Consider the following 67,500-nt stretch of genomic DNA (forward strand, 5'->3'; position numbering starts at 1 on the left):
ATTCAGACCTGTATTCCCACAGTAAAGCATATCGCCCAAGTAGAGAACAGTTCCATTCTCTCTCTCCCTCTCCCTCTCTCTCTCTCTCTCTCTCTCACACATATAGAGATATTTAGACTTAGAGTTGAGAGATTTGGATCATCACACAGTCCTTCCAGGTGAAGTGCTTTTAACATATAGACTGTCCGAGTGGATGCTCTGTCACGTTACCTCTCTCTGCGGCCTGAGCGTGTGTTGTCCCGAGTGAGGGTGTGAGTGTGCAGGGTTTAAATTAGACCTGCTATCTGAATGAGGTCTCCTGCGGCCTTATCAGCACACACTCTGATGGGCCTTAAGCTCCAGCCCCAGGCTGCTGGGCTCGGAATTAACGACTGGAGTTAATGAATGAGCTGAAACCAGCCGCGGTCAGCTGCACAGGGCCGCGGGGAAACCGCCTTCTACAGACGGCAGACGGCAGACGGAATCTGCTCCGAGACATTCCTCTCCACCACGCCCTGCTATTTAGGAAAAAATAATTATTATAACGCGACGACAGATAATTATTAGCATCCAAATTTGGGGCGTATGACATCAGCATGTGTGTACTGCAAGGCAGTAATTAGCTTTTTTTTTTTTACACACCACAGAGTGTGTGAATGATAGAGCTGCCTGGGTGAGATGTTTTTTTTTGCGGAGTTAACAGATATCAAATGCTTGGACTCCCCAGGGTCATTCAAACAAGTGTCCTCGTTTTTCAATAGGTCAAATCATCTTCAGTCTAATACAGTGTATCTGAAGGTCAGATGTAACATCTGTGCTAATTATGAGGGCCTTGACCCAGGCATGTTATAGCAGTACTGGAGTAAAGATGTGTTGTTTGGGTCAGAGAATACTTTTTTTGTGTGTGTGTGTGTGTGTAAAACTGACTTTTCATTCTCATCTCAAAACTGCAAGTTACCGCCCTGTTAAATCAGACAGTACCTGGCAAACACAGTTATGAAGTCTGTTATATAGTAATTCAGTGTGAGTTTGTTCTTCTTGTAGTGTCAGACAGAGCAGGATGTGCTGTTGGACCCAGTGTCTGTGTGGAGTAAGCTGGGTTTAGCTGGTTAAAGACTTAGAGGAAGTGGTTGAGTATTAGAGGGCGGAGCCCTGCATTCTGCGGTAGGCTGAGCTCACTGACTCAGGGGCACATCAGCGGGAGGGAGACCCACTCTTCTCTTTCAACTCAGGGATGCATTATCCCCACTCAAACAACACACACACGGAAACACACACATGCACACACACACACACACACATCCTGCCCCTCAGCCACTCACGCACTCACAGCACTCCAGGAGAGGGGGACAAGTTATCTCCTTGTTCTTCCTCATTGGTGGTTCTGACTGAGGCTATGGCATGTGTGAGCTGTGAGAGCTGTCTGTGCATGTTTGCGTCTGGTTTGAAGAGGCAGCGTTCCGCTGGGAGATCCCTGGCCGGGGCTGAGCTGGAGCCTGGCGCTGTAACCGGAGCAGGGAATTGCAGTGCGTGTGGAGCGCAGGCGAGTGTGGTGTTTGTTTGCTCAGCGGAATCGGAGTCCTGCAGCTCCGAGGTTTTGCCTGGGTCAAACGCTGCTGGCACTGAGACCGTGCTGTGGTTAAGGAGAGGAAAGGAGACCTGTCTGTGGAGCTCGGGCCAATGCCACACGACCTGCGGTCATAGCAACCCGTCTGACCCTGATTGCGTCTCCGGTGTGAGTGGTGAAAGAAGCTGCTCTGAGCGCTGTGAGGTATTCTGATTGGCCTGCCAGCCGGCTGCTGCTTCTTGTTTGTTAGATGAAGGAGTTTTTGTGTGTGTGTGTGTGTGTGTGGGGGGGGGGGGGGGGGGGGGGCAAACTGGGAGAAGGGGAGCGCCTGGAGTTAGGGAGTGTGAGAAAAGCAGAGAGGAGGAATGTTTGTGAGGAGCTGAGGGCACAGGGACAGGAAGGAGCAACTCCTAAAAATGCAGGCAGACAGGGGTCAAAGCCATTTCCTGTCTGACCATGTGATGTTTTACACCCAGCCCCCCACCCCCCCTTTGATCCAGCCCACCCCTGTTTGGTCCTCATACCCTCTTATGGTTTTACTATGGAGCGTTTTTCTGAAGCTATTTATCTGTTCATTCTAAAGTGTAATTCACAAACGCCACGGTGTCATCAGTAACTTCACTCATTCAGTTGTCTCAACTCTCTCCCAGCAGAGGTATCGGCGGAGAGCCAGTTGCCATGGACCCCAGCATGGTTCCTGGGACTGGGAGCCGCTGCCACACTGTCCGGAACGGGAGCTGTAAAGCTGAGCGTTGGCAGATGGAGGGAGTGGTTCCTCTGAGGAAGGTAGGCCTGACGTCTGCAGGGTGGAGCTGCGGTCATGTGGTGCAGATCCTCAGTCCTCAGGCCCAAGGTGCAGTGCTGCATCTCTGGTCAATTGGGAGTCTGAGATGAAGCACTGTAGCTCGGGAAGGAGGGCACTCTCTCCACACAGACGGAACAGCTCCAGTTAGTCCGAATGACAGACAGCACTCTCTCCACACAGACGGGACAGCTCCAGTTAGTCCGAATGACAGACAGCACTCTCTCCACACAGACGGAACAGCTCCAGTTAGTCCGAATGACAGACAGCACTCTCTCCACACAGACGGAACAGCTCCAGTTAGTCCGAATGACAGACAGCTCTCTCTTTACACAGAAAAGACAACTCCAGAGTTACTCCAAATGACAGACAGAAAAGAGGCTGGCCTTTCTTTTTCAAATCTTTTCCACCCTGTTTTTCATGCTTACCTCGTCTGCAAGCTATTAGATGTTTAGCACGTGTCTGTGTGTGTGTGTGTGTGTTTGTGTGTGTGTGTGTGTGTACACTTGTGTCTCTTTTTTTCTCATCTAATAATTCTCTTCCTTCTGTACACATTAAGTCATTTCCTTGTCCCCGGGGTCCAGTTTTCCCAGGAATCCCTTGGCCAATCACAAAGGGGGATTCCTGGAAATACTGTTCTTGGGGGTGGGGCTGGACAACAAAAAAGGATAAAATAACAGATAATATAATCATTTCCGTATAATGTAATTATTCAAAGATATTGTTAACTATATTGTAAATAATCTTATCTAGTTATTAAATGATCATATTTTACGCATTTCAAGTGCAAACTCAGGTGAACCTCTGACAAAAAGCATTACATATTAACGAGCCCTTGTGATTAAAAAGACATTTCTCAGAGTGATTAGTTTTGGTTTGATATGTCCTCCTATGGCGTTAAAGTTCATATTTATGTTTCAGGAACCATCATCCTCTTCAATAAACAAATCTAAAACCCTTCATGCGTCCAATTAATGTGTCACTGAAGAATGTCTGCTCTCTTAAAATGAAAAAAAAAACAAACAAAACTGAGCCATACTCCCAGGAAGTCGATCAAAATTCCTTTTCTTTTTGATGGAATCCTGCAGAGGACCTGAAGGAATGGCGCCACCTTTCTGTGAGAGTGAAAACTTTAAATTATAAAAAAAAAAAAAAAGAGAGAGAGCATTTTAGCCACTAGGGGGTGTCGGTAAGCTGCGACTGCAGCGGCAGATCAGGAAGTAGAGCGCGTCCTTCTCATAATACTGGCTCAGCTGACTGGGATTCCTAACCAGAACAACTGGAAGTCTCCACATATTTCCTCCTCAAATATGGTCATCATATCAACACATTCATTCAGGGGGCCATGTATGTGTTAACGTCAGTGTGAATATGAGACCTCATACCCTCATTAAACCCACAGGAGTCTAAACCAAGCTTTTGTCAACACTGCAAACCACACACACCAGGGCCTCGCGACAGCCTCAGCGTCTAAACTGCACGTTGATCACTCTAAATTCACTCTCATATTACGAGTCAAAGGTGCATAATGATCCCAGGCTTCCAAAACCTTGTTTATTTTCCACTCTGTGAAACAGGACATTTTTGAAACGGTCTGCTTGCAGAACGCTAAGAAAGGCACATGCAGCGTGAATCATAAAGCAGTGGGTGGGTTGGCATACACTGGCATTCATGCGAGCTTTCCAAACGCTGCACAGAGGAATGAGTAAATCCATTGAGTGTAGTGGAGTTGTGTGGGTTGGAAAGATCCATGTAACAGTAAGAGCTTATCTCATAACAGTGGAGGGATATTGTGAGTATCCCTTGCTGAACATAATAGTAACCTAAGCTTCGGCAAAACCCTGAGCGGGAGTGCAGACGAGTTGTCCTTCGCCAACGCGCCTCAAGGTCGTTTGTAGGCTCCTGAGGGGCACTGACTGACTAATGTGGAAACCCCTTCCTCAAGGGGGTTGGGGGGTGTGGGGGCTGGTTTAGGGTGGGGGGAGGGGTGCATCACAGGGTTCCAGACTGACTCTCTCGTTTTCTCTCTCTCTCTCTCTCTCTCTCTCTCTCTCTGTCGTGTTTAGCTCAACAACAGTATGTGGGATTCCAGCACTGTTGGCTTCTAACCTTTGAATCCCCACTGGCTGTAGCAGAGACACAATGGAGGCTGTGTGAACACTGAGAAAAAAGACTACAGTTAATGAATAACAATAACTTGGCAGATTCTGAACTGAACTAAGCTCTCCTTTTATTCCAATACATGTTTGCGGGTACGTGTTTATGAGTGGCTACAGTCTACATGGAAATTTGTTTTTCCATTCAGTCTCTCTGTGTAAGAGGAAAAACTTCAGGTTGGCGTGAATCATCAAGCTACTTGTGATCTGAAATCGTCAGGTAGACTTAACAAAATATTAAGCCTGAGTCATTTTTTCCAGTCACTGCTTGTAAAACCAGTAGAGGTTGAGAACGTTAAGGACTTCAGCTACAGGACCTACAAACGAACTGAGTGCATTTTAAACAGTATGTTTGGTTGCATTTAGCTGTGTTCAGTCCGTAGATACCATCTCAGCTGAACACATGTGGAAGACCTGAGGATGGCCAGCAGTGACTTTGGTGAAGAAACACAATTTAAAATGAAAAGAGTGAAATTCTTAAAGACCTAAACGTCACCTAAAACACGGTTTTAATTTTGGTGAAACTGTGTATGCTGAAGCAGCCACTATCTCTCACTGTTCATTGAGCTTAGACACGTTTTTACTGAACCTCATTTGAACAATTTATACAATTACTACAAACAGGAAAATACACCAGTCTGGTGAACTTTTATCAAAGTAAACAATCAGGTTTTCACAAAATTATTGCTAAGTCTGAAAAAAGCCGTTTTAATGAGGGCGTGTATAGGTTTTTCTCAGACTAAATATCACATTAGTGATTCTGGATTAGCATGGGCACCAACATGCTGTCTGTGGCTGGGATTCGGCCAAGATCTCCTGAGACACACAGCAATGACGCAAAGGGAAGGGACGGGCCAGGCCACGTGACAGGAAATTCTCCTGGGAGCTAAGACACACACACACACACACACACACACAGCCCTTCCTTACCTGCTGATTAAGCCGATTGAGACACACCTAGAGCAAGGTGTGTCTCTGTTCTCTTTCTCAAACGCATTCACAGTGTGGGTTTGAATGATCACAGGGCCAGATCCAGCATGTTTGCCCGTTCAGGCCAAGTTTCTGCTGAGTCTCCACAGAGAGAGCAGCAAGCCCTTGGCCTGTCCAGCCTGCTGAATGTGTGTGTGTGTGTGTGTGTGTATAGGATCGGTATTGGATGTTACTGGTGTGTATCAGGTAGCCAGTTGTGACATAATGGGGGTGAAGGTTAAGTTGCCGATCACACGATGACCAGAGAGCAATATGAACATGCAGAATTGTAGACGAGGAATTACTCGTTCAAAGTCACCCGACCCCACACTGGTTTTATGGCTTATGTAACAAACCCCCCACCCCGCCCCACATGGGCCACACATCAGTCACAAAACTCAAACCAAGACTCAAACTCGCTTTATGACAATACACACTTACAGCTTCAAGAGTTCACGCTTTGTCAAGAAGAATTTGTTACTCATCACCATGTAGGTGGAACAAGAATTCCTCTGACAGATAGTAGACATCATCTCTGAGTGAATGAACCTTTAAGCTCTGGTGTCTTATTTTACACACATGTCCCAATGTGGCTCTGTGTGTCTCCACATACCTGCTGAAACAATGACAAAGTCGAAACTGCATCATATGGAAATCTCTCTGAACACATCATTAATTGGTATCAATCACAGTTTTACAAAACTGTAAACTCGGCAGATTAAACAGACCTAACACTAAACATGTCATTTCCTCACGAAGTCCGCATGAGTATCAAAACTTTTAACGCTAAATATTCGCGTAAAATCTCATGTCATTGTCTAACCGGGCCGACAGAGCGTGCCTCAGGCGGAAGGCATACCGAAAACCGAGACAATCAGTGTTTCTGAGGTGAACACGCTGTGCACAGAGGCCAAACTGATCTTTCCAGTTTGATTAGGGTGTGTCAAAACACGAAGGAAACCAAATGGAATAACACACAGGAGATATTTCGTCAGAGTTGCTGGTAAGAAGTGGCAGCGTCAGAGTTTACCAAGGTGTCTCGTGTTTATTTTGCATGGAATTTTCAAGTAAATCTTATTTATTCGCAAACATGCAGAGGACACCAGACGTAGTTACAAGTCCACTGCCTGTTGCCAGGGTGATATACTCCAGTGACGTAGAGCGGCCGTCCCTGTGGAGAACCTAAATATTCTCACATCGGCGTCATTTCGACACAGTTGCTTGTATTCCTCTTGCCCATGATTTCGGGAGATGAGGAAGAGAACGGAATGGGGTCATGATTCCCAAAAGATGACGAACAAATATCACTTTGTCTTAATATCGCTAGCACTAAAATCCGCAGACAAAAAGGACGTATATAACAGGCCCTGGGAACAACGGACCTTCTGCAAGCCACTTCCAAAACAAACAAACAAACAAACAAACGAAACATTTTAACACCGAGTTAAACTTAACCCTTACAGACTCGGAAAAGCGATTAGATTCAGTTTAATTACATTCAGATGTTGTACACGGGATTAAGATTTTACTCTGAATTGAAACTGTCTTTGTGTTAGTCTCGCTTGCGAAGACAAGACTGACTAACACAGTCAGATAACAGTTGCGGACAACGGCAAAAATCAACTGATTCTAGCGAGGAGTGCAAATGCCGTACACCGATTAAGAGTACGATAACTTCTGTAGCGATAAACTGTTCACAAATCATGGGTAAATTCGCTACTTAACGTACTCTTCGGGAAAAGAGCTGGGGCGTAAACCTAGGCCTAACCAACCCTGTGGAAATCTACACCCTCAGCTGGCCTCTAGTTCTTTCTGTGTGTTAATTGATTATCTCGCCTGTATTTATCCTTCATACTCAGCATCTAATTTTACAGCCGTGAATACTGCATTGAGGGCAGTCTACCAGCTGACGGAGAAGCAACAGAGCGTAATCTGATATTTGTGCCCGATTCAGCGAATGCGTCTCAATAGCTCAGGCCGTTCCGGTGTAGTTGCACAGTACAGCCACGCCGGGGCGCGGTTACTTTGAAACGACAGCCTTAGACAGTGGTCAGGCACAAAAGAAAAATATGATCCTAGGAAAATGTCCAGTCTTTTTGTTTCAGCTAAGATTCTTTGTTGCCAGTTGTGCTGCAGTTGTACTGCGCTGGAAGAAAACGAGGAACTGATGTGCTGATTCACTATATTTTGACACGGTTTAATCCTATTACCACTGGTATCGAATTTTGGCCTATAGGCCTCCGACAAGCCTGCTCTTAACGATGAACGTTCCTGCTACAAGTACACTTGCATACCTGTCTTTTAGGTGACATTTTGCAGTCAGACATGATTCCACCCTACATCCTGTCTAGACTAGCTCTTGTTGCAGATTCCGTCTCCAAACCGTGCAGGCGAAACAGTTAATGTACCGTCACCGTAACTAGGTCGCTCCGATCAATTTGTTCAAATTAATTCCACAGATTACTCTTTATTACTAATAAAATGCTAGTGGAAAGAACTCTTTGTTCCCAGCTGTCTGTCTTTGCGAACGGAACATGACAGTGTGTAATGTAACACAATGTAACTGTGGTTGAAATGGAAGCCTGGCGACTGATTGAAACCTTTGTTTACAACGTCTGGCGGATATGATGCGTTTCATATGCTTCCAAATGACAGTTTAAATCAGCCTCCATATTATAAAAAATTTACATTCACAGCAAATGCTGATTAATACATTTCCAATACTATTTTGCTATAACTGGTTGGCCTTCAAAGTGGCTCACGTTTACATCCCGAGAGAGGCATTACTTATGAGCCAACCCCCTTCAAAACAGTAGTGCGGTAACTTTATGACTGCCGCTTGATAATTCCATCTTTTCTGCACTGCCATTACAGACTAGTTGTAACATGGGCCCGCGCACTGTTCTGAGGTGAGCACAGATGAAGGCACTTCGCAGTTTTCCACCGTCTCACTGGTTGGTCTTCATCAACAACCCGCATTAACAGAACATTAGACATCGCAGGAATTTCTCTCTCCTCTTGAGTTTACCCCAGATCGCGCTCAGTTACGCCATATACAAAGGGGTACAGGGTTTGCTCAGTTACCCTATATACAGAGGGGTACAGCGTTTGCTCAGTTAAAAAATTAATTTCCAGTGATTGCACACACACACTGTACGCCATATACAGAGGGGTGCAGCGTTTGCTCAGTTACCCTATATACAGAGTGGTACAGCGTTTGCTAAAGTGCAGCACTGGGGTAGGGAATCGAGGGAGGCTCTGAAACGGGGATAAACATGGCACGAGGATTACATTACAGAGTGGGGAGGGGGGAAACAAGCCCTGCACGTGACGTTTCACTACAGCTCAGCACTGGAGTTAGGGCTTGACTGGACACCACAGCCTTGACAAGGGACTGACTTGACAACGCATCCGTGTCCATCAGTCGTGGATGTTTCATTGACCTTTTCTCACAGGTTAAACCACATAGCACATACAGGTGTGTGAGATATGTTAGCATGATGTAATAATTATCTCCAAGCAAAGTCAGGGATTTCTTGTACGATATTTAAATATCGTCCTGTCTTACATGGACAGGCCAGTGCGTCGCCTGTCTCGTCCATTTGCCGGATTGTCTGGGGCCCCTCTCTCTCTCTCTCTCTCTCCTTCTGCCAGCAGCTGCTTTCCGCACGTGTTGACCTCACAGCAGATGGACTTCCCCAACTCTTTCACTCCACGCCCCTTACTGTTCTCCAGTCCAGTGTAGCAACAACCCCCTCCCCCGTCTCTAATCCCACCCCCACCCCCCACGCACGCACTCAGCATTTCCCTTAACCCTGGATCATAGCAGCTCCACTAACAGAGTCCTGTCCATATAGGGCCTACAATTTGACACTCGGCACAGCCAATTGCAGAAGATCCTTCAATCTGCCACACTCAAAAGCAGATTTAGAACATTTTTTAAAACTGTTGTATAAACAATAAAGTCTAAATTAAGCAAGGAGACTGAATTACTCTTCTGGTGCCCGAGTTAATGAAGTACTTCCTCAAAGAAGAAAAAAAAGGCGCCACTTCCCGTTGGCCTGCCTCTTTCCTGACGGGCACGGGCGTTGAAGAGGCGGGGCTTAAAACGCGTAATGTGAATCTGTGTGACCACGGTGAGGTGTACTGCAGACCTGAGGTTTCAACAATCCACCCACCTTCTCCATACTTGAGGTCATTCCAGCCCTCAAACAGAGACATGTTTTACTTTTTTTTTTTTTAAATACACATGGCTTTTCTCCATCCCACAATCTGTGTCCATTTAGAACTGAGAACAAATTTTCAACAGAACCCCATGGGAACAGAAAGGCACCCAGTCTTGGTGGAAATGTTTCAGACACAGGACTTCACAGACACCCCCCCCCCCCCCCCCCCCTTCACATGTCAGTGTTCATGTGCGGTTTATAAACCATTTTCCACAACAGCCATTTGAAGCCATTTTAATATTTACAGATATAAATCCTGTAAGTTTAAAACACCACAAGCAGCTAAGACTACCCATCACCCCCACAACACCAGTGTACAGTAACTGCATTGTTTAAATTACAGTACAACCTTAAGACCATTTCCACAAATCTTCCTCTCTTCAGTCTCCATCAAAACACTTAGACAAGTCGAGTTTTTTTGTCTTTTTTTTTTTCTGTCTCCTCTTGCAGATCCAAGCACTTTTTCTTCCTCAAGTCTTTTTTTTTGTTGGCTTTTTCATAGTAACTGAAAGACACTTTTGATGCTTAGGTTGTGTGTTATTTCACAGGTGTGTGTGTGTGTGTGTGTGGTTTAGAACAAATGGAAAAGACAAAGTAAAAAAAAAAAAAAGGAAAAAAAAAGGAATCAGCTATCCAAGCTGGGCCCACGGCGAATCTCATTGTATTCTCTTCACATACAGAGTCCGGGACAGTGGTTCTGAGAAGTCATTGTTTTTAATTTATTCTGACATGCTAAAAGGGAATAAATTACACTTCTATAGAATGTCCAGCAGTAAAATATTTCAAGCTGGGTCAGAGGAGAAAGAGGAGATGGCTGGGTTACTGATGTGCATCTGCTGCGGTGAAAGGATGAGAGGAAACTTTAAAGCGATCTTGCCTCACAAGATCCAAACTTATGTAGAAAAGAAACCCTCCAAACAAACACCTTTTTCCATCATCATAATAATAATAATAATAATAATAATATTTAAAAAAAAGAAAAGAAAGAGAGAACGGAACCGAAGAGCAAGAGGTCACCACTCTAAACAGTGGTGTGGGGGGGGGGGGGGGGTTCAGTCGCAGAGAAAGTCCCAGAGATACTTTACACGAGGAGCTGCTTCACCGCAGGAAGAAGCAACAACAACGAAAAAAAAACACCCTTTCCCCAAAATGATCCATTCAAAACAGGGAAAGACAACTCTATAAAACTGAAAAAAGTAATTTTTTTTTCCTGATAAAAAAAGGTGTATGTATATATACGTATATAAAAATGATAACGGGAAGGGTGGAGTGAGCATGGTTTTTTTTTTTTGTTTTGTTTTTCTTTTCTTTAGACTCAAAACGCAAAGTGTCATCATAGCAATTAAACAAACCTAACGAATGGATACTTTCTCATTAATATCACCATTTTCCAAAAACAAAATAAGGACGGAAAAAAAAAAAAAATCTTTGACGCATACAATTTTCTTCTAAGCAATTAACATACAGGTTTAGTGGTGAGATGCCTAATTTGTAATGAATATGCTTTTGTGGAGTTTATTTTTTTTTATTATTTTTTTTTTTTTTAGACTTCAGAATACCAAGTACAATATAGTTTACGCAGCGTTCTAAAGAGAGACCTAGTAGTCACTAGAATGGTTTTCATTCTCACAATAGAAGCTCTTCTAGCACATATCAGCAGGCAGAGTCTCTGTTACCTCTTAAGAAAAAAAAAAAAAAAAACCCAATGTTTGTTTAGTAAATACCCAGGAGATTCATCCATAACAATTAAAATAGATTTAGTCTTACATCGTTTCACTTCCTTTGAATATGAGGAAAAAAAAAAATGAAATAAAAAACAAAAACAGAACAAAACAAACAAAAGGAATAAAGAGAGAATGAGTATCAGACATTTCAAATTTGACAGTTTGCTGTGTCTGGGTGGATGTCACCTCAGTGACAGAGTAAACAGGGATGGTGGGGGGGGGGCTGAGCCGCTCTACAGGCAGCTGACAATTCAGGAGAGAGAACCCCAGCGGTTTTCCTGGAGAATACAAAACTCCGGGAAAACACTGGCAATGGAGCACAGTTACATCCTCAGTGAGTCAGCTGTTTTTCTTTAACGTTTCAGTTTTTTTGAAGAAACAGAAGGAGGAGAAAAAAAAAAAGACAAAGAAAGCTAAAAAGAAAAAAAAAGAAAAAAAAAAAAAGAAAATAGCGTCTTCAGGGACAGAACGATAGAAAAGGCTACAGCTTTGAACCATACCAAGCCTGCTCTCGGTGTGAATATAGTATATACATACCAATATATAGATATATGCTGAGCATGTTATCTATATATACCGATTACATATATAGTATATGGAACAAAAGTTCTTTAACAGGAAAAGGGTCGCCCACAACGCCTGGCGGGTTCTGTTGAATTTGATCCTTGTCGCCGTGGTGATTGGAAGGCAAGTCCTGCTACGACCTCTCTGTTCTGCTTCAGCACATTGTCTTAATGCTTAGAAACCTGTAAGAAAGAGAGAGAGAGAGACAGAGAGAGAGAGAGAGAGGGAGGAAAGGGTTAAGCATGAGAGCAACACAGACGTCTGAATGAGGCTGAAAGAGTGTAACGAACAAGGCAGACGGTCACGGCGCTTACTCGGTCCTGTAATAAAAAAGTGCCGAGTCATCAGTCCTGCTCTGCAGCAAAGCTGGGACTCACTGCTGCAGAGCTAGAGAGACACAGAGAGAGAGAGAGAGAGAGAGACAGACACAGAGAGAGAAAGAGAGACAGACACAGAGAGAGGGACACAGAGAGAGAGAGACAGAGAGACACAGAGAGAGACAGGGAGACACAGAGAGAGGTACAGAGAGATGCAGAGAAAGGGACGACAGGAGAGAAAGAGACAGAGAGAGAGAGAGAGAGAGACACAGAGAGAGAGAGAGAGAGACAGACACAGAGAGAGGTACAGAGAGATGCAGAGAAAGGGACGACAGGAGAGAAAGAGACACAGAGAGAGACAGAGAGAGAGACAGAGAGAGAGAGAGAGACAGACACAGAGAGAGGTACAGAGAGATGCAGAGAAAAGGACGACAGGAGAGAATTACAGAATGATTCTGTGATATATGCCCAGTCACTACACAGGTTCCATTTCAAACCTCTTCATCACAGACAAGCCAACTGAAAAGGGCAATTACAAGAACCAAATTACTCTTCAAACAAAAGGCTAAAGTTGTTGTTTTTTTTTCCAACATTTGTTTTTCCCCTGCGCTACGGAAGCTGTATTCTGGGAAAGCATATCGCTGAAACCTGCATTATACTGTAAGACAAATCAGATACGTGACTATTCTGTTCTCCCTTCACGCATCACTGCAAGTGGGAGGTCACCCCAACCAACAGGGTCGCTCAACGATCAGAAGGTCTCCATTACCATACCGCTCTTGCCATGGTAACCACACAATCAGCTCAGTGGGGCGCGGCGGCTGTCGTTTCAGGAATCTCCGACCCAAATGGGAGGAACAGGGGAGGGGGGGTGAGGAGGGTGGGGGGCTAAGTTTCCTACGGACCATCCAAAACAGTTCATTTGGACAGAACTCAACAATTCTACAATAAACAGAGTTTATCGTCGTCATTCGTGGAACCTCAAACAAACAGGAGGGCAGCGCCAGCGGCAGCGGCAAACATTTCAGAGCGAGTTCAGGGTAAATAACGGCCATGAGGAGCCATGGACTGCTCTCCGTTGGCTCACGTGTCAGTCGAAGCGTCTGCTGCTGATACAATTAAGCACAATCTTTTTTTTTCCCTTCTCTTTGTGACGCAGCCCTGAGAAGACTAATGAAGACCAGCCTCTCTCTGTCCTCAGAGGAGGACTTTAGTAAAGGGAAAAAAAAAAAAAATTCAGGTCAGTTCCATACACGACCACTCTCAATTGAACATTTTTAAGTTGGGTCTTCTTAACCAGAGCTCTCGTGTCGTCTGCCTCGTTCCAGAAGCATCCGGCTCAAACTGCAGAGTCATCCGGCTTCTCCTGCAGACAGCAGCTTTTATCAACGACAGACACAACAACGCAAAAAGATCTAATCAATGCAAAACTAATTAGAAAACAAAAAAAAAAGACAAAAACAACTCGCTCAGATTTTCCTTTCAAACTCCCCACACACACACACACACACACACACCTCCCCCACAAACTATGTGGGAACTGCTTGCATCTTCTAAGGCAGACATTACGGAATTTTCTTGTTCTCTCGCATCTCTGCTCCGTCAATGTGTTCGTTCTGTGAGACACCTGATAGTGAAAGCTCTTCAGGGAACACTAATGGATCCAAACAGGACTATGAAGTTCTTGACGTTTCAAGTATCCGGATTTCGTTTCATTGGCGTGGAGGGACCAGCTGACGTAACAGTTCCAAAAGAGGTTAAAGGGCAACTCAATTCTCCATGTGTGTGCTATTTCTGCCACAGCCTCTGCCAAATTAGCAAACTGCCTTTAACTGCTCCTAAAACGACTGAAAAATAGGCAGGTTTCTGTTCTGAAGTATAAGGAAACGTCTCAGAACATCTGTGTTTTTCAGCTCTTCTCATGCCTGGTAACTCTCTCCCTATTAGAAAAAAATGTTATGGATCTGAACTGTTTGCTAGGTAACTGCAGGGTGAAGGTTTGGGGTGTTAGGATTTGGGAGTCTGAAGGTGTAACTATGACAACCATAACTATGACAGACCAGAGATCGAACAGGTTGAATACAAACACCTGCAAAGAAGAAAGGGGGGAAAAAAACAAAAAACAAAACACCCTAATCAGCTTTTTGCGGCCAGTGTGTGGTGAGCCTCACCTGGCATTGCTGAGTTATGCTGACGTGGCATCTTTAACACAAAATGCACTTAAGGTCACACCACTGAGTGCTTCAGATGGGATGAAATTACAAGCTCCTATTAACAATGCCTCCATTGTTACTGGCCTAACAGCAATGGCCAAGTCAAACTGGTATCCAAGAAACCAGCTATCCTCTGCAAATAAAGTTCTTTCAGGCCTCAGTTGTTCATGGTTTTGGTCCTTAAACTCTTGGCCCTGGCTTTTCTGCACTCTTCAGTAGCAGGGGCGTCTTAAAGGGCCAGTAACCAGGTTCCTTCTCAAATGTCTAGAAATAACCAGTCTAGTCACTGAAAACGACCTCTGAAAGATAAACCTAGAGGCATGCTCGTTGGCACCGCTGATGACATCTCTCTGTGTCCACAGTGGAGTCCAGGAGATGCCGAAGAGGGAGAGAGAGAGGGAGAGAGAGAGAGGTAGAGGGAGGAAGAGAGAGAGAGGGAGGGAGAGAGAGGGAGGGAGAGAGAGAGGGAGAGGCAGAGAGTGATGTGGGAGCATATTAAAATATAGACAGTGTACACAAAGGATTAGGCCAACATCACGTCATCCTCAGATCCTAATTACAGCCCAGCGGTGGCCTCTCACTGCACACGGCCACTGCCAACAGCAGGGAAAGGTATCGCCTCAGACCCCTGGCTTTGATTTCATATTCATAAGTCAGTGAATTCAAAGCCTTCCCGCCTGGAGAGGCAGACACGACACAAGACAGTCATGCAGACAGCCTTTATGCAGAGAGTGCTTTCGGTGTCACGTCAATGAGAAAGGTAGCACTTAATCCTCCGTGCTCTAAAGCTCCACCACGTCACACGGCTCTAACACACGCACGGCGCTGCGGGGGGGGTGTCGTTAAGGACACTGTGCCGTGTCCAAAAAGACTGTTCTCTCCAGAACTGACCGTGGCCCTCTTCTGCCATGTGAGCTTCACACACACAAACACACACATATAAAGGAGGACACGAAAGGGACGCCAGCAATGTCATTTTTAACCATAACATTAACCCGCATCTGAACCCGCGTCCTGATACGACACATGTGCCTCAGCCTCTTTTCTGTTGTTTCTCTTTCTCTGCACTGTATCGAACGCTGGCGCTTAAACAGCAGCACACGCTTGGCATTAAGGCCTGATATGAGGGAGGAGGCATCTGACATGGGCCAGCCTTCTATCTATGTCTGCAGATAACATCCACTTCACTGCACCTTCTACACTTCTAAACAGCGACACAGTCACTAATGACTGCACGTCATTTAAAAACAGCTTTGGGTTTCCTTACGCCTACGTTTACAAACGCAACACAGGCTCTTTTTTTTTTTTTCAAAAACGATCTGACTCTCCGTCCGTCAAGACCCGAGAGCGTGTTCTGCTCTCCGTCACAGAGACAGAGAGAGACACATCTTCAGCTGGAATTAAAGAGACATCAGTGGTGAGTCACATCACAGTCACTGTATTCACATACAACAATACACGTTCATATGCATCCAGCCACCAACACACTACAAACTCTGTGGCAAAAAAAAAAAAAAAAAAGGTTAATAGACCGTTAGCACGTGTCCCACTCTCCCCTATATGAACTGTCGTATGGAAAACAATTTCAATAGATATAAACAAGTGTTAGATCTAGGAACAGTGATTGGCAGAAATCTGTCAAATCGAGTAAATGTCATTTGGAAAGGGGTTAATTCACAGAAGGGTTTGTTATGATTTGTTTAACATTGACGGAAAGATTGGGAAGCCACCCGTTTTTCCCAGAGAAGGATAGACCGTTTTTCCCAGAGAAGGACATAGACATTTTGGTATAAAGTTAGTAGTCAAATTTCCCAAGGACGTCTTTGCATCTGCAAGACAGACCAATTGTACTTCTTTTCTTTTTTTTAATTTAATTTTGTTTTCGATGCCTCCTCAAACTAACACTGTTGTTTTTATTATTTTTTTTCCTCCTCTTTCCTCTCTCTCTCTCTCTCTCTCTCCTTATTAATCTGTTGGAGAGAATGTTCCAAATCCAAAGATAATCTTTTTTGGTTTGTTTTGTTTTTTGTTCTGTGTTTTTAACCTCTTTGCACAAAAAATGAAAGCAATTGGTGTCTGAGATTTTGCACTGAAAACGTCGCTTGGCTGTTTGCTACTAACCTTTTATGTTACTCTTGGGTTTGTCAGTTTGCTTGCCTGTGGGGGTCTGTGCCTGCTGCCCTTGTCCCCCTGAGGAGGCAGCCTGTTGGGCCGCTTTCTGCTTCAGCATGGTCCAGTCGAACGTGTAGTCGTACTGGTGGTTCAGAGTCCTGTGTAAAACACACACACACACACACATACACACGCACACACACCAAGGCTTTGAGTCTAGGTTGTAGGACATTAATAGCCATATCCACATACAATTAAATGAATGCTGAAGGCTTAAATCAATTTCAGACCAACTGTATTAGTGTCAAACAAACAGTATAGAACATGATGAAGATGTGAAAACAGATCAGAGAGAGCTGAAAATAGCTTCGAGCTCTTTATTTCAAATAAAACTCTAGACCATCTTTTAACCAAGCTTTAAAATCTGAAATCCAACTCTTAACCGCTCCGATTTCTTCACCGTGATAGTTACTCTTCAATTACTCCACCCTGACTTAGCATGGCATTCACAAGTCATGACTCGAGAGTGAGCGTGTGAGAATCTGGCCCAGAGGGAGGTGCAGGGCTGAGTTTGGGCCAGGAAAAGCGAGACTCACCTGAAGAGAATGCGGAAGAGCTGACGCAGGTACATGTAGTCAGGCGCCTCCTCAAACCGCAGCCCACGGCAGTAATTCAGATACATGGCAAACTCCGCCGGGAAGCCCTGGGCGAAAGGAGAATGGACGACATAACGTTGAAAATTACAGAGGGCAAATACTCCCTCGGCACAGCTGGGCTTGACCGTTCAGCTGGAGAATCTAAAATGTCGCCTAATGGTAAATTCTTGTTCTTCACGGTATTACCGGGGATTAGTGAGGAGGGAGCGGTCGCCAACAGGGGAAAAGGCAAACCTGCAATTACACAAGCCAAGCCCAGCTTCGGATCACAGGCCTGAGCAGACACGCAAGGCACTGCAGAGACCTTTCATTCACTTTCTGCCTGTCTGCTGCCTCTGCCACTGTCTTTAGCTCTCAGGCTAAACTCTGCATTTACAGGAAGAGTTTAAGATATTTATATCCGCGGCCTCTGCCTCGGCTCCTGTAAGGCGAGTCCCGGCACTTTTAGCCAAATCAGTGCAGAGCTGGGCACGGCCCGACCCTGACGTCTCATCTAATCTCTTTATTTCTGCCACAAAGGGCCATCTTCAGACGCCGCTCCGCAGAGACGGACTTTAATCAGACTTAACGATCCTCGGCCCGTGCAAACACGGGCGAGCGTTTCCGGCGGCTGCTAAAATGACTCAGCTCTCCGAGAGAGCGACGGCCGTGTGTAAATTAACGTACCTTGCACAGCACTTCCACCGGGGTCGACATCTTTTTCTCGCTGATCTTCTCGTACTTCTGTTTCTTTGTTGCGGCCTGCGGAACATGTGGGGAGAGAAAAATGAAAACGTCGGGCGCCACAGTCTGAAGCCAGCGCTCGCGGTTTTGTCACCGCGTAGCCCCGTTAGCAGAGGCGGACACAAACAGCACCGTGGCGAAGAGAGGTTGTTTCAGGTAACACCTGTCAGCCTGTCGTCCCGCACCTGGCCCTGCCACGTGTCCCTACCTTCCATTTACAGCCTTTACGTGGCCAGGGAGCTAACGGCCGTAACACCGCATGCCACTTTCCTCGAGGTCCTGCTCTTTACAGCTTTGTGTTTGTGGTACTATTAGAATATACTGCTAAATTAGGCTTATGCAAGTCTAAAGCCCAAACCGAGAGACAGCAAAAATAACACGGGACGGTAAATGCCTTTAAACTTTGAGTAAAACACAAAATACACACAGCCTCATCTGGTTTGGTCTGATGGCCGTAACTACTGATACATCTTGAGATCAGTTTTCAATATTTCTTTAAGTGGTCTTTCAAAAAGACAGCAATGTTTCTGAAAATACCAGAGGAGATCGTCTGAAATCCCCCGGGCAACCCTTCAATCTAACTCTATCCATCCAAGCATATCAGTATTTACTGTGTAATACCGTGTGTCAAAGTTACAAGGCCGTGAAAAATAAATCTGTGCATCAGAAAAACTGGAAATAAGACCAGATTACAACCCCAAAGCTCAAGACGGTAATTACACACACTCAAACAGCAGCTGCACTAAACGCATCAGTGACGAGATCACAGTTACACTGTTCATGACCTGATAACAACTGTGTCCCATATACGTAATGAGAACAACAATACTGGTCTCCAGTGAGTGTCCCAGTACGTGACTGGGAGGCCCTGGTTAACAGTGTGGCTTACCTTCAGTCCCTGCCAAGGCAGACTGGTTCTGTTGAAATACATGAGCACATATCCTAGAGACTCCATGTCGTCCCGACGACTATTATGCGGTGGCAGGGGGGGAAAAAAAAGAAAGAAAAAGAGAAAAAAAAACCTATTTACACATTGGAGACAGTGTGAACATTAAAAACAATGCCTGTTGGAGGCTAAGACATTTAAAATGTCACGGATGGTAAACCTTTGAAATGCCAATTATAATGAAGGGAGAGAGGGAGAGGGGCCTGTCCTGGGTACGGGTACACCTTAAATTAACTTGCTGACCAGTAACATGCCTCACCACTCCTAAAGGTCAAGTAAATAGGCTTTGCTCATAAATCATTTAAACGACTGTAGAAAGGCAGGATGGAGAGGGGCGAGTGGAACCTCATCTTTATTTATTGTGTCAGACTCAGCCACATGCTGGCGTCCCAGCCCAGCCGATCAAAGATGTGGTTGTGGGTTAATGGAAATTAGTACAGCCTCCCGTGAGATCTAGTCAGTGAGGAGGCACGGGGGCACGAGAGAGCGGCCGTGACCACAGAAAAGGGAAGAACAGACCTCAGAAGCAAAGACACTGAGGAAATGATACCTCTGTTCAATGCCCAGATGTGCGTTGATGCTGGCATAGCGAGCTGTCCCCGTCAGGTTTTTGTCTTCTCTGTAAGGTATGTGCTGTCTTGTCCTGTTGTCCCGGTACTTTTTGGCCAGACCGAAGTCAATGAGGAACAACTGCACAAAAAAATGAAGAAAAAAAAAAAACAACAAAAAAAAAAAACCCAGAACACGTTACACTGAGATTCTGCAAAGCTCAATGGGTGGACAGTCAAACAAAATGGAGAATGCTGGTACACCCCAACACCCCCCCCCACTTCCTGCTCTGTCTGCCCTGGGCCAGAGTGCCAGTCACATTTAAACAATACAAGACTCATGACTAATCAAAGAAACAGTAAGGTCAAAGTCTAAAAGAAAACAAAGTACACCAGGAGACTCTACAGGTTTCTAACACAATCAAACCACACCCTTAAAAATGCCGTTTCGTTTGGGCCGCACAAGTTGGCCTCAGAAAAAAACACTGAGCATTTATAAACAGCTATACTTAAGCTCTCACATGGACAAGAATTATAATTCTTTTTCCTCTCAGCCAGAGGTAACTAATACTGAAACCAACTGAAACAGTTTCCTTGGTTCAACCAAAGATTCAAAACCTTATTTTCCTCTTTTCAAGGATATTTGATCAGACCACCTGTTAAACTTTCATGGACAACCTGGATGACCTAAATCACAGGCAGTGACACAGGCTACTGCCACTCATTGCTTAAAAAAGCCTCAGCAATCCACCTCTACTTTTGTCATCAGACCCCAGACAACCTTTGACTGTACTCTTTAGTCCAAAGGTAAGTTTTGATCATTAAAAATACTCTGAAAATAGGTGAAATATACGGTCATTCAGAGGAGCATCAACCAGTTCTTACTCCATTTCCAGTCTGGAATGGAGATGGTTCCATGACTTAAAGCATTTGTGAAATGCAGAGCGTATGTACGCGAGAGGAACTGCTGTGATGTGTGAGAAATGGTCAGGCGATAAGAACAGCAGTGGGTACACCACCACATTCCACACAGTTACACAGACAGAACTCTAAACGATCAGTGTAACAGCATGGCCAAACTCAATGCTTCATTATCACTCACATTTCTGCCTGAACACTCAAAGATTTAACATGCAGGTCACCATTGTGAGCCCCTCCTCTGTGTTCAACAGCAAAACAAACAAATAAATGAGCAAAAAACCTAAAACGCAACAACACAGAATCTAGAGCTACGTCAGTGTCCCAGATATAACAGTGTCATGCCCGTGCATGCACTGCTGGTGGAGTTCATTTCATTTATCATCACGTAGGGTTTCACTTCCTTTCATCAGACGAGTTTTAGACTGCCCTACATTTACCAAAAAAAAAAAAAAAAAAAAAGAAAAAAGAAAACAAAAACAATGAAACATATACACTACTGATAGAGAAAATGTTCAAAATCTACCGCATCAAAGCAAGCAATCCACATCAGGCACTCATGGTGTTCAGGCAGACCAAACACTTACAGACTTCAAAAGGACAACTGCAGATTTTCTATTAACAAACAAAAAAGAGAGAGAAGCAAAATGAAAGAGAAAGAAAAGGACAATCTAGTTTGAAGAACTGGAGGACTCAGTCAACCAGGAGGGAAAAAAACAACCAAAAACCCAAAAGGGGGGGGGGGGGGTGTCACCACACTTCTGCCAGTGCTTGTTCTGGCGTTTCAGGCCAGCCTTCCCAACACGCTCCATTTTCTCTTCTCTCTGCCTCTGGCCGCTGGCCAGCAGCAGGGTGTGACGTCAGCACTGTCTCAAACAGCAAGCCGCTGGTTCAGGCCAAAGCTCCAGCCTCTAATGGAGGATCTCACTCTCTCTCTCTGTCTCTCTGGTAGTTCAAGTTCTGATGACTTTTCTTTTCCTTAAATGGAAGACAGAAGTGGGCTACTCTACATGAGTAACCTGGGCTAACTACACATCTCCTGTGACTCAACAGGTAACTCTGACATGGAAGTTCTCTTTTTAGACAGAGATCTGAAAAGCTCTCCCTCTGTCTCTCCCACATACACACACATGGAGCTCTTCCATTTATAACTCATGCAAAATGGGTGTGACTTCTTTTCCTTGATCCAACGGTCACCCTATCAACTGGAACAACCGCTACCTCCTAATAAAGAACATTCATCTAACTTTCTGTCTTACGCTGTCTGTCCTCACAGGTATACTGGTCATCTCCCACTTGGTGAATTTGGTGGTTGGTCTATAACCTCTATGGAGAAGAGGCCAAAAGCAGTGGCAGATGGAAACTCTCAGTCAGAAGTGGAACTCAAAAAGTCAACAAAACAATTAAAAAAAAAAACTCTCAAAAGTATTCCCCCAAGACCATGCCACGCTTGACTTCTTTTATCCAAACCCCCCGCCCCCCCCCCCCCCCCCCCCCCGACACGTTCACCCTCTCTCTAGTCACAATGTCTCTCCACCCCCTCTGCACAGACCCCTGCCCCCTGGATTAAGACCCCTGCCCCCTGGATTAAGACCCCTGCTCCCTGGATTAAGACCCCTGCTCCCTGGATTAAGACTTCATTCCTATTTCTGTTTAGCATGTGTGTCTGGTTTAATGCCAACAAGTGTTAATAATTATTGATCAAATTCAAAATAAACACAGGAGCTGAAACAGGAAATAAATAAATAAATAAATAGATAAATAAATAACGCCAAAAGTGAAATAAAAAAAACAAAAAAAAAACAAAAAAAAGGGGGACGTTTGGGGGGAGTAAATTAGGAGGCGGTTGTGGTTTCAGACCTGGTTTAATCCTGAGAAAGATGGATCCTGAGAAGAACTAACAGCCAAGCTTCTTTTCCTCTTCCCCACTGGAGATTCTAAACACTGAACAAACAATAGAGGGTGCAGTGCATCAAACAGTATTGCTGACAACCCCAGACGGCCAACGCAGACAGGCAACACCAAGGCTCAGAAAAAGAACGGGAGAAGGAGGAGCAAAAGGAGGGGGAAGAGAAAGCCTGAGGCCGTCCTTCGTCCACCAGCAAGTGTCCGAGCAAAAAAAAAAAAACAACAAAAAAAATAAAATAAAATAAAAAAAACAAACAAACAAAGAAAAGAGCTGGACCACTTTCTGGAAGTCGGCCTGGGCTAAGAAAAGCACCAAGCCATTTGGACTAAGGATGGGAAAAGGGGGGGGGTGTATATTCTATATGAAAAGCGGGGGCCCCCCCCCCTCAGTTTGCCTCGTTTCCAGAAAGCCCTAATGGAACGTTAAATAAGGCGCTACTGGCCACCCAATCCCCAGTGATCTACATATCATATCCACCAATGATTTCCAAGCCTGATTCTCTTTTTTGACTTTGCGGAGGCATGTTTGATTCTGCAGCATTTAACGCTAGCCGTGCCACACAATGAGAAGGCCATGGAGGGGTGAAAGTCTGAACCACCTGGTACAGTTAAAACTGGCCTGCGAGCAGACAAGTCGGAGCTGACTCACTGGCACAACTAGGGTTAAAAGAAGGCTCGTTTTACGGGCATTCACTACAAATGGGTACTTACTCCACAAATAGGCATGAGAAGCTTTCAAAGAAAACCAAACAAAACCAAAAATAAAAAACAGAAACAAAATAAACAAATGCAGCCACCAAAAAAATCACCCTACCCGATCATCTCACTAAGATTTCATATGAAGCAACAAGTCAGATAATTAAGGTTTCTTTTGACGTTTTAATTCCAATGACTATGAAACAGTGGGGCACCTTCAGTAAGGAAGAGGGTAGAATTCTTTGGCATTTGGTGAGGCCAAATTCGGAAGGGAGAAGCTCTATAGAACCAGACAGAGCAATAGCGTGCACAAAAGAAAGGAAAAAGAAAAAAGAAAGGAAGACATAAAGAAAAGTAAAAGAGCATGAACTAAATCTGCATATAGCTGCCAATACAGTAAGAGAGTAAATTTAGCACAGCTGCAAGAGACGTGGGGGGAAGGGGGGGGGGGGCATCTTTTGTACACAGGGCTTTGGCTTTAGGCGTTTCTATCCAGCAGCCCAGAATATAGCAACAGAGCAAGCAATTAGTTTACGAAGATGCCAAGCCGAGTATGGTTTTCACACAATGGAATTAAGGGAAGTGTTGAGAGAGAGAGAGGGGGGGGTTGGGCTAAGTGACCTGCTCAGTGGATGGATTTAATGTCTGGTTTATCAACCTAACACTGTAGGTTAACGGAGACGTCAGTCAAAACAGACTGAGCTCTAGTAAAGTGTGTGCTTGGCCTTGACTTAACCTTACAGTGTCTTAAAGAGGCGAAGGTCCATCTCTATCATATGTCTATTCAGCCAATGATTGCGATTTGTAAATTCCCTACACCAATTTTCAGGTGGGACATTGAAGACACAATACTAGTATTGCGCCATGCACTAAATGAAGAGAATTGATGTTGAATTGATATGGACTAACTTTATAAATGTGGTACTGCCATACCTGTTTTGAGGAGGGGGGGGGGGGGGCGCGGTTTGTGTGTTTGTTATGACTGAAAATTGTGTCATTTTTTTTTCACTAAAATGGTCTTGAGGACCACAGTGGCAGGATATATATAAGCAGAGCGTAAATCAGGACAGAGGACAGGCCTTTGATTCGACACCAGAGGAGACAGGGGTAGTTTCAGCCACTGCTGTGCCACATCCTCCCGTCTACTGAGTCCACAGCCCTTCCTGATCAGGACTTCTCGCGCTGGATGTCAGTGCTTCATCTTAACAACGCTTTGCAGGAGCATACTTTATTGCGGTGTGGGTTTGTTTGTTTTCTTTTAGCGCAAAAAAAAAAAACAGGAAAAAAAAAAAAAAGAAACTGACAATATCATGTGTTTTGTATTAAAAAAAAAACGAAAACTTAAAAACAAACAAAAAGAAAAAAAACTCGAAAAAAGCTCGAGGCTGGCATTCACACAGACACACAATGGTAAACATTTACTTCATACAGCACTGCCAAAAACAGTAATACAGGCTTTTGATGCTTTAGTACTGAAGCGTACCGTAGTGTTTTTGATAACCACTAAACTAGCAGTGCTACACTGCAGTGTTGGCTAACCATCAGAGCTTGTTCTGGTCGGTCTCTTGATTAACATTCATCATACTTTAACTTTGCCAAATGTTGCCTGTCTGCAAGGGCTCAAAATAATTTGAAACAAAATAAAATTTAAAAAAAAAAAAGTTAAGACAAATAAACAAACAAACAAAAATAAATTAAAAAAAAAAAAAATCAGGCAACTTCAGGTACAGTGAATGTGAAAAAACACAAAACATAATACCTCAAATGATTCTCTGCAGGAAGGAAAGATACCACAACAAAACTAAACCAAAACAAACAAACAAACAACCCCAAGAAAACAATGAAAAAGATTATTTAAAAAAGAAAAAAAAAAAAAAAAAAGATCAAATAATACGACACATCATGCAGCAGCCTTTTTCTCTCCTTAAAGACCAGTAAGATCCAAAAGGAGTCCAAGCCAAAGCATTTGTCTTGTACCAACAGGCTGGTTCTTAACCCAGCGCTTCGTTGAGCTGTAAACTGGACGTGAGAGGGGCGTGTTTCATTTTCATCTCGTTCTCCCGTCCTCTACTGCTCTATCACACTCACCTGATGCGGCCTGCGGACCATTCGGCTGAGCCCAAAGGTGGCCGGTTACCGCGGCCAACCAGTACTGTGACAGACATCACAGTTTCTTCAAATGACTAGCAGTATTTATGGATTACCTCTGAAACGTAGCACTGGAGAGACAGAGCAGGGGCTAAACTGACAACGGTGACGATGAAAGCCCCCCCCCCCCTCCGTAAAGAGAATGCAACTGTATGAAACCTTTTTAAAAAGTGGTTCTAAAAGGGATGAGGGAGGTCGCTGAAGATGTCCTGACGCAGACCTCAGCTGACCATTCAAACTGTTTTCCCTTCAGTGGAGAGAGCTTACCTTGTTACAGTGTCGTCCAATGCCCATTAAAAAGTTGTCTGGCTTGATATCTCTGTGGATGAAATTTTTTGTGTGCACATACTCGATTCTGCTGATCATCTGAGGAAAACACACACACAAAAAAGGCGTGAAATGGTGTCAGGAGAAATCCAGGGAGAAAACTTTACAGGAACTGCTGTTGCCGGTTCAGCAACACAGTTCTGAGACTGGGCCAAAAACACGTTCAGTCAAAACGGAGTCCTACCTGATCTGCAAGCATTAAAACAGTTTTCATTGTAAATCTGCGGGAGCAGAAGTTAAAGAGGTCCTCCAGACTGGGGCCCAGCAGATCCATTACTAGGACGTTGTAATCCTTTTCTTGGCCATACCACCTGCAAGACAACAGAAAACACATCAGCTCTGAGATCAGTAGAAGTTACGAGAGCGAGAGAGCGGGATATGAAGAAAAAATCCTAAACCAAACTCTTAATTCAACCGAAATCAGCATAATTCATAATCAAATCATTTCTACGCTACCAACAAATGACTCAGCAATTCTGCACAGACACTGCAAGAGAGATCACATGTGCACCAGTCAAATTAAAATGATTAGAATTAATTGAGCTATTAAAAAGTCACACTTCTCTTCATTGAACTGAGGTACGTTACAGATAATCAATGTGGAAAAACAAAATCCTTTTTTTAGCAAAAATCACTTTGGTGGGAAAGTACTCCACGATTTTGTGGAATCTTCAACGAAGATGAGGGGGAAAAAACAGATTCCTGTTCTTAAACAAGATACAAAACATCTAACCTTACCAGTCAGGTAACATATCTACATTCACAGATCACCTCTGGACTAACAGCATGTATAAAACCCGGTTAAAAGCGCCTGAGATTAAAAGACCTTTCCACAGAAGCACTCTCTGGGCAGCTTCATACCATGAGACTGTTGGTCTCTGTGAACTTCACACTTCCAAAGTGGAACAGCAGTCCTGTCAATTAACAAGCTACACCACTAGTGTCCATTAATGTGACATTATATAACACGTCAAAAATGAGTCCAACCAAATATGCACAGGCACACAAAACCAGGTCACTGCTGTCATAACAGGCAAATTTCTTGCTGTAGACAGCAGCTACTCAACAGGCCTTCATGAAACGACATGCACTTGTTGGTCGGAGCTGGCAGACATGTCTTTATCATTAACAGTGTGGTCTGAATGTTAAAAGCAACCTACTCCCAGGCCCTAATCCACATAGTTCAGCTGACGGAGGTCACCAGAAGTCTTGCACCTCCCTAATACACCCCCACAGCAGTCACCAAGCAACCATCATGCCCGCGATCCAGCCAAACAAAGAGGTATTGTGGAGAAGAGAGGTAGCGCTCTAGTCCACACTGCTTGTTTTGCCTGTGGTACGGCTACAGCATTTACAGAAATGACAAAGACGTCACTGGTCATCAGAACAGTTTCACAATGACACTGCAATGAGGCAGATGTGCACTTTGAACTGGTAAACAGACTTTCTAGCTTTCCTGTTCTAGCACCTACTCAAACCCTTCCCTGGACATACCTATTTTAAAACAGCATCAGAATTAAAACAGCTTACAATAAACAAATAGTCTTTGATCTGTTGTTTGCCTGACATCACTTCCTCTTCAAAAACTGGACCTACAGTCTGAGGTAAGCCTAGGTAGGTGAATTAAGTAGCATATATTTTTTCTGGTTTAGAGAATTACACATTTGATATGGGAAACAAGGCAGTGACTTTTGCTTTGATTGCAAAACTCTGTGAACAACAGGCATTACTGCTGGCGGAAACCCCAGGCCCCACAGAGGGACACTCATTTCCTCTTCACAGAGGCCAGCAGCAAAAACGACTGAGCTTTAAACAAAACAAGAAAAACGTCCCCACACAAACGTCGATGTTACACACAACCATACGTTTCGCTTTCAGAGTCTACACCAGCAACGGAAACATGTAGTGGCTTTTAGTCTTGTAAGCCAGAATTCAACAAGACATTTCAGTGCGGGACACATTACATAAAAGACTTTTAAGAGCACACAAAGCTCTCCTTTCTACGAGCAGGAGCACGGAGTAGCTTTAGGGAGTGTGGGGGAAGGGCGGCTTGTTCAGCAGGTTCTTCAGGCATTTGGTACACTGTTCGACCTTAAAAAAAAAAAAAGTCAGGGACTGGGGATAAGCCCTTTTCACCGGAGTACTTTTCCTTTCAGTTGCAAACTACACAGTACATCCAGTTCGAGAGAACAAGCCTTGGTCTGAAGAGGGAAACATCTGAGACACGGGCCAAAATTTACAGTTCTTACAAGGTGTTGCTGATCATACTCGAATCCAGAGAATCAGCCAATTACATAAACAAAATCTGTCCGGGGTGATCCTGAGAAAATCCGACAAACTCCTGTAGTTTGCTTTCTGGTTCTGGCCGGTGACTCCTACCAAAGGCTCTGGGTCCACCTGATCGCCAAAGGCCCACAGATAAACTTATGACGGAAGAACTTTTGCCAACCCAAAACCTGCCAACAACAACCTACTGTATCTGAGATGAAGTAAACAAACTCTGATCTGAGCTCTGTTAAATAACTGGATCAGATCCTGGTGTTCAGGTTTCAGGTACGTGAAGATGAAACAGGCACCTCCGACACAGACGCTTTAGACACATCAAGTTATTTGAGGACTGTCCACTGGTGACTGGGCCTAAGATAAAGGTGACAAATCGACATGTTCCTACGGCTGGTGACATCACGCAGTCAGCTGCCTCTCCCGACAAAGGAAATGTCGACTTTCAGGGGAAAGGGACTGATGCAGCTGAGTAAAACCATGCCTGCAAACTGATTAAATTAAGTAAGTGTGATAGGGGGATGTGGTTATGGATTAGAGAATGCCGCTTTTGCTAAATCTAGGCTGAACTGTGGACACAGGTGAACCCCATTGGTAGATGCACAATTGTCCTTTAGGTTGCTCACAGGAAGAATAACCCTATACCAAGGCTGCTGAAAGACACTGGTTTTCCCCAAACCACATTACCACTGCAGCAAGTTATGAACCTGGCCTGCTGACTCTCTACACATGGATATTAGATGGTGCATCCAGGGCAGGAGGCTAAGAGATTGTCCCATACATAAGTACTATCCCTGACTTATCGCCTCACAATCAATCCTGTCTGGCCCCTTCAGGGCAATGAGTCCTTGCTTATGTTAATACCCAGAGTGCTATACAAGCAGAGCACAGATGCTTAGTGCTGCTGAGAACAAGTTTTACAACAAGTGCAAACACACAATCCTATAAAATATTGACCAATGACATTCCACATCAGGAGGATACAGTTCTTCAATACTTCAAGGGGACAAAGATCAACAAAATCACAACGTAATGATGTGAAACACGTGGCGCTTACATTTGCTCAAAATGGACATTTTATGACAGAGTCCTCAGAGATATAAAAAGATATCCTGTCGACAGTACAATCTGATAACACAGGAATAAAAAAATATATACACTTAACCTGAGAGGGGACAAGGTAGTGCAATTAGTGCTCCTGGAGTGTATTAACAGGAAGTAACCTTCTACATTAACCACCGTCCTTTTTGCCAGCCTACGGCCAGATTAACAGTGGTTTCTTTTCAGTACTTGCTTACCACAAACATAAACACACAGCATAAAGCATGTGGTAGGGAGCTACAAACAAACAAACATCAATGACTGAGAACGTCATCTAAAGCCTTTGTTCTTCACTGTCATTAACTAGACTGAAATGGCTGGCTGTACCCTAAAACGACACATTGCCACATATATGGACAGAACTCAATGTCAAAAGTTCGCCACTTTGATCAAGCTAACACATCAAATGGTCACGGAGCAAGGATTCACTGTCAAATCAGGGCCTCTTTGAATCCTCAACAGCTCGGTGTTTGCATGTCTTCTGACTCAGCATATAATCCAAATGACTAAATACACCTACAACTCTACACTTTAAAATGTTCGGTCCAAGGGCCGTTTGTGTGCCTTGGCTTAAAATAGGAAAGGCACAGCTTGATGAGTATACAGGCCGTTGAATGTTATACAAAGTAAATTAAAAAAAAAAAAACACACACACACACACACACAAAAAAAACCCAAGCTGCCCCACCGCTTCCATTAACTCACCGTTCAACGGCCTCGAGCTTATTTCGGCAACCAACGCATAAAATTCTCTTCATAAAAGAAAAAAAATAGCCTGAATTTGAAAAGTTAATTCTCACTCACACTATTAAAAATTAATGCGACTGGCCCAGTTTCTGGTATACTGGTATAAACCAATTTAACGACGACACTGTGTCGAGTTGCTAATATGTTTTTAAAAAGGTCAACAAATTGGACCAGCACCTAACCTTTTCGTTCATTTGATTACGAATTACAAATGATGCATGTAGGAGAGGTAGACTAGATCAAACCAAGAAACTAAATAAGTTAACCCATTTAGATTATGATGACTGTCTAAAAGGGGAATGAAAAACACACTTCTCTGTTGATCATTTTTGAGGGAAAGTTTTACAGCATATCAGATTTTTGGCATTTTCCTGCTAACACACTAAATCTTGAGTCACCTTGACAAACAAAGCCAGTAGGCCCAGAAAGTTGTTTTCGCTAGCTCTGAGCCGCCATTTTCTAAGCGAGGAGGACATGTTGGAACAAACACAACAAAAGAGGAGCGGCCATTTCCAACTCAGAAAATATCTTTGTGAGAACATAGTACGACGAGGTTCGTGTCACAAACACAAGGGTCGACGATTCACGTAGCAAACCAGCAAAATTTGCCATTAGACTTAGAAACAAAATAGATGGAATATCTCTTGTAACCGTGGGACTGGATTATGTTAGGCTGACTTCCCCCGTCGCGAACTAGCCAAACCTACCAACACAGCAAACGATACAGGCTAGCCATATTTCTCATAGGAAGACGCTGTAGTTTACAACAGTAAATTCACGTATACGGCGATTTCACTTGACATTCCATTTGACATGTAACCCTTTTCCGACTGTATAGCAGATACACGCATTTTCACCGTCATCATATAAAATAAGCTAATGCCTGCTAAGTCGTATTACTCGAATCGCTAAACCGAAGCTACGCTTTTAGCTGTATTTCAAGGTTTTCTTACCTGATGTGTGGAATCCCGACTCCCCCTTGAAGAATTTTGTACAATTTGCTTTCATATAACAGCTGAGGATGTCTTGCTTTCTGCGATTCCAATTTTACAGCTACCTCCTACAATATTAAGAGCAGATTTGTCAACGACATCTGTTACAAGTGGTTGACTAGAGGTTGCTTATCTGGATTTAAAAATGATCTACAATATTTAACGTTTCAGAAATACGATAAATAGGCTAACGTGGACTATAAATTTCACAAACCTTAACTAGTTTGTAAATGCCATTAAGTCCTACGTGGAAAATAATCTTAATCTGTGGTCTGTCATTAATAACACCAATTTAATCTGGTCTGATCACAATTCTGACACTGTGTCTCTAATGTTAAAGACAAAATTGTCTTTCAAAGGTTTGCGATTAGGGAAGAAGTGTGGATTGGAAACTTTACCTCTCCATTTGTGATGTTGATTGCCAAATATATGTCACCAAAGGATCCAGATCCAATTTTTCGAACAAGCTTGTATTTCCCACCGACTATAAATTCGGCTTTAGAGCCGCTGCTGCTTGCCATGTCCACAGAATCACGAGAAACTCTCAATCGGTTTAAAACGGCTATATTCTGGGATTGAACAGATGCTTCCCTCCGGCCTGCTAGTTATCAGAACATGCAGTCCTTTTTGTCTTAGTCGACTCTGTGTACGGACTATACTAGCTTGCTAGCTAGACAGAATTCTTCAATTCGCTGGTAAACGACGTGCTAGCTAGCTAGCTCTCTAACTGATCATGAAGGCGAACTGTTGATCAAGGACATTGATTTCTGTTACACAGCGTTGCCGTCCAAGTTCGTACACACCACTTTTCACTACCCTGAAAAAAAGTCAAAACGAGCTTCTCATCTACCTAATGTTCCCAATAACTGGCTAGCAGCTAGCCTGCTAGCAATAAATCGAAAGGACACCAGCGGAATTGTAACTCTTATACTCGCAGCGACGTTTTTCTTTAAACCACCTCGGTTAGAGGGGCGGCTTTTCTTGAATGAAAGAGAATTTCTGAATATATTCACATATATAAATTAATTATCCGTTTTCGTTTAAACCTTTTTGTAGAAATAAGAGGAGTTGCAGCTTTTCTCCCAAAGCGCAACCCACTCACTCCGCCATCTTGTCGTTCCACTGCTCGTCTCGAGGTAATCAGATTTCTTCTCAACGAAAAAAGAGACGCGAGCGCGAGGGACACTGGTGGTGCGAGCAGCTGCAGGCAGGGGAGGGGTTGTGATGTCAGAAGCTGCGGTTACGAGCGTAGGCAACGCACGAGCGTGCACGAGAACAGCAAGAGATCATAAGACGCAGTTTCTATACTTATGGATCAGTAAACTGTACACAAAGCGTTAAAAATGGCGAGGACTGAATATTTTGTTCCCAACTATTTAATCTAAATCACACTTTCTTAAACATCTGTAGTTTATGTCTTGTTGTGTATCTGAACAATGCTCAAACGTTTGATAGACATAACAATGTTTAATACCTCATTTTTTTCCTTTATAATCTTCAGTAAAGTCGTGTGCGTGTACTCAGACGTTATCTCGCGATGGTTAGACATTTAGTTTCATTTTGAAACTTCACTGTACTTACGGATCACTGGTGCCACCTACTGAATTGTGTTGCCATTTGAACTATTCCTGACATATGTTCCCTAATGTAAGCGGTACAAGCTAGTAGTGCCGAGTTTAATTTTTGATGAGTCACTTCACATTTTTAACTGTGACTTAATCACACGCAATTGAAAATTATCTCGATGTCAAAGACATTGTTTTTAAGCAGACCCATGTCTGTATGAAACAAATGGATGAGTTTCGTTATTGGCAAGAAAACATGTTTTTTTTATATATATATCAAACCAGTTCATCTCCAGTCTTAACCTCTTGGTCCTGCCAGACTCTCATTTGTCTGTAAGCGGAGTGTTGTTTGTACACCTAGTAGAAATTTTGGGTCCAAACAAGGAAGATTTTAGGAGTTCACTTGGAAATGACAAAGAATTAGTGACTAGTAACTGACTTGTGTACACACACACACACACACACACACACACACACGATTGGTCAAGCATTGAGTTTGGCTTTTTTATTGTCTCACAATTATAACTTTCAGAACTTCTGATAACAAGGAATCCACACAGCAGAAAAACAAAACAAAGCAATTCTCAGTAAGCAGCTTCCCACCCCCATCCTTTTCTTTCTTTCTCTCTAAATGAGGGATCTCATTACTTCCTTTTGCTGTCTTTCAACTGAACAAAACATACATCTCTCGATGGTAATATCATAATGAGCTTATCTGATGTTTTGTTTTTCCCTGAAACATGTAATTTGGACCATCAGAAAAACGTAACAGAGAGAAAAAAAGACGCATACTCACAGAATCATTTTCCCATTACTTTAACTGAACAACATATTTCTTTTACATAGTATCCAGTTAACGTCTTGGAAAGAGTTTAAAAACACAGTAAACAACTCTATTGATAACAACTGCAGTTTATTGTAAAGTAGAGCAAAGAACTTTACAGGGATTATGTCAAGAATTTGTCAAACAAGAACAAACAATTTCAATTAAATTAAACAAACATAGGGTTTCACTGAAACACTGGGCAAAGCCTGATCCCCAGGGATTTGTTTTTTAACATGGTTCTATTGTGCTCTGCTGATTGTCTGCCAGAGCAGGTTAGAGTAGATCATTGTCTCCCTTCACCTTCAACACCACTGGCATTTCATGTTTCAGCTGCATAGAGCTATTCTGAGGGTGATGTCGTTTGACTGGTTTCACAAACTACAATGAAGGTGGAGAGACATAAAGAAGGGAGGAGAGAAAGCAGGAGGTTACATACATGGTATAAATACACAGTGCTGGTCAGAAAGAGGCATACACCTGCTGAGTTTCACACGTTCCCATCTACACGCCAAGAGTCACCATGAAGCTGACGCTCCTGATCTGTGCCTCCGTCCTGCTTTACCTCTCCGGTGAGTTCGCATAGCGCTGAGAGGGTCTTTTGGGGTCTTTCAGAGCTTCTTAGAATGAGTCATTTGAACACCTTCACAATTGTCTTTAAAAAAATTATTTGTTCATGATTTCAGTATAGTTTTCCTCCTACTTCCCTTTGTTGACAAAATGTCCAAATGTGTAGAGAGAACACACCATTTCAACAGAGTCTAAGTGTTTCAGTGTCTGTCTGACAACATTCATGCAACATATTTCATGTAAAAAAAAATGCTGTTGGCTGAAGCAGAAACCTCCTGATATCCTACTCTGTACATAAACCAAACAAATGCAGGTTAAGACTGTTAACACTAACAAAAGCAGGGCAGGTGAGATATCAAATAAGCATTTGTCTAGACTGTGTGTGAGGCTTTCATTAAGCGGCTTTGTGATAAATTAGGACAGTGCATTTGCTGTTGGGGGGCACCATTGCCTCGGTCACAGGACACTGGTGGGAACAGAGATGCTGTTGTCTGGGTCAGATTGCCTATCTCTCAATCACACAGTCCTGCCAAGCCATGCTCATCTGATCACTGGGCTTCAGAAAAGAAGAAGAAGAAGAACATTAGATCTCCATTAGACCCCATTTAGGTCCTCTATTTTAAAACGGTTAACATAAGGTATTGGAATCTCCATAGCGACCGTGTATATTTGTGACAGTGTTAAAAGAACATAAGAAAGGACATGGTGACATGCATGTGGTGGGGCTTTTTTTGTACCTGAAAGTACAGCCACAAAGCAATTTGAATGCAAAGGAAACAAACGTGACTCAAAATGTCCAGAACATTTAAAATGGGTATGACAGCCTCGTCAGATGAAGAACAAAAGAGCGGCGACAGAAGTAGTAAAATAACAGTGGTTGAACGTCATTCCTTGAAGTCATTACCTGTACCTTCCTTGTTTGTAGCACACTAGAAAAACACGGTTGACCTTCCGTGTTAAATTCTCATCATTCTTGTTTTGTTTTTTTTGTTTTTTTTTCCCTTACAGTTTTCACGTCGGCAGAGGATGCGTCCCAGCAGCCTAGAGAGGTGAGATCATTTTAGCGCAGATTATGCCAGGACACAGGTGACTTGCTGTGACTTAAATCTAGATGTTTAAACCTAAGATTCTGCAAGGAATAAAATGAAAAATGAACAAACTGACAGCTATAGGAAAAATGGAAAGATAACAGATCGGGAGAAAAAAGTCAACTCACTACCATACTCAGTCACCCGTAACAGACTTATACAACCTTATATGTTGTTACTTTTGCAAAACATATTTGTAGTGTAAGGTCTGAAATATAAAGACATTTTTAGAGCTGTCAAACGATTAAAATAATCCATTGCGATTAATGTCATGAGTTTGTGTCGTTAATCGCGATTAATCGCACATTTTTTTATCTGCTCAAATTTTACTCTAATGAAAGACTATTCACGCGCAATATGTCTATAATCATACGTGGACAGGTTGCAGGCGGCAGGTTGCCCTTGTGCTATTTCCCCTTTAAATGAACACGAAGCCAAAAATTATGTCTTCAGTCTCGTAATATTATGACTATTTCTCGTAAAATTACGACGATATTCTCGTGATGTTATGGGTTTTTTTTGTAAAATTACGACTTCATTCTCAAAATCTAGGCGTTTTTTTCCCTTCAGTGTGGCCTCTTACTATACTATTGGGATGTACTCCGTCATAACTCATAACAACAGCAGCTCAACCTAAGATAATTCAAAAAGCTGCCAACATTATTAGTCTACTCAATACGAACAACTTTCCCAATCACATTTGTTAACTCCGCCCATCAGCAGGTTGGATTTTGAGCGTTTGGACAGCCCCCCTTTTTTAAATGTTAATCAACACAATGGTAATTTGAAAAAAGAGAACGCACTGGGTCAGTTTTTCCATGTACAGATTAAGTTCAGTGATTTTAAAATGATTTTTCAGTGGAAAAAAATACCCATAAATGACCACGTTGAATCTGCATCTGGGAAATGGCCCGACTGCGTGTTCAGCATAATATGAAGTTCTTCCTCCTCTCAAACAGGCTAACTGTCAGCAATATGAGAGTGGCATGTGCTCCCGTGAGAGGGATCCTGTGTGTGGGGATGATGGAAGGACATACAGCACAGAGTGTGTGCTCTGTCAAGAAAACAGGTAAGTCAAAATCAAGTGTAATCAAGTGTAGAATGTATCAAATCACAGAGAAGGGAAAAGAGGCATTTTCCCTACATGCAAATCAAGCAGCATGTTCAACGGTTTGACAAATACCACTGTGCTTTGTGTGTTTTCAGCATATAAAAATCCATTTACTGCTAGGGTCACTTCCCTTTCATAGTCACAGTTACATGGGTTCATATGTGTGAAGAAATATCAAATACACAGACTGAATAATTATCAGTGCAGTTATGTATTTAATATTTGATCATTCGTGTTAAATGCCCAGGATTAAATTCTTGACGATGGACAGGAAGAAAAAAAAGTTCTGAGAATCCAGGGTGTGGGACACAGGTGTTGAATTACAGTTGAGAAGACTAAAGAATGCACATTTCGGAGAGGTTACACCACATGACCAATGACTGATAAATGTTGAGACTGCTTACGTCGCAACAGAGAGTGGTGTTATCTCTGAGAAGCTATCTTCGATTTTTGTTTTGTAGTTGTTGTTCTTTCATGTTCATAAAAGCACAAGGTCTCACGACATCACCACTTTTAATCTGGTTCGCAAAAAAGTACACAAAAACACAGAGTCTGAGTCAACCCTTTTTTGTGTTTGTTCATCTGCTCTTTCTCACAGCTCAGGGCTGCAGGTTTCATAGATATTGAGAAAAAATCTAAACCGCTCCTTACTAGTTGAACTGTTTGTTTAATCTGAATGTATCTTTCCTTCTGTGTAGAAACAGACAAGTGAAAGTGAAGGTCGCCCACAAAGGAGACTGCTGAGACTGACAGATCAACTGACCAATCTCTGCCCTTAAAGGACCTGCACCAATAATTTAAAAAAAAAGCTTTGCATTGCATAGACTACAACAGAAATAAGACAACGTGCAATAGAAATGAAATGCACTATAGGCTACAACGGAAACACAGAACTTAACTAATCAGAACTTAACTAATTAACTGACCATGTCTCAGTATAGCCAGATTAAACACTACAATATCATGTAGCAATGAAATCTACTATTACTCCAATCAAACAGTCTTTAATAAACTGGCTAAAGCATAAAATGTCTTCTTTGTCACTGAAGTAATTCATAAATCTCTGCAGTACCTTCTCACAGAGGCCGCTGACTGTAAACACACCAGTGTTTCACAGGGAGAAGACTATTACAGTGCAGTGGACACTCCACCAAACAAATACTGATGGAAGTGCAGAGATATGGTAGATATGAGAATATACCATATGCCTTAAAGTAAAAACACAATGATGGTAGCAAAAGTGAAAGCTCTCAGAGCATAAATTGCAAGACCAACGCCATGTTTCCGAAAAATAATTTAATAATATTATTTTACACAATATGATTTTTTCCCACATTCTTATAGCTGTTAGACTCTTCATGCCAATAGTTTTACCTCATCTGTCTAATGAGGGTCAGACAAAGAGTTCTGAAATAAAAAAAGAAAAGTCAAAGGAATTTTATACAACATTTGTGAAAAGCATATGGCACAATGGGAACTGCTAAGACAACAGAGTGCCCGGGAAGAACATTCAGCGTTTTGTATTTTTATAGTCTGTAGGGAGCTCCATCTCACAGCCTACGCTTGTTGCATTTTTGAGACTGCAGAGTCAAGCAAAGCCAGAATCTCGCCAAAGTAGCCGTCCTCCTCGCCGAGTTCCTGCTCACTGAGTGCCAGTTCCTGGTACTGTCTCTGCAGGTCACTGAGGGTCCGGCTCAGAGAAGGGTTCTGCTGGTACTGCGCTCGGCAGTGCGGCATCATGGCTAACAAAGTACGCAAAGCCTTCTCCCTCCAGTCATGCTCCTCAGAGTCCAAGAGCTCTGGCACCAGGCTGCACCAGCCTTGCTCGGCCAGCAGGGGGGAGAGAGAGACCTGAGCATACTGTCTCAGTTTCTCTTGGTGAGAAGAATCTGGAATGTAGTCCAAACCAGCCTGTGAGATCAGCTCCTATAAACAAGAGAAATGCCAAAAGAAAACGTATTAAAAAACATATTTAAAAAATGTAGTTTAGGTGATGTTCTGTTATAGAATTTAGTGTCTAAACAGTAAAATGGCCCCTGTTTCACTGTCTGGACGCTAAAAGCTAGAAAAATATGATTCAATTCTAAATTATATTAAATTCTGTGAAAACATTATTGTGACCCATTCCAATCCAACTCTCATTAATGAAAGGCTGAGGAGAGAACTCACCTTTTCTACAATCAGGTCATAGAGCACGGTGATGATTCTCAGACGAAGAGCTTCAGCCCCAGTCACCTGGAAGAGCTCGGCCAGCACCTGGACACCCCCCCGGTTCACAAAACGGCTCTGAGCAAAGGGGAAGTGCCGTAGCAAGGACGCCAAAGCAAACAGCACCTGATCAAAACACAACGATCAAAAAATGAATTAATCATGGCCATTACCTTTAGTGACAGCAGTAGGGGAGCAAAACATGGTGATGGAATGATGCGATTATAAATTACTTTAGCCATTCATTCATTCATTAGTTCGCTCATTCTTTCATTAATTTGTTCAGTTCCGACAGTAAAGATAGTGTATGTGGATTTACACTCTAAAACCGCTATAAATCACAGATTAAAAAAAAAAAAAGAAAAAAAAAAGACAAATGTGCAACGTGACCTCAGGGGCACTTGTGAAGAGGGTGGAAATGGAAAATGGGAAAATGGGAAATGGAAACGGTTCTTCACCTTTTTTTTGACTCCCAAAGGTCGTGGAGTGGCGAGCAAGGTCAGCAGTTTCTGTAGCGCTCCACCTTCCACTGCCTCCACCTGCACGGTGGGGTTGCTAAAGTAAATCAGACATTCAGTTAAACATGATCACTTTTTGCTTTTCATAAACCTAATAAATAGAATTATAGAGGAACTTCTCCTCGATCAGTGCTGGCATTCTGAATACCACTTAATTCATAGCAGTGAGTATTACAGTTTGTGATTCTGTGTGAGGTCACTGTTTACCTGGAAACCGCGGACCCCAACACAAATGCAGAACTCTCCTGTAGCCGAACATCCGTACTGTTCAAAGCATCAATCACCAACCTCAGTCCTCCCATTTGCACCAAGTTCTGGGCGTTATCCACCTGTAAACACAAACACAGGCAAGCCACGAAGTTCAGAGGACACCTACAACCACCTAAATTCCTTTGTCCACACTAAGGATCAGAGGCGGATCCAGGGGTGGGCTGGGGTGCGCCCAGGGCTGCCCAGATTGACAGCTGGCCCATCCATTCAGATTCGTGAATGTAATTTTTTTTTTTTTTTTTAAGTTTAATTTTTACTAAAACCGTGAATGGGAATTGTTTTTTCTTGGGAATCATTACAATTATGTATTAATAATAATGATATTCAGAATGTCCTCTTTTACATTTGTTGACTGACGTTAGGCTACAACATGTTATATTAACCTTAACTTACTCCAGTAGTTCTGTATGAGTTTCACATAGCAGCTGCTGCTTGGCAACTGTTAAGTGCAACTATGGCTAAATAGCTATCAGACCTGTTTTCTTAAAAAAAAAAAAGCAAAAAAAACCCCACACACATCTGGAGGAAGGTCAGGCCTATATGGCTTCCTTTATTAGTCTGCTCTTTAGGTTGTAAATATCTAAGCCTGCTGAAGAAAACATGCAGTGAGGCACTTCACTCAGACCCACGCAGAGTTTTCCAGGTCTACCCATCAGCCACTTTCTGTATCCGCCACTGCTAGGGATCGATTTGAACCACTTCACGTTTGAGATTTCATGAATGCAATTACCTGATGAACGAGGTACTCCAGGTCCAACAGGGCAGCAACCTTGTCCTCCACAGTACTGTTTGTGCTGTTGTATGTAGACAGCAATCTCCTAATAACCTGGATATCTGTTTCCATCAGCATGTCCAGCTCTGCCATGTCCTTCTTTAACTCCTCCAGCGGCCGAAACTGGGCCCTCACTGCTTCTTCATCCTACAGAGAGATATGACTGAATACCTCATGAGAAAAATATAAATTCAAACTCATTAAGGGATGGCAAACCTGAGAAAATGCACATACCCTCTCTGTGCCTTTGTCTTTGTCTGTGGAGTCCTCTGCCCCCTCTTTGAACTTTTTCAGAGCTTCTTTCAGCTCCTCAGCAGTAAAAGACGGTGCCTGCATGTTCACCATTCCCTGCCTACGTCACAGGAAAAAAACCAAAACAAACCAAACATACTGTCAATGCAACTGCAGGATGACTCTAATATTGTTATCTGTGTCAAAGTAGCACTGCCTTAGTGACAGGAAAACGGATGAAACCCAACCTCTTTCCATCTTTCCAATGTTTGAAGCCCTCCTCGTCACCCTTTTTAACCTCCCTCTGTCCGGTCTGGAGGTTGAGTCTGACGTGAGAACCAGCTGGAACCGCTTGTCCTACGTAGTAATGTATGTGGTTAGCATACACAGATGGCATACATAGGTGAAAACTGCTCCGAACGTTATCATAAAAAAAATACCTGGTCTAAGAGTCTGCCATTTGTCTGTAGGATAGAACACTTCCAAATCCTCCTCGTCTGCTTCATCTTCGACACGAGACTCTGCATCCTCGCTGGGATTGTCAGAGCTCTCTACAACAGTCATGGCCGAAGAAGACTGGAACCAACAACCCAATCCTTACAAATGAACGTGTACTGAATGTATAAGATGAACAAATTAGGTGACGAGAGCAAGATGGCTTGCTACACAGCAAGCAATACCCACCTTTTCACTTCTGGCGCAAACAACAGCGAGGACAACCCAAAGGATGAGCGCGACCTTCGGACAGCTGCTCCGACTACTTTTCATTGTAAACAACGTATTGATTGAGCCTCAAAATAGACTAATACAGAAGTACGAACTAACTTACATTAAATGTCATATTACGCTTGGACTGTTTTTGTCTTTACGCAGGCTAATTCTCCATGTCAGTTTCTCTAACCTGCTAGTACCCTGAACGCTAGTTACCTCGCGGACATCAACGACTTTACTGGAATCTACGTTTCACAGTAACTGCCGAAGAACCAAGCATCCGAAAACAACTTTCCCAAAATTCGTCTCCTTACGTTGTAGCTTAGCAACAAACATTACACTGAGTCCGTAAGCATTTAAAGCCAACTTTCCCAGCCGGCACTAGTCATCGTCAACAACGTGGGCCAATAGAATCTTTGAGAGTGTACATTTCGGAAATGTTTGGCCCTAGTTGCACAACTTTGATTGGTCATAATGGCTTTCAGTACCTCCCTTCTCCCTGACGCAATACACGTGAAATTTGAATGGCGGCGCCATGTGTTGTCATCCGTTCTGCTTCCCTGACATGATAGTAATGAAAACGCAGACACTCCAGTTACTGGCATTGTTTGGTTTACATTAATATACTTACATGATAACGAAGCCATCAACTTAATAAAGGGATAATAAAGTCACAACTGCTATATATTAAAATACGTTTATTGTTCATCAAGCTACATTAGAGTATTGACACAAACAACACAGAGGTATCAATATGTTAGTTTCTCTCTTTTCTGTTTAGTATTACTTTTAAAACGTTCTGCAGTTTCAGCCTTCACCAGGAAAGCGCTACTGCTGAGCACACTGGTTTTCCATGGTTTTCTCAGGGACAACATGGATAGGTGCTTGGGACTTGTTTCTCTTGTTCCTTTCTGTTCTTCTGTTCTCCTGTTCTTCATCCTTTGGCAGTGATTGCTCCTCTGCTGTGTTTTTGCCTTCTCCTGCCGAAGACCTACAGGCAAACCATCCAATGTGTGCTGAGGTTTTATCAATGCACCTGCCCCCACACACACACACACATACACATACACAGCACACCGCCCTCTTCACAGGCAGACATCATCTCATCTCACAATAACGCCCATTTAATCATTTCATCAGTTCAGGGTAGCGCTGTGAATTTCCTTTCCCACATGAATGATCCGACAGTAAGAGGAACCTGAACTGTCATCAAGGGACATTCACTTCAGTTAATGTAACTAAGACAGCTATTACTGCCACTGCAGCTAAGAGACAGTTGACACAATCAACACTTCTGCTCACATTACTATAATGCAGAGATCAGCTTTCAGGCTATTGAAAACATAAATACAACTAAGGTGGGGGAAGGTTAAAGGTTGTGTTATCAGTCGCTGGTATATTATATATACACACACATTAAAAAACAGTCCCTGTTGTGTCTGTTTCTAGGTAAGACCATGACACACCCCCTGCATCGTGGGGACGTAATGAAGCCTAACACACATTCTTCCCAGCCAGAGGATGCTTGAGCGGCAGAGGGAGAGCGTGCAGTGACGGCCGGGGAGTCAGCGTCCTCATAAAGCCCAGGAAGAGGGAGAAGACAAAGAGGGCAAAGTGCACACAGCGCAGCAGAAGGGAGAGGGGCCGGCAGGCGGAGGGAGACACTGACCTGGGACTGTCTGGAATAGTTATGGGAGGTTCTTCTGAGATGCGGACACACTTGCTGTCTCGGGGTGGCGGAGGCGCAGCGGGGCTGGGCGCCGGGGCTCGCTCTGGCAGTGAAGGAGGAGCTACGGTTGGCTCCTCTACAGCACAAGCCAGGGGCTCTTCCTCTCCCTTCTCCATCACATTTTTGACAAGCTCTCCCTCAAGGGCTGGGGCCTCTTTTTTCACCTCCGGGCCGTCTTCGGGAGCGTCTACCGGAAGTTTCTCTCGTCTGCGCTTCTGGACTCGGCCTTTGTTCACCTCTGAGAATGTAACGGTGATAAATGACACGTTATCTGCGAATACAGCAGTAATGTATAAAATCTAATATACGGCAAGCTATGCAGGGTATGACCGTGTTATGAAACGTGAAATGCTGTAGTAAGAAGCAGATATAAAATATTTCAAAACAAAACCACAACATATCCTGAAGTTCAGCTTAACAGACACAGCTGTCGATTCCTCCTCGGAACATGCCTGAACAAGCTGGTGCTACTGTAGGTCTGATACTCTGGCAAGCATTTGGAACTATACTTCAATGCTGAAGCATTAAAAAGTAAGATTTTACAGCTGATGCTTAACACAGAAACACACTTAAGACAGAAAGTGAACGCTGAGTGACCTGAACTGGTATGACAGATTCATGCAGCCAGGATTTTTATCAGTGCTTTTCTGAGCAATCCCAGAGCTCACATCCCTTGCAGTAGTGACTGGCAACTAAACCTGTTACTATGCTTCATCTTGTACACTCATTTATATTATGAACACAGATGCAGTTATGATTACTTACCAATGAGATCACCATTCATCATTCCAGCTTTCTATGGCAGCTGTTCACTTCTGAGGATGTTAAACTGATAGAGTATAGGTGCATGTTTGTGTTTGTTTATTTACCATTAGGTTCATATTTCAGACGTAGCTCTTCCAGTTTGATCTGGAGTTTGATGTTGTCACTTTGGCTCTGTTTCAGTGCGCGTTCAGCTCCGAAAAGTTTTCTTTCCATCTCCAGAACTCTCTGGCTCTCAGACAGAGACTTCATCCTCTGCATGGACAACTCGTCCTTAAGCTGTTCTGTGTCTTTCCTACGTATCCCCACACACACACACACACACACACACACACACACACACATTACCCTTCAGGATGTTTTAACACATGATCCTATGAGAAATCACCAATCAACTGTAAGCCCTAACAGTCCTGTGGGTGGAGCTACACCTTGAGTTTGAGAGCTGCATTTTTAACAGGTCTGTGTAGTAGGTCTCATCTTCTACGTGAGGTTCCTGTGAGGAGCCGGTGGGACACTGTGTTCGTAGAGATACCTGCAGACAGAAAATTTCATGAACGGCTGTAAAAATTTCAGATGGGATATATGCCCGAGACACATTCCGTCTCTCTCACCTCTGCCTTCTCCAGCTGTCGCACTTTCATCATGAGAGATTCTATCTCGTTATTTTTCTCCAATAGCATGAACTGCAGACGCTCCAGCTGGGCTGGGTCTGCCCTTGAGCCTTGGAGCTGCATGAGGGTAGCGATCTGTACCTGCTCGAAGAAAAAGACAGGAGAGGAGAGAAAAACAACCTCTCAGTCACAGGTGTCTACCCATACATCACCTGTGAGAGGGCAGCGGTGCAGGTGCATAGCTAAGGTAATGTTGTGCCGTGTAGTCATGACCTAGGCTGTTCTTCAGCAAGGACACGACAACATATTTCAAATGCAAAACAGAAAACGTTCTAAGACATGGGAGACATTAGAAAGAGAGAAACAGCAGCAGCAGGAGGCTAAAATTAACTGATGCGTCATTGTACCTTCATGCGGTGCATCTGTTGTTTGGAAAAGGCATGTTGCTTCTGCAGGGACTGGTACTGCACCTTCATACTGATCAGCTGTCTTTCCATCTCCGCTCTCTTATCCTCCACCTGCCAGAATTCAGAGACTTGGCATCGCAGCACAAAACCAGAGACGTGAAACAGGTCCGACCAAACCAGCGCTTAACGTACCTCAGAGAACAACGAGTTCCCCTTGCTGTTGGGATCCTGAGCCTGTTGCAGCACCTGTTCCAACTGGATCTGGAGCTCTTGGTTTGCCTCTCGGGCTTTCTAAATTGAGAAACAATTCCACAGAGTAGAAACATTAACTGCAAAGAACACAACAGAGGTAAAACTCACAAACGTGGGGATCTCTGTCCGTTCGCAAATGACTAATGCTCTCAAGCCTATTCTAATTTTGCAAAAAATACACCCACATTTTCAGCCAGTAAAACAGAGAGTACACGAGGCATCCATATGCTTAACGTGCAGCAATTAGACGACAAATTGAGATGACTGAGATCAAAATAACTTCTCTTTCAACTGTCTGCCTCCACCTCTTATGAAGCACTATAAAGTGAAATGCCTAAAAACGAGCCCCTATATCTTTACTTACCTCTAAGGCGTTGTAACAAGAGACTGCCTCTTTCTCCCTCTCCTCCTTCTCCTCTGTGAGTCTCTCTAACTGTCGCTGAAGGGAGGTGTTTAGGAGCTGTAGCTGCTCCTCTTTGAAATGGGCCTCCTGCAGCTCCTGCTCCAACGTGGTCTGGGGAGTAAGGAAACACTTCACAAAACTCATGCAGAGTCCACAACTGCCTGCTGAATGGGATTATATACAGTCATTGTGTTTGAGGGGACAGCTAATGTAACTGACGTTTGTACTGGTTGTTCTAATAAGCGTAAGCATTGATGACATTTTGTTTTCCTGGCTTAGCCCTTAGACTGAAGGTCATGTTCTCACCAATGAAGATTCCAGTTCCATCCTCTGCACCTGCAGCTCCAGGATCTCTGAGGACATTGTTTCATGGGCACGCTCAGTCAACAAACGCAGTTCCTCTGTCTTGCTGCTCAGTGCTTCTGACTGCAGCTCCAGCTTGTGTCTCAACTGTTTCTCTATGAGCTGAGCTTCATCCTTCTCTGCCTTCATTCTCTCCAGCTACATTAATGAGAGAAGAAACTCAGTGGAAAATAGGAAAAGCCCATTGGTCTGGCATAGCACAGACAGTAAGAGAGGGAAAAAAAGCAGACAGTACGACACAAAAATAATATCGTCTCACAAATCAATACTGAATGTATACATGTTTTGTTTTTGTGCATGTGTTTGTGTGAAGCCATGTATTAGTCATTCATCTTGGATGATATTATTGTTTTGCTTTTCAGTCAGTATCTGTCTACTTATATTAAAAACAGACAAACAAACAAACAGAGTTGCATTTGAAAAATATCCTTAAAAATAAACAAACAAACAAAAACAAGTAGCTTGTCTGCTTTCTTATTGCACATACTTAGGAGTAAGTACGCTTTGCATAAATCTAATTTGCTGCTGTGAATTACCAATGGGGTACTTAAAACTTTTTTGACAAAAGAAATAGCTCTTCTCGGTTCCTCGGACCAACCACTGTGTGAGATGTGAGTCTGACCTTGCTCTTTAGGTCACTGAGCTCAAGGGCATGGCCCCTCTCCAGCTGAGCCTGCTGCTGTTCCCATTGCTGCTTCTGTTGGCTCTTCACAGCGTCAAACTCTGAACGCAGGCTGTCCAGCATGCGAGTCTTAAGCTCAACTTCCCTCTGCAGGGAGTACTTCTCCTGCTCCAGGGTCTGATCAAAAACATGTGCAATTGCATTTTTCATACTTCTTTATTTATAACCAAACAGTGTTATTAAATGTCTATGCATATCTGATTTACGCTTGTTCGAGACATGAATCTAGTTTCTAGAATGTAAACATGGTGAACTCTTCTACCAACTGTTACCAAGACAACAAAAGATTTCTAACTAAGTTCAGAATCGCACCTCCATCGCGTTGGTCATTTCTATCCGCTGCTCTTCCAGTTTATTCTGCAGGTCCAGCTGCCCGTCCAAAAGCTGAAGTCCATATTGACCTGCCTTGTGTAATGCCTCCTCAGCTTCTTTCAACTTGCATCGCAGTCTCTGAATCTCACACTCCTGCGAGTTCGCCATCTTTCTCGAGTTTTAGCACGCCAGACACTCTTCATAGTGACGCAAAATATCAGAAAAACACATAAACGATCCAATATCAAGTAATCTCAAGTTATGGATTCGACATACACGTACTGGAGGTTTGTAGATAATTAATGCATCCTCAAATCAATACCTTTCAGTTATTTTGATCTATTTGGGATAAAGTTATTTAAACAGACATAAACTAGACACAAACCTCACTCCGTAAACCCTTGATAATAGTATCACTGAAATAAATTGGATGACGACGCTTTTACTGGCAGACGACTTGAGCCAAGCTCAAACATTTAGTCATTATCAAAGTAGTCACTGATCGAACCACGACACATTTTAATGAGCATTCAGCGAATTCATTCAAAGCGTTAAAATGGCTTGATTAAAACTAATTAACATTTGAAGGCTAGTCTTGACTTTAAGCTAGCAGAGAAAAATTACTTTCAACAAGTACTTTCACATAAAAAAAAAAAATCAAAGACATAGCTAACTGTTTACATACGGATAATATACAATAATATGATAACATATATTGAAGCGTTTTACTGGGTGAAGAATGTTTTCTCTTTAGTGAACTAGCTAACAAACTACGTACAGTTCATGTTAACTTTGCTTTGGTGGGCGATGTCTCGCTAGCACGGTCACGCTCAGTAATCAGTATCAGCTACTTTAAATGTAAAAATACACTTAGGAGTGACGCTTTGCTGCTAGGTTATGAAACGTTTAATCACACACCATTTTGCTTTCGTTATAGTAATCCGGGATATATAACTATTTTACCTCTATATTAGTTTAGCGGTAGACAGCCTTCCAAGCTCTCTCAACAAAGTACACTCTCGCTATTTTGAATTCAGCTCCAGTCGTTGTACAAATATCGCGAGGATACTGAACTGGTTGCAGAAAACGTCCGAGAAGTGGGAAGAGCGACTTTTGAATCTCTGCCATCTGTGTCTTCTCGAGAAGGTCCACAAATATTGTAAGATAACAGAAATCCAGAGAGAGTTTTGGACAGAAATGAGTAGGGCTGGACGTGTAACTTGTACGATTTGTTAAAATGCTTTTGATTTTTAACAATACTGAGTTTACGATTCCTGTCTTCTTCTCTTCTGAATAACAGACCTACTATTTTGTTTTATTCTCTCGTCCTAGTGCCAGTTTTGCTGGCAAAATTAGCTGCGTCCAAAACCGCATACAACATACTGCACACTAAAGTTGCATTGAAGTACGTACTGCACTATAAGATTGCAGACAGACAGTACGCTAGAACTTGGACGCTAGAATTTGGACGTACTACAAATTACGGCGTACTGTTTTGACGCACTATTTACTACGTTAGTATGCGGCTTTGGACGCAGCAGGCGATACCCATACAACACCTGGCTCGTTTAATTAGCAATTTTATAGACCGACTGTGGGTGTGTCCCACATGTCATCCTCCACGAATGAAGCAATCAAAACTAAAAATGTGATTCAAATGTATGAAGCGATCACGGGTCAATATTATTTACACTAGGACAACGTTGCTTAATTAATAATATATTGTAGAATGAAATGTAGTTTCTATGTTTTACATGTATAATCCTTTTTATGTGTAGTATATTATCGCATAGTTTTACTGTGGAATTTCTAGAATCACATCAGTTGAGGGGAGTGAGAAACTGCAGTTTATGGTGATCTACCATTTCAGTAGGCTCACTGCTTTCACGTCTGAAAACATGACAAGATTTAAACAAAAGAAATGCAATGCTGCTATTTCATATCATATTTTTTTATTTAATAACATAATTTATTTTCATGCATCTGAAGTGAATATATACTTATATTAATAATAGAGCATTGCAGAATAACATGTAGTTTTTGTTATACTCTTTTACATGTATAATCACTTTTATATGTATAAAATTGTCCTACAGTTTGATTGTGGAACTTCTAGAATCACATCAGTAGGGGGTAGTGAGAAACTACAGTTTATGGTGATCTACCATTTCAGTAGGCTCACTGGTTTCACATATATATCAAGAGAAACATGACAACTTGGTTTATAGAGAGGCACAAAATTTAACAAAAAAGATCAAATCCCACTGTTTCATAGTATCTTTTCTTTCATACCATGTTATTTTCATGCATCTCAAGTAAATTTATGTTTACTTGAGATGCAATACACACACACACACACACACATATATATATATATATATATATATATATATATATATATATATATATATATATATATATATATAAGTTTGTGACACTGATTTGGAGGAAGAGGGTCTCCTCACACAAGCCATACTAACCCATACTGCAGTGCAGCTTGAAACCCATTCACACGTCAGAAGGATTCTTTTTACATGTTAAGGGTCAAAGAGACATAAGCATCAATCACTTAGCAAGAACATTCAGAATCACAAAAAAATCCCTGAGGTTCCGTCTTCCTCTGTTGTTGTGTAAATTTGAGCAATCAGTGTCTTTCGCCTCAGCACCTCTCACACTGAGACAATGAAAAGTTTCACATGTTCACCTACCACATGCAAACTAAAAGAAAAAAAAAGGTTTATGAGACACCCTGATATTTGCTTCCTAACTGACATCCTCCAAATATATGTAAAGCCCTTTGAGACAAAACAGTAAGATTAGGCTCTAAATAAACTTGAAACTCGAAACATGAAACTTGAGACAACAGAGGTAGCAAATAACAGAAAGAAAGTTAGAGCGTCTTGATGGCTTTTTTCCTTGTAGATGTGTGTTACCGAATCATGGACAATTTTTACGAATTCCTGGTCTTTGGTTGTGTTGTGCTTTCGGACCGTCTTGGCCCAAATTATGTGTTCCAAATAATCGAAATGCGTTCTGTGTTATGGCCAACTAAACAAAGTCTTTGCTTCATCTCATATATGATGGTTATGTAAATTTCAGGACCCAGTGGCACAAAACTGACAGAATGTACTGCCAGGAATTCGTCAAAACATTTTTGTAATACTGAGTAGTTGAACCTTTATACACTAAAAGCTTAAAAAGTTCAACAAAATCATTGTGAAGCATTGCTGTATTCTCCGTGGCAGTACTAGAGGGTATTATTACATTTTTGTAAATGTTCCACGCAATTGTCTGAAGGGTTGTATATGCAAAAACTTCAGAATCAAGTGACGTATAATATTAATTCAACAACAATATATGGGGATTTATGACTCTTGTTTAATTGGTGCTATGTATTTATTTGTTTTATTTTAAAGTGGCACCAATTTCTCTGTGAATCACGCTGCAGCCTTCTTATTTCTCGGAGGAGGGGTCTTTTTTTTGAACGTCAGTACGTTTCTGACGCCATTACGCCAACAATTTAAAGGAGGTTACGTTTCAACTGTTGAGTTGAGGAAAGGACAGCGAAGGTGTTGCGAGAGAGACCGGCTGTTGCAAAAAAAAATGGATCAGCTTTGCAAACTTTTTGTCGGTGGCTTAAACGTCCAGACCACAAATGATGGACTTCGAGCGCATTTTGAACAATACGGCACCCTAACTGACTGCGTTGTCGTTCAGAATGAGCAGTTGCAGCGCTCCCGTTGTTTCGGCTTCGTTACGTACTCCACACCCGAAGAGGCAGATGCAGCAATGGCCGCTAGGCCACATGTTGTGGATGGTAAAAACGTGGAGTTGAAGAGAGCTGTGGCTCGGGAAGACGCGGGCAAGCCTGAGGCTCTTGCCAAAGTGAAGAAGATATTCGTCGGTGGACTGAAAGAAGACATCGGTGAGAAAGAGCTCACCGACTTTTTTACACAGTTTGGTACAGTTGAAAAGGCTGAAGTCATCACTGACAAAGACACCGGCAAGAAGCGCGGATTTGGCTTTGTTCACTTTGAAGATAACGACTCGGCCGACAAGGCCGTTGTGTTGAAGTTCCACACAATTAACGGGCACAAAGTGGAGGTAAAGAAAGCGCTAACTAGACAGGAGATCCAGGCAGCCGGTGGAGGTCGGGGAGGCAGAGGGAGAGGTGGAAGAGGAATGGGAAGGAATCAAAATGGCTTCGGCGGTGGAAGAGGTGGTTACAACTATGGGGGTGGCTACGGCGGAGGCTACGGAAGTAACGACGGCGGGTATGGCGGCGGGTATGGAGGTGGCGGCTACGGGGGAGGCTATGGAGGCGGCTATGGTGGCGGCTACGGTGACCAGATGGGAGGCTACGGTGGTGGCAATGGTTACAGTGACTTTGGCAGTGGATACGGTCAGCAGTCGTCGGGCTATGGGCCCATGAAAGGTGGAAATACCTACTCTGGCCGGAGCAGTGCCCCCTACTCACGAGGTGGCGGCGGTGGCTACGGTGGCAGAGGAGGCTACGGCGGCGCGTATTAGGGCCAATTTTGAGACTCGGGGAAACTGCCCTATACACCCTCACATTGGGCTGAATGGTTCCTTCATCTGGCCTCTGCTAAACGACACCCAGCAGAATGGCGGACACTGTGAAACCTTACCTTAAAGACCTCAATTCGTAACAGGTAGGAAGATTCCTTCCCAGAAACCTGACTTGCTCGACCAGCTTTTGTTGTAGGACATGTTCAATACCAAGTGATCGCTTATGCTCCCAAGTTGAGGGCATGTAGCTGTTTTGGCCTGTTTCTTTCTTTCTTTTCCATTTCTTTTCATTTAATTTTATTTTAAATGCGGACTTTTCGTGCAAGTTGTTTAATTGTTCGCTATCCATTCGTTTTTAAAATAGAATATTTTGTTTAAACACTGGCAAATGTCAATATTGCATTTTAAGAAAATCAAGCTGTTTTTCAGGCTTTCCTTCTAGAACTATTGCCTATCAATGTAATGGGGGAGGGATTCACGCATGTATAGCGAAGTTCTGAATTTCTGTCGCTCACGTGTTCCAATCTGTAAGATCCACCACACAAATTTAAATGTATGCGGTGGAATAGATTACATTTCACTCCTGCCATTTTATTTTGTGATCCAACGCGGAACCACTCGTTAGTTTATCCAACACTCATGGCGTTCAGTTATTAGCTTTGTACGCAGAAATTAATAGCGTTCTCCATTGTGCATTGTATATCCTGTCTGTAGATCAAACAAATATTGTTAAACATTGATATGCAAATGTATGTTACTTTTTAAATAAAAGTTTACGACAGCTAATTTTACTCATTCAAGGCGTTTTGGCTCAGAGGATGTTGGACTGTTTGACTGAATTGTTGCCGTCCTGCAGTTATAGATGCACATTACCAAGGTTTTTTTCATCAGCACACACTATCACTTAACACTTATTGAATATAGTGTATAGCCTTGATCTTATCCTTGTGTTGGACTGGACGCTTCATTCACCTTAACATTTTGGTGGCACCCAGGGGGTGGGGTGAACGTGTAACAGGTATTTATTGTCCCCAACGGAGCTATTTGTGTTTTAACAGGACAACCGAGGGCTCATATTTATTTTTGATTCCTATATTTAGGTGTTCTTACAGTTATCCGGTACATCAAATAGCTGTAGCAGTTTGTTTGTACAGGGAACCTGTTGAGTACCTGGGTTCGATTGTGATAGGACTGAAATATCTCATTAGGATATCATCCTGCAAACTAGGTATGTAATCAACCTGTCTTCACTTCGTGTTGGTTAAGTACTGTTATTGCCACCATAACTACTTTGATCATAAAAGTTTAATGTGATTATACTCAATTCATGGTTTGACAAAATGGCAAGTTATAGCTAAAGTATCTAATGATTTATCTATTCACTTGGTGCGTTTTGGTGGAACTTGCGACATCAAACTTACTCAAGTTAAGGTTCACATCAGGACTCTTGACTTCTAAAAGGGTTTGTCTTTGTACTTTTTGTGTTCTTAAAATACAAAGCTTTAGAGTTTTTGTAGTCATATGTAGGGACGCTGCCTAAACTGGCTCCGAGTGATTTCACTTACTGATGTGGTTTTCCTCCCTTTACTTTCCCAGGAAGCCATGGGTGCCCACAACTGTGGCCTGGGACATTTGGAGCTCTGCAGGACGAGTGGATGGGTCGCAGGGTCATGGGTCAGTATTGTGGATGTCTTTAACTGACCTTGGAGGGAAACTGGAGGGAGCCGATGCAGTGTTTAGGGTTAGGAACAACTCATTGAATTTCATTATAGGAAAAATTGTACAGTGTAACTATGAGAGCTTTGTGGAATTGTATAAATGATAATGACATGTAATGTTATAATCTCTTACAGGAAGAACACCAGGCAGAATCCGCTTATTGGAATGGAGGTGCAGCATCAGCTGGGAAAGCAGTACTGGGTTCTGTTACCAGCTTGGTTTTGTTAAAACAAAATTAAATAAAATGATTTTTTTTGTAAAACTGAGTGTGTGATCAATTTCAAAGCAACGTATAACTAAACAAGGAATGTTGTAGATATTAAAGCAGTGCCAAGTGTAGGTTAATCACACCAAATTGACCCTATGAACATGGCAAGCAACACTTGATTCCTCCCTGATTAGTTTTACTGTATGATTTGCTTGCAGAAAGTTGGCAGCAATACTCCCTTTAATGCCTTTAGTAAGCTAGTTTGTGTTAGTTGGTGGGATACCTTTTTGGGTTTTTTTTTTACACACACTGTATTGAGCACGTGGTTGTTTTTAAAGACTTCAAATAAAGTTGAGCATGCGTACATAATGCATGCATGCAACTGCATAGATAAAGATGAGGTAGGTTTTGGCCTACTTTTTTTTGTAATTCGTTCACTATACTAAACTTAGGTTGGGGATCAATATTTTTTTCTGACAGTTGAAAAAGGCTGTTTTTTGGTTCACACAATGTGGATGGAAGAAATTCGAGGGGAGCCCTTTCATAGGGCTTCGTTTTAACCAACCAACGTCGGTGGCGCACTTGCCCAGGAATGAGGCGCGCTTGAATCTTTCAAACAGAATCTGGTACTCACTGAGAGGAGTAATGAGTGTTCTAAGCTAATAGTTTAATCATCCAAAGTATTTTGACAAGTGCGTATTTTGACACACCGACTGTGTGAAGGTAGTGAATCAGCCACTACAGCGGTCTCGTAACCTACCCCAGCACATGGTTTATGTTGCAATAGTGGCTAGGTTACATGTTTTGGGTTTCAACCACGTGGATTTAGCAGTGGCACCAAACTGTTTCGGTAAATCAGAAGCTCAGCTGTGCTCAAACACCATGCCATCAATCGACACAAAGTGGGGGGGTTAAAAAAATTATCCAAACAAGAGATGGAAGTGTCTCTAAATGACTTCGGAAGAGGTAGTTATTATGGTATTTGGGTAGCTAATGATAGACAGGCAGCTCCTCGGGCTACGGTGCAATAAATTATACAGGAGTAGCAAGAAATTCTACAGGAACAAGTCGTATCTTCATGGAGGCTGTGGTGCGTATGCCAGGCATACACAGGAATACGAATACAGTGGCCAGTATTTGTATTGCGAAACGTCCTCAAATTTATTTTGTAAAGATGAGTTACATAGAGGCGCACGAATGCAGTCAGGGTTTTTTTATGCATACAACGGCGTCAGGTATGAAACCAAAGGTGTTTTGCATAGCTTTAAGTCATACCAGGGCGGAATTTGCTCTCGTGCACGTATTCTATATTTGCGTGCAAGAATCTTCTGAACCTCTCCTCCTCTAAGACCCTTACCAGAATAAAACCAGAACAATAGTGACGTTATCGCATTTTACACATTCGTTCATGCTGATAGAGTTACATTTTTCAAACATATTGGGCCGTTGGTTGGTACCCATGGATGTGTTCAGCTCTGCTTAGTTACTCTCTCTAGACCCACCTCCGCAAAGCATCGTCTATTTTCGATCTAAACCCTCTTTGCATTCACTGTTTCCTGCTGCCGCCAAGGATTGTTGTTAGCTTGATCATATTTATTATATTTATTAAATAATCATATGTTATTATATTATCATACGCCCGACTTTGCATCTATGACCACATTGTGTCATAATCAGACCATGAAACCCCCCCCCCCCCCATAAGAATGTGGAAAGTGTCCTGTTAATGTTTCATGTTGTCACCATGCTATACTCTTGACCTGCTTAAAATAAAATAAACGTCTGTGCAAACCTTTTTATTTTCATGGATAAATATTTTATTAACAAATAAGTGCACTTCACAACAAGCAATCTCTACAGCGTTTATGGAACAATTCCGTTTATAGCTGGTTACCTCATGATGTAATAAGATTTTACTCTGCGGTGCATGGTGGTTATAGAAATAACTTCTGTGGGAAACGAATTGAAGAGAAAAATGCGCCACCATCAGTAGCGATTGGTGCTTGGAGGTTTGCGATTTGGTGCCACCCACTCTAAATGTTACCGCCTCCTCGCCGCCATTTCTTAGTGTAGATTTTAGAGTAGAAAAAGCCGCCATTTTACGTAAGGTGAAATCCCGTACTAGATAGAGGTAACCTCATTGTTCAGAGAACGCTTAAAATGGAAAATCAGCTCTGCAAGCTCTTCGTCGGTGGGCTCAACGTCCAGACCACAGACGAGGGACTCCGAAAACATTTCGAACAATATGGCGAGTTGACAGATTGTGTAGTAGTTCAGAATCAAACTTTAAAACGCTCCCGGTGTTTCGGCTTTGTGACCTACTCCACGCCGGAGGAGGCCGACGCGGCTATGGCTGCAAGGCCTCATGTCCTGGATGGAAACAACGTTGAATTGAAAAGAGCGGTAGCACGGGAAGACGCAGGGAAACCCGAGGCACTCGCCAAAGTAAAGAAAATATTCGTAGGTGGTCTTAAAGATGATATCGAGGAAGAGCATCTCCGCGAGTGTTTTTCGCAGTTTGGTGCAATAGAAAAGGCTGAAGTCATCACCGATAAAGAGACCGGCAAGAAGCGTGGATTCGGTTTCGTGTACTTCGAGGATAACGACTCTGCAGATAAAGCGGTTGTATTGAAGTTCCACACCATTAACGGGCACAAGGTGGAGGTGAAAAAAGCTCTCACTAAACAAGAGATGCAAGCCGCTGGTGGTCGTGGCGGACGGGGAAGAGGTGGCCGTGGAATGGGAAGAGCCCAGAACGGGTATGGCGGCGGGAGGGGTGGTGGCTATGGTGGAAACTACGGTGCTGGTTATGGAGGCAATGATGGCGGATACGGTGGTGGCTATGGAGGTGGCTATGGCGGCGGGTATGGGGGAGGCTACGGAGACCAAATGGGAGGCTACGGCGGCGGTAACGGCTACAATGACTTTGGAAGCGGCTATGGCCAGCAGCCCTCTGGCTATGGGCCAATGAAAGGTAATTACTCTGGCAGAAGCAACGCTCCTTACTCCCGCGGTGGTGGTGGTTACGGCAGGGGGGGTTATGGAGGCTCATATTAAGTGCCAGTTTAAGTCTCACACAAAGAACAGCTCCATCCCCTAGCCAAATGCAAATGACCTCATAGAGGTGCCAATCGTAGTAGACCCGGGCCGTCCTATTACGGCACGGACATGACTGGAACACTGAACCAAGCCCGTTACAGTTCTTACAAGAATCAACTAATCCAGCTGGTCCTGATGTAGGTAGGGTGTTCCTTACCACCAAGAATGCTAAACCAGCGATCACCGTCATATAGCAGTACCTCCCAACTTAACTAGATGGAATTTCCTACACGTTATAGGACTATTCTCCTGGATGATTAGGGTACTTTGTGTGAATTTCTATGGGTGGGGACAGACATACAGTTGTTAGTGCTTTTTTGTTTTGTTTTGTTTTTTCCTCAAGCGTATTATGTCCATTGAAAATAATTTTAAGATTAGAACTCTTGCTTGTTAGTCGAGGCATGTTATTTTTGCATTAGCGTATGTATTGTAACTATTGCCATTTTCTTTTAAATATGTGTTTCAGTTTATTAATTGTTGATTCTGGGATCCCATGTTTGACTAGAATTAGCCATACAGTTAATTATCGTGAACATGATTTAGTCCTTTGTTCTGCATCTAACGAGGCAAGTCGGCAAATGGAGCATTTCAGAAGTGGTGTATTTTTGCCCCAACACAATGACTTAAGTATTAGATGGAATCCCTACACAGAGCTCTGTTCTGACTCAACGAAAATGACATCATACGCAGCATGTATAAGGACTAGGTCACGTTTGTTTTGAACCATTTTAGGTTCACTACCGTTGTTGCTGAAGGTATTCAACATCCGTTGTAGTGCTATACATGTGACTTCCAAATAGTGTTATGTTTAATAGTTGAATAGTTATCGTTTGTATGAACCAACTGTTAGCATTAGTTGTTACAGTGCATTTGTCCTGAGCTCGAGATTTCTGAAGATGCGAACTTTTTTCCAGTTTTTACTATTTCCAGTAACAGTGATACAAAAGAGCGTTTCCGAATCATTAAGAAAAGTTACCATATGCATTTGTTTTATTGTAATCTTGGTACACAGATTAATCTATTAAATATTGTTTCAGATACCGGTAAATTGTATGTATTTCCATGAATAAACCTTTTTACAGCATAGTCGTGTATTCGACAAGTGGAGCCTTACTGGGTGATTTGAAGAAATAAAGAGGTGTAAGCCTAGAACTGTTTATGGAACTAAAGATTAATTTGCTGTCCAAATAGCAAACCCAGCATTAGGCTTAAAAGTTGTCAAAACATATCTAAAAATGGAACTAAACTTGACGAACTTGGCAGTTTTTTCTGCCAGGTCTAATTTATCACCAGGATGGTTTCCATTTTGGCTTTGCAACTTTTATTCGCCAGATATTTACATCGTGTAAGGAGGTTATATTTTCCCAAACACAATTCAAAGACCTGATGTTTTTCCTTTAAAAAAAGTATTTGTAGCGCTCTCTTCTAATACCTTTAGTGGACAAATAAGATGGATCTATACCTTAGCTGTGCCCTCTACTACGTCATGGATTCTCCAGGGCTACTCCAGAGCTGTAGAAACACAGCTGAAAATCCATAGGATATTCGCACCAGGTTTGTAGAAATACTTTACACACAAGACATTACATTGAGTGCATCTCTAATTCAACGCAGTTCCACCTGGAGCGATTGATCATCTAACCTGAGTCGGAGGAAAGCGTGCATGCAACTTGAAACTCCAGTAACAGTCGTAAATTTAACATTTGTGAGACGTCAAAGACATGTAAATAAACAGTAGCTTTTTTTTAAAAAAATTAGAATAAGCTTATCTGTAGCTTGAATGTCTAAAATTCTTCTTTAGTTAATGTCGCTTAAATCAAGATGTGGTGATATTGGTCTTCAGCCTTGTGTTAATCCCTATTTTAGACAATTTTCAGTTTAAGGTCATACCGGAGTGTGGGGCTTAGAGTTCCTGTTTACTTGATCCGTTAGTTCCAGATATTAATGTCATCAAATACCAGGAGAACTGCATTTAATAAGCAAGGTTTGTGGATTCAGTTTATTTATCTTACATCTTACCAATTCTCCCCTCCCTCATCAACTCGGTGTTTTGTTTCGTGTTTTTGGTTTTTGTTTTGTTTTTATTTATTTATTTTTGTCCATTTATTACCAACAAACAAGACAAGGATATCAACATTATTTTATATGCATAAATTAAAACCCAAATGTAAACAGTCAAAAAAAATCGTCACATTTTCTGTGTTCTGTTTCAATACAGCATTGGTTGAGCTTCTTAATGGACAATGTGGATGTGCAGGTGGCAAATGTGACAAGGGCTCATCTTGCATTCTGCTTCCCTCTCATGATTAGCTGTAAAAGTTTTGACATGTGATCTGAAGGAGTGTGGTGAACGTTTAGATACGTACTGTAGAGATTCCAGACCGATTAAGATCATTTAAGCGAATCACTGATTGATTGATTGATTGATTTGATTGTTGATAACACGTGAATACACCTGCACCTTTCTCTTTTTCTCCCCCCTCCCCCAGAAATGGAAATACAGATGGATTTTAACAAATTATTACTTTTAAGTCCTGCTGGTTGAGGAGGATCTGCAGAAGGAAAGAATGCGGTTTGAATCCAGACGGACAACATCTGTCTCAGAGGTGGAAATTTCTGCCTGTGACTTCGGTAAGAAGGTTCTTTTCATTTCGAACACCCTGTCTTAGTCGCCTGGGATCAGGTTTCACTCGATAAAGGCTCAGGCTCTCGTTCTGGTTTGGATTTCACTTACAGTTACCGAATACGATTTTTCTTTCTCCCCTCCTCGCAGAGCCTGTCGAGTGAATGTAATGTTAGGAGGGATTCAGAGTTTATCAGGAAAACTCTTCAGTAAAGAGATGCACTTCAACTGTTTATCTCTTTAAAGAGAGTATTAAGAATATATGAGAAGTTTCAGAGACTTAACTCACATGTGTATCTGCTCTATCAAAGACACGCCCCCCCCCCCCAAATGTTGAGGTGTTGCAGTCTAATTCACAATGGACACAAACACCTAATCGAATGGGAATGTATGTATGAGTCTTTTGGAGTTCGGCAGCTCTAGGGGGCATTGGTTCCTCTTACCAGGGAGGTGTCCAGTCCGGTGCTCGCCAGCAGCTATTGTACTGAAAGCTGTTTGCAGATTTTTCTGCTAAAAATAGTCGGACAGAGAAAAACAAGGCACCGCACAAGCAACAGACCGCATCATGTTTTAAAATAAATGTGAAGCAATGATTCAGTGTAAGTTAATAACTTTTGACTTTACCCCTCTAAAATGGTTATTGTGACTACATGTTTTATGCTTCTTGGCATAGAAACGATCTTGTACCATAAATTAATCAGTTAATGATGGTTTCAGTATAGTTTCAAATTCCAGAGTTAATGGGGAGAAAGTCAGTGAATGATGCTGTGTTATTTTATACTTGTATGAATTGTTCCACTCAAGTACTCTTTCGGCACTAGACAGAGCTGAAGAGTTCTGCCCTGGACCTCTAGGGGGCGCTCAAAACTAGAGCTTAAATAAGGGGTTTAGTTTGAAAGGTTTGATCCAAGACCTTTCAGCAGCAGCAGTGACACAAAACCAGAAAGACTATAACACTGTTCTAAGTCTGACCAGAGGAAAATCCTTATTTATGATAATGAAGTCAGTTCCATAAACAGTAACTTGAAGGGCTTATATAACTACACATCAGGCTCTATTAAACTCTACGGTCTATATTAAATGTTTACAAACGTTAATGCACATTATTTGTGGAAGAAAATCTCCCCGCAGATGTGTACTTTTTCAGTACCTCAAATTTTGTGTAGTCCACTCGTCCCTTGTCCTGACATCTGTACCTTGGATCATTTGCTCCTGTGTAGACTCCAGACTTTGTGGATGCAGCTCAGCTTCAGGACAAGTTTTTTCTTTTTTCTTTAACTGCTTACAGATGTTGTTTGTCTTTCACAGGATCTCTGAAGCACACACATCCTTTCATGGCAGCGATTGGCATGAGCCAGTGTCTCGCTGGCAGCGATTGGCGTGAGTGTCTCACTGGAGACTTTGGAAAATTCAGGGGTGCATCCAGCTCCAGATGACTGAACCAGTTGAACGCTTCTCAGAATGTCATTTGTTTTTCTCCCATTTTGCAGTCATTTGCAATAACTTAATAAATCTTTTAAAGTAAATTTTGACTGGTGTTCTGTTTATTAATCTGTACTTTGCTTTATGATGGAAAAAATCTACATTTCCAAAGATATGCTCTGTTTTTTTTTTTGTTTTTTTTTAACATGACTTTCAAAAATATGATTGAAGGTCACTGTTAGAATACTGTCATTGTTTATCTCTATATCTACTGGATATTTGGCAGCTTGTGAATGAAAGGAAGTGAGTTGAGATCAGTGAGCGCTCCATGGAGTCAGTGAAACTGATCAGTGAAGTTGGCAGCTTGACTTTGTCTTTCATTTTCCATGTACTGCATAATAGTGTTGATGAATTACCCTTTAACCAAAAGGCAAGGCAAAGACTAACCATCTTTATCAGAAAGCACATCACTGTTTATTTCTTCAGAAAAGCCTAAACCATGCGGTTAGAAGGTGTTTGCAAAAATAGCTTTATCTCCGAGCGGGTCAGTGTAGTCTTACTGCTAAACACGCAGTACAGCTGTGCTTGAAGGGTGTGTCAACATGCCCGACTATGAATGTGGAAAGTGAAAAGGGTTGGGAGAATTCGTTAGCACAGGTAAACATAACCTGTGCTTTTGTTTGGTTGTTTTTTGGGGGGGGGGGGGTAAAGGTTGGCTGTTGGATATCAGTACATGACATGTAGGATAAAAAAAAAAAAGAATGATTATCATAATCAAATGTAATAAAATCACATTTTGAGAGGAGGTCAAAAACTATAAGTGAGGGTTCAGCGCTTTATGTCAGATGGGAGTTGTCACAGGTTCAATATCTTTCTGTCTGATTATCTGACTACTGGCTATACAGACGCTAGAGGTACATTATTAAGTAAAGCCAGTCTCACGCTCTGTCTTCTCTTACTGTGTGGTTCGGAGCCTCAAATCAGAATATGCCATAACTGAACGACTCTCTTCGGTGAGTGGCGCTCTCTGAACAACTCTTAAAATGAATCAAAACCCCGACTCTTTCCAGCGAATCACGCCACCACAGTGTGCTGGCGTTGCACCTATTTCTGAACGCCCACGGAGGAACACCGAGGCAGTGATCATAGCACAAACACGCGGCGCTTAAAAACTGCATGACGTCCCGTTACTTTTTAAGTTCGTTCCAAATGTGTGGCCTTCGCATGCCATTTACGAATCACAGGGATGCACACGGAGGCTGCTGCCCACCAAGGACACACAGCATCTCAGCTGCCATTGAGACTAAGCCATGAACTGTACCGGGTAAGTGGTCGTTTTAGAGGGTTTTAAGCGACACACTGTTCCCTCCGGATCTCGTGTCAGTTTTCTTTCTTTTTTTTTTAAGAACACGGGGCTTAGTCGAATATGGCATGTATTAAAAATACAGCATGCACCGCTAAGAGGGCTCCTTTTCGAGACGCAAGTTTTTCTAAAAGTCTGTTTTTACAGTGATTGGTTGGCCAGTAAGTAGCCAACGTTAGCTAAGAGGCTAATGGCTCAGTAAGGTGAGGCTTGTCTCGCGCTGGTTCGCCACTAAACCACTAAAGGTTGACTAGCTATCATTACACGTAAGCATTTGTGTTGAGATCAGCCACATCAAAGTCATATTATATTTAAACTAGATCAGCATTGCATTCTGTATGTACAGTCAACGTTAGCCAATGTTTAGGTTACAATAAGAATATGGCTGGCTAGCTAAGCATAGAGACGCTCCTAAAGAGCATCATGACCGAGTACCTAGCGATGTGCTACCGTTAGCATATCTAATCTGTGTTCCTAATGATAAGACTATCTGTCACATAAAGGTAGCTTTACCGCTATCTGTCTGGTGACATGAAAGGAACCTCACGGAGGCTTATCTGTAAAGATTAAAATGGTTCATCATTGACAATTTAGACATTGATACTAGTGTATCTGTGAAACCAGGTGAGATTCTGTCTTGCAAAGTTTAATGTGTCACATTGGCTCTGATTGCATTAGAGCTGAAGTCTGGGCATAGCGCTCTTAATATCCTTATCACACTTATGTCAGTAGGAGTCCTGTTACCTCTCAGTCAGCGCGTCTTGATTCAGAGGACGATGTGACGGATGCAGGGATGCACACCTTCAGTCATACCCACATGAGGAAAGCCTTCCAGTTGATGAACGATCTGAGAAGGTAGGAAAATCTCACAGACTTAGAAGAGTTAAGGGTATTTTCATTTTTCTTTTGGAGAATATGTTGTAAGATACTTATGTTGGTGACATTATCTTTCAGCTCCGTGAGCTCTGTGAAAAGTTAATGCATCACAAATGGAAAATGACATTGTTCTTTTCTTTTCTTTTTTTTCCAAACCGTAAATCTGATAGAGTTTCTGGTCTATTTGCTGTATCAAGCCTGCCTTGTTTCTACATGTGTTTTTAAGGCCACGTGTGTAATGCACTGTTGAATGCTAATAGTATCCCTCCTCTTGTCTTGTCTGTCACAATCACAGCAGGAAGTTGCTCTGTGATGTTCTTCTAGTTGCGGGAGATGTGGAGGTACCTGCCCATAGAGTGGTGCTGGCATCCTGCAGCCCCTACTTCTGTGCCATGTTTACCGGTACAGCAATGAGAGCGCTCTAGCGCTTTACTCACCCTCTGTTCTTTTCATTTGAACACGTCTTCTGTTTCACTTTCATCCTTTCAGAGCCTGTGTAGAGATGTATAAATGTAGGGAAAGTGGATATTTCGAGATCTGAAAAGAAGCCATTATCTGTCGGGGTTGACGTCTAATCCCTTGTTTACCTTGAGCATTGTCCGACTGGCTTAACGTAATATTGCTCTTAACCCTTATTGTTCTGCGGTGTACGAAGAAACATACTGAAATATTAATGTTCCGTAACCTGGCTATTGAATTTCAGATTCCCGTTCCGTAGTTAATGTTCAGTATAATAGGTGTGGTGAGAAATGATTTGATTTAATTTTCCTGTGAAAAGCACGACGGAATTGTGTTCTCATTTATAATTCTTATTCATTTTGCTGTATGTGTGAACCATGCGTGAGTATGTGAGTGTGTTTTTGGCACGTTAACAGCTGGCTAATTTAAAACGTGGTGTTCCTCTTTGTGTGTAGGAGACATGAGTGAGAGCAAGGCCCAGTGTGTGGAGATTCGGGACGTGGATGGAGAGACGCTTAGAAAGCTGGTGGATTACATCTACACAGCAGAGATCGAGGTTTCTGAGGAAAACGTACAGGTAGGCCAACTCGCAAAACACACTGACATATTTAGACCTCTGTCCACTCCTACTAATGTCAGTACACTGCTATACCAGTATGTGAAGGTTATCTTTAAATATAACCATTTTTTTTTCCCTACTCGTATTTCAGCATATATTGTATACATTTTCTTTTGAGTTGGCCGTTGTGGGTCTGACCTGTTTATCAACATGCATAGGTGTCCTTGGGCATTTCAGACCTTTAAGGTTTGAGGTTCAATTTTAGAGCTTGGTTCTCCAGCTTTGTGCTTTGTGACCCATGTTCCTTGTCCAGTTGATCCCGCTCTGGCTGCTTCGGTCCCAGTTGTTGCAGGCAGGGCATTTCCTCTCATTATTAGCAGAGGAAGTGTGCAGCGAGCTAAAGGAAATCCTGCCTGTGTTTGCCGCGGTCGTGTTTGTGCGAGGCTGAGCTGTTCTGATAGGAATAACGTTTTACGGTAAAACCAACGGGAAAACGACGGGGCAGTTTTGACTTGGCGCTGCTTTAGCACGACGTGTTGATCTTTACTAGCAGGTGTTTCTCTCAAAGGAAGAAGGTAACCTGTTACTTTGGTTGGAACAATGGCCGAGATCCGATCAACTCGGGCTTATCTTCCCAGTCATCATGACGTATAACTCTGTTTGAAATGACAGGTCGTTTAGATTTGATTTTTGAATGAATTACACAGCCAATTCTATAGTGTTAAATCTACTCTGAGAGAGTTCATTTTAACACTGTGCTGGTGTTTATTTTGTTCCGATCTTTGCAGTCTTAATTTAACACTTCCTGAAGTGTTAATAATACAACTCAGATGCAGTGTTAAAATAAGTCTATGCATAGTTAAAAATTTACTTTGCTTATCACCAGAAAGTGTTATCTTCGTGGTACACTGGTTTCATAACTCTGTAGTACGAGTTGAATCTCCAACACTTCTCAATGACACCAACTCTCTTCTGCAACTGATTCCTTTAGTGTTAAATCATGTTTTTACAGTGTCAGTTCAACTCTATATATTTAACACTTTTGCTTAACACCAGAAAATCGAGAATTTTGCTGTGTATGTGCATGTTGCTCCACTTACATTATAGGCCAAGTTATTTAGTCACAGACAATTCCACCCTTTTTGAATTTAATACCAAAGCAAGTGTTTTTGTTCTAAATTACAATAGCCGTGAGTCATGTGACACACTCTGGACATCATACACGGCTGCGCAGACGTGACTTTTGTTGATAAAACAATGCACAGGACAGGGCAGGCGCTGCTAGAATAGTGTTGTATGAGATGTTTGAAACAGTCTCAAACAAACCAACAGCACACAGTTTTACAGTCCCACATCTCTTTAGATTCTTCCAGACATCTTTTGGAGGCATACGAGTGCAGTCTGTGAGCTCTGTGTGCACTGCTGAAGGGTTTATTTCACTCTGTGATCATTACTTAATGAAGTGTTTTCCCAATATCGCCCCCCTGATGCTCCTCAGAACCCCCCCCCCCCCACACACACACACACACACACACACACCCCACATAATTACCAGGCTCTTAATTTGTGGTGTGTTGGAGCAGTGACGGATAACAGAGCGGCAGAGCAGAGCAGGTCCTGGTTACTCCGGGTCAGCAGAACTTTGTGCGATTGCCCGTGAGAAACAGCAGTGCTGTAGTGTGTGTCACAGTGGGATCATGTGTAGGGTTATGGTCCTACATGCTGCTCAGTCTGTTTGGAGTTCTCTGTTTGTAGAATTATTAGGCTGTGATAGCAGCCTTGAGGGTCTCGGTGCATGTGACGGCCCAGTGCTGCAGAGAGCCGTGGGTTTGAAATAGTCCTCTCCAATCTCTCCCATGTCCTCAGGGCAACATGTGATGGGTACAGGGTCTTTTTTTTTCCCTTCACTGAAATGACATCTAGCTGCGTGACCTGGATTCTGATTGGCTAGATTGGGCAGTTGAGAAATGGAGGTCTGATTGGAGAATGAGGGGGCTGCAGCAGCCAATTGGCCTTCAGTCAGAGAGAGATCAGATATAAAGAAATGAAAAGAGTGAAGCTGCATTCTGTAACCTGCTCTGCGAGTCAGACGTCCTCTTAAACCAGAGCCTCTAGTTATGAAAAAAAAAAAGATGTTTGTGGTATTTGATTCTTGTTTATTTTTGCTAACTGTTATTATTACTGATCTGTGTGATTTGTTCCACTGCACAGTTTTGAATTGTTTTTAATCTCCTCTCAGTTGTAGGCTGCTAATTCCAGAATGTTAGAACAGTTTCTTTGAGGATTCTTTAGCCGTTAATTCTCCATGTCACCTCAGTGTGTGTTCGTGTGTGTTTGTGTGTGTGTGTATGTGTGTTTATGCATGTGTGTGCGTGTGTGTGTGTGGTCAGGTACTGTTGCCAGCTGCCAGCCTGCTCCAGCTGATGGACGTGCGTCAGACGTGTTGCGAGTTCCTGCAGTCTCAGCTTCATCCCACTAACTGTCTGGGGATCCTGGCGTTCGCTGATCTCCACGCCTGCACTGGGCTGCTCAGCCAAGCCCACGCCTACGCAGGTGAGCTGTAGAAAACACGCACGCACGCGCACACACACACATCACATTCACAGGTCATATTCGCTTAGACCTGGATGAGAAGTGTTTGTGAAATCTGTGTGCGTGCGTGTTTGCGTGCGTGTGTGTGTGTGTTTTACGCTGAGCAGAGCAGCATTTCTCGGAGGTGATGATGGGGGAGGAGTTTATGGCCTTGTCCCTGCAGCAGGTCTGCGGCCTCATCTCCAGCGACAAACTCACCGTTTCGACTGAGGAGAAGGTAAAGTCTAATCCCTTAAAAAAAACAAAAAAAAAACAACAACATTCCCTAATCCCTAAAACAGGGCGTGGCAGGCCTTCTGCGGCAGAGTTTTGGCCCAGCCTTAATCTAGCACATCCATCACGGGTCTTTAAAAGATTATCGGGTTCTTGTTTAATTAAAGGTCTGGACAGGACCACTGCCCGGCAGCTCTGTGGATTAGGTAGTCTGTGTTGCGTTATTTTCTCTCACAGTGTTGGATTATTGTCACTCTCCTCATGTTTCTGTGTATCAGCATGACAAGACACATCAGTTTTAGTTTGTCTTCCTTGCTCATTAAAAGGGCAGTCCACTATGAGGGGTCGCTGTCTGGGACAGGACAGTCCGGTATGAGGGGTCGCTGGCAGGGACGGGACAGTTCGGTATGAGGGGTGGTTGTCTGGAACAGGACAGTCCACTATGAGGGGTCGCTGTCTGGGACAGGACAGTCCGGTATGAGGGGTCGCTGGCAGGGACGGGACAGTCCACTATGAGGGGTCGCTGTCTGGGACAGGACAGTCCACTATGAGGGGTCGCTGTCAGGGACGGGACAGTCCGGTATGAGGGGTCGCTGTCAGGGACGGGGCAGTCCGGTATGAGGGGTCGCTGTCAGGGACAGGACAGTCCACTATGAGGGTTGGCTGTCAGGGACGGGGCAGTCCAGTATGAGGGGTCGCTGTCTGGGACAGGACAGTCCACTATGAGGGGTCGCTGTCAGGTTGTTGTCAGAAACAGCCTGGTTCTCTCCGAGAGGAAACTGCTGAAAGAGCAGAGTCTGTCCGTCTCTCGCTGTGTCATTTCCCATAGATGTCTCAGCACCACAGAGACAGCTTAAATCTGCTGTTTGGATTTAGACACACACACACACACACACACACACACAGCGTAGCAGTTGTCACTGTGTGGAGTTGCTGTCTAGTCCTCACCTCAGGTCACTGTCTGATCACAGATAGTCCTGCTGTAGAGTGGGTGACAGATCTGACTGCCCTCTGCTCAACACAGAGGAGATGAGTGGATTTAAACCCTCTTGTGCCTCCAGGTGTTTGAGGCCATGATTGCCTGGATAAAACACGATAAGGAGACTCGCCTGGAGCATATGCCCAAGCTGATGGAACACGTGCGCTTGCCGCTGCTGTCCAGAGATTACCTGGTGCAGGTAAATCTGCTTGGCTGCAGGCATCTTGTCTTTTTTCTCTAATTTACAGAGGCGTGTATTTTTTTTTATTATTGTTGTTATTATTAGTTTTGTCTGGGTTTTTCTGTAAGGATTATGCCTTGTGTTAATGAGCAGATAGTGGAGGAGGAAGCTTTGATCAAAAACAACAACATGTGTAAAGACTTCCTCATCGAGGCCATGAAATACCACCTCCTACCAGCAGACCAGCGGCATCTCATCAAGACAGACAGAACGAGACCACGCACACCAGTTAGCCTGCCCAAGGTCTTTAACTCTTCGTCTGACTCGCAAACACACACACACACACTCACTCTCACACACACACACACTCACGCGTGCACACACACGCGCTTCCCAGCAGCCCCAGTGGCAGATTAAAGGCCATGCGGTTGTATGTATCATATTTCTCAGAGTACAAGTTCTGTTTTAAGATCAGATTCGCCTTTCAAAAAAATACTGTTTTGTAAATAGACCTGTCTTTGGACTTTTGAAACAGCTCTCCAAGAAACTTGATACATCCATACACTAAACTAATGAGAGTAGATTGGTGTCTACGTTTAAAACCAGTGCCTAAACCAGTTTTTCTCTGTCAGGTGATGATTGTGGTGGGTGGACAGGCACCCAAAGC

General features: G+C 42.9%; 5 protein-coding genes across 9 annotated transcripts in view; 2 read left to right on the plus strand and 3 right to left on the minus strand.

Annotated features, from left to right (window-relative positions):
- Positions 1-10,750: 10,750 nt before the first annotated feature.
- On the minus strand, positions 10,751-31,745 carry csnk1a1 (casein kinase 1, alpha 1). Of its 5 annotated transcripts, none has more exons than XM_030766683.1 (11): positions 31,018-31,745; positions 30,581-30,687; positions 25,684-25,810; positions 25,440-25,538; positions 22,281-22,364; positions 19,505-19,644; positions 18,898-18,976; positions 17,952-18,026; positions 17,226-17,332; positions 16,675-16,787; positions 10,751-12,169 (listed from the first exon to the last, which is right to left on the minus strand). In XM_030766683.1, the coding sequence occupies exons 1-11, from the start codon at positions 31,138-31,140 to the stop codon at positions 12,162-12,164; spliced, it is 1,062 nt and encodes a 353-aa protein (XP_030622543.1). In that variant the 5' UTR covers positions 31,141-31,745; the 3' UTR covers positions 10,751-12,161. The 5 variants fall into 5 exon arrangements, with proteins under 5 accessions (XP_030622543.1, XP_030622541.1, XP_030622544.1 ...); XM_030766681.1 differs by having other exon boundaries at positions 16,639-16,787; XM_030766684.1 differs by lacking the exon at positions 22,281-22,364 and having other exon boundaries at positions 16,639-16,787.
- Positions 31,746-37,115: 5,370 nt separating this feature from the next.
- Positions 37,116-40,852, minus strand: sil1 (SIL1 nucleotide exchange factor). The gene is made up of 9 exons (XM_030765908.1): positions 40,460-40,852; positions 40,216-40,351; positions 40,024-40,132; positions 39,779-39,896; positions 39,503-39,691; positions 38,710-38,831; positions 38,443-38,539; positions 37,946-38,110; positions 37,116-37,702 (listed from the first exon to the last, which is right to left on the minus strand). The coding sequence occupies exons 1-9, from the start codon at positions 40,541-40,543 to the stop codon at positions 37,334-37,336; spliced, it is 1,389 nt and encodes a 462-aa protein (XP_030621768.1). The 5' UTR covers positions 40,544-40,852; the 3' UTR covers positions 37,116-37,333.
- Positions 40,853-41,314: 462 nt separating this feature from the next.
- Positions 41,315-45,776, minus strand: spdl1 (spindle apparatus coiled-coil protein 1). Its single transcript, XM_030766924.1, has 10 exons — positions 45,639-45,776; positions 44,960-45,154; positions 44,615-44,764; positions 44,191-44,289; positions 43,999-44,109; positions 43,592-43,732; positions 43,409-43,512; positions 43,085-43,272; positions 42,156-42,453; positions 41,315-41,477 (listed from the first exon to the last, which is right to left on the minus strand). The coding sequence occupies exons 1-10, from the start codon at positions 45,759-45,761 to the stop codon at positions 41,315-41,317; spliced, it is 1,572 nt and encodes a 523-aa protein (XP_030622784.1). The 5' UTR covers positions 45,762-45,776.
- Positions 45,777-49,571: 3,795 nt separating this feature from the next.
- Positions 49,572-56,647, plus strand: hnrnpa0a (heterogeneous nuclear ribonucleoprotein A0a). Its single transcript, XM_030765590.1, has 2 exons — positions 49,572-50,537; positions 54,580-56,647. Exons 1-2 carry the CDS (start codon positions 49,614-49,616, stop codon positions 55,522-55,524), a joined length of 1,869 nt encoding a protein of 622 aa, XP_030621450.1. The 5' UTR covers positions 49,572-49,613; the 3' UTR covers positions 55,525-56,647.
- A 4,226-nt stretch (positions 56,648-60,873) lies between these two features.
- klhl3 (kelch-like family member 3) overlaps positions 60,874-67,500 on the plus strand; it is an 11,106-nt gene continuing 4,479 nt past the window's right edge. The window contains exons 1-9 of the mRNA XM_030765962.1: positions 60,874-60,935; positions 61,707-61,829; positions 62,146-62,252; positions 62,765-62,886; positions 65,259-65,421; positions 65,568-65,677; positions 66,735-66,851; positions 66,987-67,136; positions 67,466-67,500. The exon at positions 67,466-67,500 is cut by the window's right edge and continues 83 nt beyond it. Of these exons, the coding sequence (XP_030621822.1) occupies positions 60,922-60,935; positions 61,707-61,829; positions 62,146-62,252; positions 62,765-62,886; positions 65,259-65,421; positions 65,568-65,677; positions 66,735-66,851; positions 66,987-67,136; positions 67,466-67,500 (941 nt within the window). The 5' untranslated portion in view covers positions 60,874-60,921. The remainder of the gene's footprint in view (positions 60,936-61,706; positions 61,830-62,145; positions 62,253-62,764; positions 62,887-65,258; positions 65,422-65,567; positions 65,678-66,734; positions 66,852-66,986; positions 67,137-67,465) is intronic.

The sequence above is a fragment of the Chanos chanos genome, chromosome 2, assembly GCF_902362185.1.
Source record: "Chanos chanos chromosome 2, fChaCha1.1, whole genome shotgun sequence".
NCBI lineage: Eukaryota > Metazoa > Chordata > Actinopteri > Gonorynchiformes > Chanidae > Chanos > Chanos chanos.

What these genes read in the sequence shown, in the direction of transcription:
- csnk1a1 (XM_030766681.1), bottom strand. Translation starts at nt 31,140, where the DNA reads ATGGCAAGCAGCAGCGGCTCTAAAGCCGAATTTATAGTCGGTGGGAAA. An exon ending in TTGGACGACACTGTAACAAG is followed by an intron (nt 22,365 to 25,439) that starts GTAAGCTCTCTC and finishes TTGTTTGTTCAG; the next exon opens with TGTTTAGAATCTCCAGTGGG. An exon ending in TGCCTTGGCAGGGACTGAAG is followed by an intron (nt 18,027 to 18,897) that starts GTAAGCCACACT and finishes CATGTTCCGCAG; the next exon opens with GCCGCAACAAAGAAACAGAA.
- sil1 (XM_030765908.1), bottom strand. Translation starts at nt 40,543, where the DNA reads ATGAAAAGTAGTCGGAGCAGCTGTCCGAAGGTCGCGCTCATCCTTTGG. An exon ending in TTTGCGCCAGAAGTGAAAAG is followed by an intron (nt 40,352 to 40,459) that starts GTGGGTATTGCT and finishes TGTTGGTTCCAG; the next exon opens with TCTTCTTCGGCCATGACTGT. An exon ending in AAGACAAAGGCACAGAGAGG is followed by an intron (nt 39,692 to 39,778) that starts GTATGTGCATTT and finishes ATCTCTCTGTAG; the next exon opens with GATGAAGAAGCAGTGAGGGC.
- spdl1 (XM_030766924.1), bottom strand. Translation starts at nt 45,761, where the DNA reads ATGCTGGACAGCCTGCGTTCAGAGTTTGACGCTGTGAAGAGCCAACAG. An exon ending in AACAGATGCACCGCATGAAG is followed by an intron (nt 43,733 to 43,998) that starts GTACAATGACGC and finishes TTCTTCGAGCAG; the next exon opens with GTACAGATCGCTACCCTCAT. An exon ending in ATGCAGCTCTCAAACTCAAG is followed by an intron (nt 43,273 to 43,408) that starts GTGTAGCTCCAC and finishes GGGGATACGTAG; the next exon opens with GAAAGACACAGAACAGCTTA.
- hnrnpa0a (XM_030765590.1), top strand. Translation starts at nt 49,614, where the DNA reads ATGGATCAGCTTTGCAAACTTTTTGTCGGTGGCTTAAACGTCCAGACC. An exon ending in GAGGCTACGGCGGCGCGTAT is followed by an intron (nt 50,538 to 54,579) that starts TAGGGCCAATTT and finishes TACGTAAGGTGA; the next exon opens with AATCCCGTACTAGATAGAGG.